General features: G+C 37.2%; 1 protein-coding gene and 1 long non-coding RNA gene across 2 annotated transcripts; both read right to left on the bottom strand.

The window, feature by feature from the left end:
* Positions 1-4,693: 4,693 nt before the first annotated feature.
* On the bottom strand, positions 4,694-5,544 carry LOC130992795 (uncharacterized). The gene is made up of 2 exons (XR_009091402.1): positions 5,118-5,544; positions 4,694-4,891 (listed from the first exon to the last, which is right to left on the bottom strand). It is a non-coding gene; the product is annotated as an uncharacterized LOC130992795 (long non-coding RNA).
* An 8,733-nt stretch (positions 5,545-14,277) lies between these two features.
* Positions 14,278-69,756, bottom strand: LOC130992794 (uncharacterized). Its single transcript, XM_057917542.1, is given in 68 exon segments — positions 14,278-14,585; positions 14,670-15,022; positions 15,808-15,916; positions 16,142-16,192; positions 16,284-16,360; positions 16,362-16,502; positions 16,581-16,652; positions 16,654-16,854; positions 16,960-17,118; positions 17,353-17,712; positions 17,782-18,003; positions 18,512-18,638; positions 20,212-20,348; positions 20,451-20,628; positions 21,026-21,214; positions 21,216-21,539; positions 22,345-22,526; positions 22,896-23,051; positions 23,118-23,216; positions 23,287-23,632; positions 23,715-23,788; positions 23,893-24,666; positions 25,266-25,724; positions 25,878-25,996; positions 26,527-26,569; positions 28,016-28,213; positions 29,257-29,526; positions 29,701-29,857; positions 30,796-30,959; positions 31,455-31,944; positions 32,029-32,385; positions 32,610-32,942; positions 33,025-33,109; positions 33,209-33,498; positions 36,022-36,122; positions 37,804-38,046; positions 38,048-38,746; positions 39,619-39,909; positions 40,048-40,191; positions 42,383-42,491; positions 42,583-42,767; positions 42,873-42,986; positions 43,562-43,693; positions 43,778-44,125; positions 46,403-46,885; positions 46,971-47,045; positions 47,125-47,280; positions 48,716-48,814; positions 48,926-49,022; positions 54,853-54,962; positions 55,108-55,311; positions 55,412-55,618; positions 55,698-55,818; positions 56,884-56,951; positions 58,650-58,745; positions 58,821-58,925; positions 59,018-59,333; positions 59,427-59,516; positions 60,070-60,240; positions 60,976-61,136; positions 61,216-61,404; positions 61,481-61,582; positions 63,499-63,616; positions 63,717-63,811; positions 64,439-64,489; positions 64,578-64,712; positions 65,905-66,008; positions 69,475-69,756. Coding segments are annotated over 67 exon segments (13,107 nt in total). The 5' UTR covers positions 69,572-69,756; the 3' UTR covers positions 14,278-14,585; positions 14,670-14,674.
* Positions 69,757-72,089: the final 2,333 nt, after the last annotated feature.

Below are 72,089 nucleotides of genomic sequence, written 5' to 3'. Positions count from 1 at the left end.
AGAGATGTCAATCTAACCCGAAACCTGTGGGCTGGCCTGATTAACCCGCGATCCGAGAGGGTTAGGGTTGAATATTTTTAACCCGATAAAAGTTACAATCCGATTAGCTCGACACCCGATAGGGTCGGCCCGACTAACCCGATGGGCTAGCCCGAAACCCGAATACTTAATATTAAATATTTAGATATAAAAATAAAAAAAGGACAAAATATTATAAAGTCTCATCATTTCACTTTTCTGTATTTTTTAGATGTTTTGATTCTATGAATTCAAACTATTGTTGGATATTTTATTATTTTTTCGTTAACAAAGTTGAACATTTTATTGTTACCAACTTATTTTACATGTTATGTAATCTTGATGTTTTTTTTTCAATATCTTATATTTTTGCATTTCATGCTTGCTATATAATTTACATCTTTGATTACTATGTATATTTTATACATTATACATTAGATCATTAAAAATAACAAAATACAAATAATTATTTTATTTTTACGCATTTAAGTCGACTAGCCCGATGGGCTAGCTCGAAACCCGAACGTTTAGGATTAGGGTTGAAAATTTATAACCCGACAAAATCTCCAGCCCGATTAGCCCACACCCGATTAACCCGAAACCTGATAAGGCTGGCTCGAAACCCGGTGGGCTGACCCGATTGACATCCCTAGTGGTGAGTGCGTAAATAATTTAACTATTTTGAACGATATATGATCTCATTAAATCACCTGTGTTTCCATATTCAAAGGGGAGAATAGTCGGGTTTTTCAGTGTATCAAATGTGTTGGTTAATACAGAATACAATGGGGCTATTTATAGAGTTACATGGAGGGGCATTTCGGTCCTTTTCAATGTTACACGAGCTCCACATGTACCGGCATAACGGACGTAGGTGTGTAGCCCGCAAAAGGTGTCAGTTCTTTGTCGGGTCTTTGTCCTTTTTCCAAGAGCTGCTCCCATCATTATCGGGACCTTCGTAGCGTTGTCTATCACTAGAGCTGTTATTATATGGGTGTGGTTGCCTTCTAGATAATCCAGAGATGCTTTCTCACCTCTCTGGATTAATTCGACTATGGCTAATTCGCTTTCACGGATTGACACGTGGCATGATCTCGACACGAGGTGTACTTTACTCATCATCGCGTTACTTCCTCTTAGGACTATTTTTACAGGATGGAGAGAGTATGACTATTTATTAATGTTTGTGTAAGAAAATATACATTTATTTATTATGACACATAATACTCTTTATTAATTATGTGTGATGCTAATTTTCTTTGTCAAATAATTTTTAATTGTTTAATAACTATAGCCATTATTGCACTTTATACGAAGTTGAAAATTTACATTTTTATTACGTATTTGATATGGATTATTTTATTTTATTTTTAAAATATATTTTGCATTTGATTATATTTTAATTATATATAATATTTTTATTTATTTATTTAAACATTTAATTTAATTTCGATACTCGTTGTGCATCGCACAAGAATGCGCATTAGTATTAATGAAGCAAGAAAACTTTCATTTCTCAAGTCCATTAGATTCTTATAATCCATATGAAAATATAAAAATCAAAACATCTATTCGTCCTTATAAAAAGGATATCATCAAGATCTTCTCAAATTGTAAACATGAATATGAAAATAAACAATCCAATCTAGATACATTTCGTAAATATTAAGTTAATCTATAAAAGAAATTTTAAATTTAATAGCAATTGAACCTTAATTTTTGACAACGTCATAGACTACCACTTCCATCAAAGGATGTATGGATCGTGTAAATCCATTATGTCCGAAATATAACACTAAGTTTTTGAGAAGGAAACTCATATGAACTCGTATCATTTATTTATGGACATAAACGATTTACACAATACATACGCGCGTATATAACATATAAAAACCTTTTATTACATAATGGATTTACAACATACATACGCGCGTATATATCGTATAAAAACTTTTTGAACATAATGGATTTACAAAATACACACACGCGTATATATTGTATTAAAATATTTTGAACATAGTGAATTTACACGATACATACGCGTATATATGGTATAAAAACATTTTTTCCAGAAAGACATAAAGTTTTATATATAGATTAGTTATAGTCTTTAGGTTAGAGTTAGATAAAAATTAATAAGAAAATAGACGAATAAAAGTAAAAAAGTGTTTGTTCCATATATACGCGCGTATATATAATGTAAATCCATTCTGTCCATAAAGAATTAAAGTTTTATCTTTCTTTTTCAATTAATATTAAAAGGACTTAAAGTTTTTCATATTTTTTGTTTTCCTGTCTGCACATAAAATTGATTCACATATTATTTATGAAATAGAGATATATAGATTAGTTATAGTCTTTAGGTTAGAGTTAGATAAAAATTAATAAGAAAATGGACAAAAATGAAGTAAAAACGTGTTTGTACTATATATACGTGCGTATGTATCGTGTAAATTCATTATGTCCAAAAGGACTTAATGTTTTTCAATTATATTCTTTCTCTAAATTTATCTAAAATTATAATAAAATTAATTTTGACATAGGAGAAGATCAAAATTCATTAAACAGTATTAATCATATGTGAATAACATGGCACCCTGTTGTTCGTACCGTCTTAACTTAGGCTTTTAACCTGAAGCTAAGCGTTTGAAAAACGTGCTAAAAATTGAGAGATTTATAATTTTTTTTTCTTATCTGTGACTGATTCAACATCCTTTAATAAGAATGTCTAATCAGATAGAAAAAATCATTAAATGAATAAAATTGATTGGACATCCTAATAAGAATGTCCAATCAGATAGAAAAACCGTTAAATGAATAAAATTGGAATCCTTCAAAATTATAAATCTCTTAGTATTTATACAATATATACGCGTGTATGGATCGTGTAAATCCATTATGTCCGAAATATAACACTAAGTTTTTGAGAAGGGAACTCATATTACTAGAATACATTATATACACTATACATTATATTATCTTTAATTGCACTACATATCATTTATTTCTGAACATAATGGATTTACACTGTACATACGCGCGTATATATGGTATAAAAACGTCTTTAAATACACTATACATTATATTATCTTTAATTTCACTACATATCATTTATTTCTGGACATAATGGATTTACACAATAAATACGTGCGAATGTCCAATCAGATAGAAAAAAAAACCGTTAAATGAATAAAATTGGAATCCTTCAAAATTATAAATCTCTTAGTATTTATACAATATATACGCGCGTATGGATCATGTAAATCCATTATGTCCGAAATATAACACTAAGTTTTTGAGAAGGAAACTCATATTACTAGAATACATTATATAACCTATACATTATATTATCTTTAATTGCACTACATATCATTTATTTCTGGACATAAACGATTTACACAATACATACGCTCGTATGTAACGTATAAAAACCTTTTATTACATAATGGATTTACAACATACATACGCGCGTATATATCGTATAAAAACTTTTTGAACATAATGGATTTACAAAATACATACGCGCGTATATATTGTATTAAAATATTTTGAACATAGTGTATTTACACGATACATACGCGTGTATATATGGTATAAAAACGTTTTTTCCAGAAAGACATAAAGTTTTATATATAGATTAGTTATAGTCTTTAGGTTAGAGTTAGATAAAAATTAATAAGAAAATGGACGAATAAAAGTAAAAAACGTGTTTGTTCCGTATATACGCGCGTATGTATAATGTAAATCCATTCTGTCCAGAAAGAATTAAAGTTTTATCTTTATTTTTCAATTAATATTAAAAGTACTTAAAGTCTTTCATATTTTTTGTTTTCCTGTATGCACATAAAATTGATTCACATATTATTTATGAAATAGAGATATATAGATTAGTTATAGTCTTTAGGTTAGAGTTAGATAAAAATTAATAAGAAAATGGACAAAAATGAAGTAAAAACGTGTTTGTACTATATATATGCGCGTATGGCTGGCAGGGGCCTTAGGATCAATACCCAGCTTTGTGCATAGGGTATTGTTGTCCAGGGACCTCATCAGGGCCCTCTAATCCAGCTTTATCACTTGCTCGGAGGTGGCCCGGTCATCTTCGCCCCTTTGCGGCCAATCTCCATGATCATGTAGGCCAGGGCATGAACGAACTGCCGAAGGAAGTCGGGAGTTTTGCAAAAAGCCTCTACCGTCCCCTCGAAAAGGATCTTGAGGAATTGATGATCCTGAGGAGACAGGAAGAACTCTAGTCGTTGGTCGCGGGCCCCGAAGATATACCCTTCTCGGTGGGCTATGATGCGGGCCTCCCTCCACCACTCTTGGACTCATCGTATTCCTTGGAGTAGCGTTCTTTGAATCTATAGCCCAGCTTGTGACTCTCTAGCTTGGCTTCTTGAAGGGCAGACTCCAAGGAGTTTTTCTATACTTCCAGCTCTGCCAACCTGGCCTGAGCACGGGCCAGCTCTGCTGTCACGCCCCAATTCTTTAAACAATAACTATAACTAGGGTATGACTAATAATTTAAATGAACAAGGGAAAAATCCTTGTGAAATCCGAATAAAAGGGATAACAATCGGGCATCGGCCCTTTGGATGGAGAAAGACAGATATCCAAGTGATACGAATCGATCAACAACATAACAAACTTCAGGATCGCAAGTTTAGTTTCATACTTTAGATAACCAACATTATTTAATCGAAATACTTGAGAGTCAATAGTCTAGGCTCAACAAAAGATATCGTTTAGAGTCGTGGCATAAAAGTCTTAAGTCATGAAAACGAAAGACAAATAAAGGCTAGTACTACAGCGGAAGTCAAAATACGAGGTTGAACCCTAGCCTCAGCTCGCCCCGTCAACACCAGCCATTAACCTGAAAAACATTTGAAAATATTTGGGCTAAGTACTAATGTACTTAGTGGGCTGCAACTTTTGACATATTTCACAATCTATAAGAGCAGTTTATCCAATCATACTAACATGACATAGAAGGTTTTAAAGATAAATAACTTCTAAGCATGTTAAAACATTTCATATAAGTATATATTTAATCGCGCGCAGTTGTCACACTCCATTCTGTTATTCGCTGTGATCCAGACCTTTTAGCCGCCGACGAATCTCTGCCTCCCGCTTACTTGAACTGAGGGCGTAACCCAGACAAGTTTACTTTGACCTCGGGACGCTCCCCAAGCAGGTCTCATATTTCTCATGCTCCGGAACACATCCAGCCGAGCACCCTTATAACGCCTCTGGTTAGTGCCCGATGGAGATCAACCCACCGAGTCAGCTAACAAGTGTACACAATTCTCAAACAACGTGTTAGGTCATATGAGAACCTCAATTGATTAACTGTGCGAGCCTTAAACATGGTAGAGTGCACAAAAATATTTTTTGGATAAATAGTTTGTATTTCATGAAACATTTAAGCTCATTAGCTCAATCACACATTTGGAAAATAAGCCCACCTGATTAGGCAATGCCTGTCGTTTATATCTTATCTCTGAATCGGAATAGCAGTGCTAGTCCTCACGAAATCAAGATCTCAGTGACTTAATAGAATCTTAATACTAATAAGATTTCAGATATATATGTTGATTCGTGTATCACTTTGATTTACTATGGGTGAGAGTTATATATTAACTTGAGTACTCTGTATCTTGGGTGATAGCGGTCAATATATGATATTTGGTTATCTTTATTAGTACTCGTATCCAGTATAGGATAATGACATCCCCTTAAGGAGCTTAATAAGGTTTATTGCGTTAAACCCTGCGGGTTGATTAAGTTTAGGCGCAATAATAAAGTTTGAGTGGTACTGCTTAAGGATTACAAATAGATTAATTAATTTAAGATGTCTGAGCTTTAATTAATTAATGGATGTCGAATATTTTAAATACGAAGATTTAATAAGTCTAAATACAAGCCCCGACTGATCATCAGTATTAAAGGGGTAAGTCGGTATTGATTCTCTAGTGGAATGAATTAATACTTATGAATTAATCATGATCTGGGCTGATAATAAGAATTACTTCATTAGAGGCCCATCTTTATTCCTTGTATCTGATCCCTGGACTGGCCCAAAGTCTTCTGAGCCCAGGGAGTAAAATTCGCCCACTACAGTTGTTGGAGCCCTAGGACTGTGTTTTGTCTTTAAATACAGATATCTGCTCTCAGAATAAGATACACAAAAATTAGGGTTTTAGATAGCAGAGTAATAAGGAGGCGCCAACTGTAGGGGTCGAATTCTCTAGGAGTTCTCATAGTTCGTTGTCCATCCAACGTTGGGAACTGAGCGGGATACAGTTCAAAAGATCTGAGCTGGAGTAAGATTTTCGCAGGAAACCAAGTTCTGGCATTCTCCAAAAACTAACCATAACTTTCTCTACAGAACTCCGATTGAGGTGAAACGGGAAACCACGGAAAACTCTTTCAAAGACGAAGAAGTCGTATTTCTACTAAAAATACGATTGGAGGTCGTTTGAGGGGTCAAACGGAGCGTTGAAGTTGGCTGACCTGTTTAGTGACGAATTGGGTCAGAACTGGAGTCTTTTGAATCAATCGTCAACAGCCTCTGCGTTCAATTCACAAGTGATTCTAACTCCAAGGTGCATCACTTAAATTAATAGGAGCATGCTAGGTTTAATCGATGTATGGTGAATTAAGATAATCCAAGAAACGATCTTCGAGCAAATCGAGTAGTAATTAAGTTTAATATTCCTACACAAAATACCTGAAATCCGAATATCCAATCTGAACTAACCTAAAATTTGATACTCCCTCCGTCCCGCTATTAAAGTCTCATTACTTTTCGGCACGAAGATTAAGAAGAAGCAAATTAGATGAATAATGAGTGTGGTCCACATGATTTAATTTGTGATTAAGGAAGAACTAATTATTTCTATTTTATTAATATCAAAAAGTCTTAATTTTTTTTAATAATCTGTAATTAAATTAAATGATCACTAAAATTCGAAATCTGTAATAAATTAATAATCCGAAATAATTTGTAATACACCTAAAACTGCCTAATACACTTCTGAAATTGAAATCTGAAATTGAAGACACATAGCAAAAAAAAAAATGAAAATGAAAATGAAATCTCTTCCATTATTATGAAATCTGAGGGAATCGTCTAACAACAGAGGAGCGATCTCTTCCAATGAAAATGAAAAATGAAAATGAAATCTCTTCCCTCAGTAGCATTTCACCCAAATCAAGAAATAGGCGATGAACAACAACAGAAAAGCAACAAAATTTCAAGCAATTAAAACATTAACTGGGCGAACAACAACAAGAAATGAGAGAAGAAATTTGCAAGAAATTAATGAAATTTGCAGTCGGCAAGGAGCAAGATCGACGAATTGATCTCGAATCTCGCCGCCGACGTCCCCCACCTACATGGCCGCCCTCACCTCACCAGATCTGTCCCAATTGCCCTCACCTGCAACATCCTCGCCTTGAAGGGGTTTAGAGACCTGAGGTTTGGGGGAAAGAGGCGGTGGCGGCGACTTAATACTGCTGTTGGCAGGAGAATTAGAGGAAGAAGCGGCGGCGACGAGGGCTGCCGTGACGATGCGAGGGAAGGCCAGATGGAGGAGAAGGCATCCTCCGACGACCAGCAGGGGAAAGGCAAGTGGAAGAGAAGACGGCTAGGGCGGAGACGGTGGAGGAGAAGGCTTCGTCCGGCGACGAGCAGACCTCCTTTTCAAATCCCCAATTTTCCCGAGGTTTCAATTAGGGTTTAGCTCCAGTCGAGAATGATGCAGCAGCCAGGAGGGATGGCGCCACCACCTATGGGGATGGATCAGCAGCAGTGGATGACGATGCCACCGCAGCCGCCTCACTTCTGGCCTCAGCAGCAGCAGCAACAGCACTACGGTGCGCCGCCAACCAATGCCACCGCTGCTGGCGTAGCCGATGAGGTTCGATCTCTATGGATTGGGGACCTTCAGTGGAGACTCAGAGAGAGAGACGAGAGAAAGAGAGATAGAGAGAGAGATAGAGAATAGAGGGGAAATGAATTATTAAGGGTTTATTAGTTGAACAATTAGTGATCTCATTTAATGTTAAGCATCCCCTTATTATTTTCTTTTTAGGAAACGGGACATTATCGGTGGGACAACCCAAAAAGGAAAATGAGACTTGAATAGCGGGACGGAGGGAGTATTTGGTTTGGATTTTTTGAATTTTCTGATCTGATTGGATTGGATTTTAAGCAAATTTCAGATTTTCGGATTGGATCAAATTGATAGTTTAAAAATCTGAAATTCGAATTATATTTATAATCTACATAATATTATAATATTATATAAATATGTCTAAATTCTAACCCTACACTCTCATCTTTGTTAATTATAATTAATGGTTTGTTAATTATGACCTTAATTCCATCATAATTATCTAATTGGTTAGATTGATATGTATTTCAGATTTTTCGAAAAATTTTTTGTTTTCAGATTTTTTTTTTCACATTTCGGATTTTTCAGTTCAGATTGAATTTTATCCAAAGTTTCTCGAATTTTTGGATAATATGGTTTTGATCAGCTTAATTTTAGGGAAAATTTAGATTTTAGGATCGGATCGGAGTTTTACCTAATCCGATCCGAAATTCGAATGCTCACCCCTAATTATGTGGGTGTGTCAGTTTTTTATTGAAGTGGGCTTGAATGTCTCAACACGAGCTAAGTTGTGGTTTGATAATCAAGTTGCATGTCATATTGCATCTAATATGGTCTTCCATGAACGGACGAAGCATATTGAAATTGACAGTCACTTTATCCGTGAGAAGATTCAACAATGGTTGATTACTACTAGATACATGAAAAGTGAAGATTAGTTGTGAGATATATTTACAAAGGCTTTTAATGGTGTTAATATTTAGGGTTAATTACGCGAAAAATCATGAACTTTGGTCGGATTTTCAAATTTTCCATGAACTTTTTTTTATAAAAAATTCCATGAATTTAAGGGGTTGAACAATTTTTCCATGGTTTTCAAAAATCCCCAAATTGAGTGCTGACATGGCATTTTTAAGTGACCTGAAAAGTGACATGGCGTCACCGGTGGTGAATCAAAACGACGTCGTTTAGGTGGGGGTAAAACGACGTCGTTTTGAGCCCAAAACATTCTCTCTCTTTTTTTTCGGTGTGTCTCTCTCTCTGTGTGTTAGTGGTCGAGCTCACCGGAAAGAAGGTTTTCCGTCTCCATGGGCAGAGCTCTTCCAACCTGATCAAAATCCATAGGTAGAGCTTTTCCGTCTCTAATGTAGAGTTTTGCGATTTCAGATGGTGATGAAGAGTTAAAAAACCCTAAACATTTTAAGCAAATCTGGTGATGGTTGGGGGATAGAGAGGTGTGTGGTGGTGGGGGAAAGAAGCGGAGGGGGGCGGCAGATCTACGAGATGGCGGCAGAGGGCAGTGGAGAGAGAGGGGTGGTGTGAGGGAAGGCAGCGGAGGGGGCGGCGGATCTGCGAGGTGGTGGAGGAGGCTGGTGAAATGAGAGGTGTGGTGTGGGGGAAGGCAATGGAGGGGGCGGCAGATCTGCGAGATGGTTGGGGGAAGAGGAAGGCGGAGGATCTAGTGTGGTGGTGGGGGAAGGCGCGGCAGATCTGGTGATGGTAGTGAGGGCGGGCGGTGGAGAGAGAGGTGTGGTGGTGGGGGAAGGCAGTGGAGGGGGCGGCGGATCTGCGAGGTAGTTGGGGGAAGAGGAAGGCGGCGGATCTGGTGTGGTGGTGGGGGAAGGCGCGGCGGATCTGGTGATGGTGGTGAGGGAGGGCAGTGGAGAGAGAGGTGTGGTGGTGGGGGAAGGCAGTGGAGGGGGCAGCGGATCTGCGAGATGGTTAGGGAAAGAGGAAGGCAGCGGATCTGGTGTGGTGGTGGGGAAAGGCGCGGCGGATCTGGTGATGGTGGTGAGGGAGGGCGGTGGAGAGAGAGGTGTGGTGGAGGGGGAAGGCAGTGGAGGGGGTGGCGGATCTGCGAGGTGGTTGGGGGAAGAGGAAGGCGGCGGATCTAGCGATGGTGGTGAGGGAGGGCGGTGGAGAGAGAGGTGTGGTGGTGGGGGAAGGTAGTGGATGGGGCGGCGGATCTGCGAGGTGGTTGGGGGAAGAGGAAGGCGGAGGATCTGGTGTGGTAGTGGGAGAAGGCGCGGCGGATCTGGTGATGGTGGTGATAGAGGGCGGTGGAGAGAGAGGTGTGGTGGTGGGGGAAGGCAGTGGAGGCTGCGGCGGCGGATCTGCGAGATGGTTGTGGAAAGAGGAAGGTGGAGGATCTGGTGTGGTGGTGAGGGAAGGCGCGGCGGATCTGGTGATGGTGGTGAGGGAGGGCGGTGGAGAGAGATGTGTGGTGGTGGGGGAAGGCAGTGGAGGGGGCGGCGGATCTGCGAGGTGGTTGGGGGAAGAGGAAGGCGTCGGATCTGGTGTGGTGGTGGGGGAAAGCGCAGCGGATTTGGTGATGGTGGTAAGGGAGGGCGGTGGAGAGATAGGTGTGGTGGTGGGGGAAGGCAGTGGAGGGGGCGGCGGATCTACGAGGTGGTTGGGGGAAGAGGAAGGCGGCGGATCTGGTGTGGTGGTGGGGAAAGGCGCGGCGGATCTGGTGATGGTGGTGGAGAATGGCGACAGGGCGGTGGGGAAAGGCAGGGGAGGAGGCGATAGAGGGTGGCGGAGAAAAAGGTGTGGTGGTGGAGAAGACGACCGGGCAGTGGTGCAGATCCATAATTTTTTTAATTTTTATTTTTATTTTCCATGTGTCAATTTTCAGTCATAATAAGCGCCATGTTGGCGCCATGTCAGCTCGTAGATTCACCGGAGCAAAAAAGCATGGAAAAATTGTTCAACCCCTTAAATTCATGGAATTTTTGATAAAAAAAAAGTTCATGAAAAGTTTGGAAATCAGACCAAAGTTCATGATTTTTCGCGTAATTAACCCTAATATTTATTATCTTTGTAATAAGCTGGGCATGAAGCTTCGTTTGAAGGGAAGTTTTAGAAATATAGTGTTATTTATGGTATGATAGAATAAGGTTTATTACCTTTCTTATTTACATTAGAATCTCTTGTATATATGTGCATTATTTAGAGGCTGTTTGGCTAAGCTTAGTTTAAAGAGCTTATAAGCTCTTGGAGCTTATAAGATGTTTCAAGAGCTTATAAGATGTAATTTTTAAGAGCTTATAAGTTGCTAAAGTGTTTGGATAATTGAGCTTGTAAGCTAGAGAGAGAATTTTTTGCTAGAGAGAGAAAATCGAAGAGAAATGAACTTAAATGATTAATGATGAAAATAATAAATTATAGTTGAAAAATATTTGTAAAATGATTGTTGCATATGAGATTATAAAAAATAAGTTAGGGTAGAGGAACTTATTTTTTGAGGAGCTTATAAGCTGTTTAGGAGTTTATTTTGTCAAACACTTTGAAGGAGCTTATAAGCTCAGCCAAACACCCTCTTAGTGAAATAACACAGAAAATTCATCCCAAACCATGTTTTACCTATGTTTGAACACCTACGAAAAACCCACTCCGATTTCGCCCAACAAGTTCTCTCGTTGTAAAATTGTCCACCGCGACATCAAACCCTCAAATCTCCTAATTAATTTGTGCACCCTCTTAGTGAAATAACACAGAAAATTCATCCTGAACCATGTTTTACCTATGTTTGAACACCTACGAAAAACCCACTCCGATTTTGCCCAACAAGTTCTCTCGTTGTAAAATTATCCATCGCGACATCAAACCCTCAAATCTCCTAATTAATTTGTATTGCCTTGTCACGGACCCCTACATTTCATCTATCGCGCCGCCCTATGCCAGTCGTTAATTTAGATATTTCATCTTCTGCTGCATATAGAGGGACCTGACGAAGCTACTGTTGCCATGAACAACAACAACGAGAAGAGCCACCGATGCCATCATCTGCACGAAGTCTGCGGTGGAGGGCGGGGTAAAATTAGGGTTTCGGGACATAAATAACCAAACTTTTTGATATGATGGGTTAAGGGTAGGATAAACAATTCCACGTAACGTGCCCATTTGGATTCCCGATGTTCCACATCAATACTCAGGATTCGATTTTTTTTCGGGACACAAATAACTGAAATATGATACGATGAGTCCTATGAACTTATCCTAAATGTGAGATATTGTTGTTAAAACACTAATACGATGGGTCAAAATCGAATATTTGCCCATGATTTTTTTTTTGTTTATCACATTATTTATTTTCTCTCTGTGTGTGTGTATGTGTCGCCGCCTTCACATCTCCTACGAAAATCTATGATGTGTTAAGGAAGCGTCGTGTTATCAAACTTCTCCCTAAATAGAATTAAATCAATATTGATAATTGTTTTCTCATGATTTTGCTCATCCGCACTTGCACCAATTATACTCACTTGACTTTGTTTAAAATAAGTGTCAGTTGCAACCTCAATCTCCAGATCATTGACCTCATTCTCAGGAAAGATAACATAGGCAGATAATCCTAGGAGAAGTCCAATTATCATTAAAATTACACAACCACATGGTGAATCAAATGGAGCCGAAGTAAGTATCTTGGGACAAGTTCGACAACAATTTGTTAGATTCATAAAACAAATGTCATTGTTGGTACAAATAGGGGAATATAAGTAATGACAAGGGGATCTGCTTCTTCAATTCGACCATCACACACCAGAAAATGCAAAACATATTAACCAAGAACATCAAAACCATAAAAAAAATCTATAGTGTGGATCTAAAAGAATAAAAATCAAACCAACCTTGTTAAATAATATAATCTTCTAAAACTTACGTGAAAAAAAAAATGTCCATCACATTAGGACAAACCTAAATTTGAAATAGAAATACATGAGGCATCTCAATTACACGGGAATTGAAGTTTGAGAGGTTCAATTTGAAGGATCCTCCATATGTTTGGCGACAATTGTAGATTGTGGAAATTATCATCTACAACACCACCATTGATCCCTACCTCTATCTCGCTCCCCCACAAAGATAAACGAGTCCTAACAAGAGAAAAAGAAAAATCCTAAAATTCCTCATCTCTTCCTCGTGTTTTACGATGAATGACTGCCCGTCATGGGCCGCTGCTTCGCATTAATGAGTGTAACTAGAAATTAATATACTTATTTTTTGCCAAAAAAAGAAAACTACTCAGGATAATAAAGATAGCCGAAAAAATAATACTACAACTCAAGATAATTAGGACAAAGAGAATATTAATTAACTTTATATATTACACCCTTCGTCCCGCCGAGCTTGAGGCGTTTCTTTTGGGCATGGGAATTAAGGAGCCATTGTTTAGTAGTTATGTATGTTTGTAAATTTGTGATTAGATAGTTTATATATTAATTATTTGAATTATTTTTAATATAAAATTGAAATTAATTAAATTTGATTTAATCAAAAACACCCCCCCAACCAGCCTACTCGTCTTCCCCCAATCCCTACCACCACCCTGTCGGATTTTCTCCCGCCACCGCCCCAAATCCAGCCGGATTTCCTCTCCCACCCTCCAAACCTCCCCCCCCCCCCCAAATCCCCAGCAATCCCATTGGATTTCCTCCCTCATCCTCCAAAACCCTAGCCACCGTTCCTGCCCTGCTCAGAGCCGAGTCCTAGATCTCTCTCGGTGCTGCTGCTCTCTACCTCCACATGATTTGCACCACCAGACGCGACATCTTCGATTCGTCTGCCCAAATCGTGCCCTAATTCTTCACCAACAATCGCTGTCGTTGTGGCTCCTTCTCCGACGAACACCACTAACGCCCCTGGCTGAGTTCGCGACCTGCAACCCTTCTAGGGTTTGTTGGAAAAAAGTCGCGCCGCGTAGGGTTTCATTCCCTTAGAGTGGCGCTGCCTTTGCTCACCTTCAGGGCAAACATCCCCAGCTACGACAACTTCTGGCGAGCCACCTTCCCAGGTAAAATTGTCGGTCAGAAAAGAGAAGTAGTACGAATAAAATCGCTGTGTGCCTAACCTGCGCGCAAATCCGAATCCGACCTAAATCTAATTCGCCATAATTAAGGGCAACACAATCCTAAAACGTAAAAAATGACCAGATTTTGTATTTTTTCCAATTAATGACCAAATATTGTGTTTCCTTCCTCAAAATGATCATGCGAGTATATTATTTCTTTTATATATGTAATAGATTTTCATGTGCTAATTAGTACATATAAAATTTTGTCCAATATATAATAACAAAGAATTAACTCAAAAAATTTTACCCAACAACTGATTTCAATTACTATAAGAAACAAAATATAACTGCCACTTTTTAAAAAATATTTATTAAATTCATTATCTTTACATATGAATACAAAGTATTTGCTAGCTGAAGCAAAAATGGTGAGCAACAATACAAGTTTCACTCTACAATCAAAACAAACCAACCCGAGTGTTGGGGGCGGGGAATGTAACTCACACAAAATCAATCAAATCGTGACATGATGGTTGCTCAATTTCTTGACTGGAAATAGCACACACAACTCATAGATTTTGGATCTCCTCAACTTGAATTTAGCATGAGGCATCGCAATCATCTTTTTCGTATTCAAAAGACAGCAAGAAGTAGCTCTACACATCCAAAATCTATGATTAGACAACCAATACAAACTTTGTGAAAATAAAAAACCACTTAGTTTTATTTAAAAAGAAAACCTTGTTCAGCTTGAAACATCAGCAGAAGAATGTGGTTGGGGGTTATCAAGAACCCTCTTGGGCTTCCACTCCGATTCTTCCCGAGGTTGCCTCAATGCAACGAAATGAAGAGCATCGCTGTTTGATTGGTAAATATGACATCCCCATGGATACGAGTCGGGAGCTGACCATATCTTCTGCTCTTCCAACGACGTCTCTTCACAGAGAGATTCAGCTACGCAGTAGACATAGTCGAGTTCAGGCTCTGCAAAATATGGCACAGCAACACATCCAAGAGAGACATAACCCTCGGGAGCACGTGGGTGCCAAATTGATACAGGATTTTTGTAGTCGTCAATACAATTTCTCCAGACCTGCAAGGGATAATAATGTGAAGATCACCATTTCATTTCATAATCAAATATATAAATAAACTTGGTTTAAACTTTTACAAACAGGAGCATAAGTTTTGAATTACTGATTCATCAATTATAATTGCTACTAGGACTAAATAGCCATCCTAAATAGCAACAAGAAATAGCCAGCCTTTGGAACTTTTAAAACAAGTGAAATGCAACTTGTCATTTGCCCCCAAATTGGAAATTATTGCAAACACTACTAGCATCAATGATTCATACAAGTATCAATTTACCTTAATGGAAGAGCAGATTCTACTCAACAAACTCATAAACTTGGATGTAATTTCACCCGATAGAAAAAGATTATGGCTGTTCGAACTTGGAAGAGCAGACTTAACTAAATCGCATAAAAAACAGAATTAACAAAACCACAAGTTGGCCAAAATTTCATTTCTAATGAAAAGATTACGGCTGTTCGAACTTTCACTAATACATATAAAGCAAACTCAGGATTTTTACTATTATTATCGTAATATGTTTCATTAAGGACAAATCCTTTGACAAAGAGGGTAAATATTGATTGTCAACAGGTAAGAGAATTAAATAAGATAGTACTTTGCTAGAATATCGTAAAACAAACATAAGATGAATGGACTTATGGAGGTTAAACTGAATAAAACATGTGTCAGTACAATCACATATGTTGGGACAGTTCAACATAAATGAAATTTCAGCTTGTTGAAATTCATAAAGGCTTGCCAAAACTCAAACATAACTTTGGTACCCGAAGGATGTCTTACCAGATCATAACCAACTGGAGAGGCAAACAGTTTATCACAATTGTGATATATTGCGGCAACATTAGGTGGATGGCACCCAGGACGAGCTATATCCCCAATCGATACATACCTGAAGAATAAACTGTATTAAGCAAGGAAGATTGTAACACTGATTCCACTAGCTTCACAAGAAAAGCCCTTTTTTTAACAGTCCTAAAAGTATATAACTACAATCACATCCCAAAAAGTTTTGGATCCAGTACTTTGCAACTCTAAGAAAGATATTTTCTTATAGCGATTATCTATTATATCCATAATGTCACAGAAATCTGAGCAATGAAATATCAGTACTTACCCATCGGAACAAATTGGCCGCCAGATACTACAAATTTCGTCGCTGGCCAAGCTCTAGAAATTGCATAAATTTGTTAGAGAATAGAACTTTATCTACAAGTTAATCTATAAATTAGACAAGGATGATCTGATATTTATATCACTGACCTTTTCGACAGAGCGTACACCGACCTTTCGGTTCTCGCTCGCTGCTCCAAATCCTTGAAAAGTTAACACTGTTGCTCCACAAATTTCCGATCCTTGGAAGTGGAACCTGAAGAAGAAAGTTGTATTGATTTGATGATGGCCAAGTGTTGTCTATGATGTTCTCTTGCATCAACTTCCGTCCTAGCTGAAAGCCCATGTCTTTGACTTGAGGGAACCTGTGGAAACAAGAAAAGGTTACACCACAATATACGGGCTGCACCATATATAAATTAGCTTGATAATCCAATACAAACCTGTTTTACATCGTTCCTGTGTGCCTTCCACATCTTACACGCTACTGAGCAGATTCTAACTGCTTGTGGCTCTACTTTCGTCTGAGAGTTGTTCAGTGTTACACTTTATTACTCGAACAAAGCTCTCACCTCTCCTGAAGGTTTTGAGATGGATAATCAAATGAGAAGGTATAGGGTAACCAGCTTTGGCCAATTCCAGTGCCATGACATCTTCCCAAGGTGCATCCCACATTATCTTGCAGGGCCTTTTGTCCATCCTATCAGGGGCCACACACTTCATATCCATGATATCATGGAATTTGTAAGGGTAAGTTGGAACTTCTATAATGAGGGGTAAAAACGAAGAAGAAATAACATAGGCATGGATCAAGCAATTTACCTGGAGAAGCATCACTCGCCTATTAGTCACTAAAACAATCCGTTGATAGGGAACCACAAAGTAATCTTCATAGCAATCTGACCATGCAAATTTAGATGGCTCTTTGAATATTTCAGTGCATCCCAAATTCCGACTTGCTTCAGCAAGGTAAAGTATCATCTGAAACAGAGTATAACAGGTTAGTGTGTCCAAACCATATTCAATGCTGTTGGCACTAGATTCACAATCCGTCATTCAATAACTCAACTTCTCTAGTTAAATCATATTTTTATCTGCTATGAGCTTTTCTATATACGTATTCAAGATACTCTAGAATCTTGAAAACTAGAGGGAGCTACAATTATTGTTCGAAGAAAGTCAAGTCATTGCGAATCTAAGAGAGGTGTATGATACCTGACCAAGTGCCTCTCTCTCAGAAAACTCTCTTAGTATATTGTCAGAGTGAAATGCCCGTGGGTTTCGTATTCTCTGGAAGTTTGTCTTGTTGCTTATAATCTCCAAACACCTGGAGCAACTTGCACCAATTCCATCAACAGTTAAAGAAAAAAAATCGAGTGCTCCACTCATTGGCTGTACAAAAATTCCCAGGAAAGCTTGTCCAAGTCCATGGGCAAGGCCAAGAAGACCATTTTGTCTGGCACTCTCTACAGGTTTCCTCACAACCCCTGACACTCCAAAAACTACACCTTGTGCAAGTGCTTCGGTTCCTTGAACAAATCCATCACCAACACCAGTAATCCTTCTTGACCACACCTGTGTCAATACGCAACGTCAATGAGACCTCTATATCCTATAGATGAAAAAATAAGGAATATTTAATACCTGCTTTGAGCGAAGTTGGAGAAATTGTCCATCAGTTGACAGCTCTGCGAAACCTTTGCTTAGAGAAGCCAAAGTTGAACTTGTCATGCCAAGTACATCTACTGAGAAAATTAAATGCAATGGATTGTGGATCAGATCTCTCCATAAGCGATTCCCAATGGCAGAAACCACAGAACTCTTCCTAAGAAATCTGTCCTTGTGTGTTACTTTCCGTAGATGAACCTGACATGGATTTCTGAATCAATCTGATGTTGTATCCACAATTACCTTAAAAGGAAACAAATTTAAAAAACCAGTGGTGCGGACACGTTTTAATAAAATAGGTGGTGATTTTTATGTAGTGGAGCAAGGGTTCCACCATTGTATGAAATGAGTGGTTGAGATTGAATTAAGAGTCGTTCTTTTTGTAAATAAGGGATATTTGTAAGGATAAAAGATAAGGAAAATATGTGGGGCCATGTTCTGAAAAGGAAAGTACCATACTTTTAGTGGACACTAAAAATGGCAAAAATGCCATACTTTTCGACTTTTCGTGGATGGAGGGAGTAATAAATAAATAAATAAGATTCAAGGAACAGAGCTGCATGAGTTTTGTTCATTCATTGTGTCAGGATCTATAAGTTAATGCAATTGGAACTTTTCAGAACAAAAGAAACTCAAAGAGCTAACGGTTTCATCAGAGGACAGTTTTAAATCGGAAAGAATCACAACACATCCAACAACCTCAGACCTGAATTTTAAATGCATTTCCAACAGCTGAAAGAACAGGACCCCACACACCGAGAAGTCCATGGGGTCTTTGGCCTGGTGCAGTCTCCAAAGAAATCTTCAATCTTACCTCAGAAATGTCAATCAAGCTGAAACAAGGACAAGTATTCAATCACACATATAGTAAACGAATTAGCAATTGTCCTATAGTACTCAGAAGTAAATGACATTTATACTTAAGCTTGCATTATTCATATTCACCAGCAATGAATATGGGCAGAGGAGTGTGGTATTACCAGAACAACATATTTTTCCACATAGTCCGCCGAGGACAATGAGCAAAAAGCTAATGAAAGGCAATAGATGGGATTAGAAGTACGACAACTGCACAAGTTTTCTGTATAGAATCACAAGAGAACAGTATGAACTCAAACAGCCGCTAAGACTTAGATCAGAAGCTCATATATTTTGAGGTAAGTAGGTAACTCTATAGGTAACTTATTGTTAGTTCATTGACGTTTATAATCAACTATATTTATGCTTGTAGCATAAGTCAAACAATGTAATAGGCGCAAGCTCGAGAAGAATTCTTAGTAGGGGCTGGGAGATGTGGAGAACGACAATGTTTACAGATTAGTCAAGAATAACAATTGTCCAATGATCTTCTAATGTTTTCTTATTCCATTTCCCAATTTACTGAAGTATAGTTACGCCCTGCAGTTTTGTATGTATGTTCAAAGTTAGTATTGGAGATCTCTTGGATATACAAATGGTAAGACAAAAAAACAGCTAGACTTAGAAGATAGTTGAACAACCTGAGCTAAACAAATGTTAAATGGGATTCTCAGCACAAACTGGACTTAAAATCAACAGGCGTAAGTCTACACTAGTTACAAAGGGCCCGTACTAGATTATTTGGATTAATAATCAAAATATACATATTTTTGTTGCCAGGATAATACTACATAAAATATCATTTTGTAGTTATGCTTGACGGGTCGCCAGGGAATTAAATGTTAGCTTCCTATTGGCAGACAGGGTGCTCATGGATCCTCCAAGGTTTAGGGCATTAAGAAATCGATTGAGCAAACAAATTCAGCAAATGGGTAAAGAAGTTCAACAAACTCCAAATAAATTTAGCGCATCAAAGAAATTCGCCTTGAAACTCCTCACACAGGTGGAGCGGACGGAGGAGTTGGCGTCGCGGAGGCAGCGGACGACGGCGGAGAGGATTTTTGAGAGGTAGGGCGAGAGAGAGTTCCGGTTGTGCTCCGATACTGGCGGCGGACGGAGGACTTGTTAGTGGAGACTGAGGAGATGAAGGAGGGGGAGCATGTCGAAGGGGAGCGTCCTGGCGATGGATTCGAGCACCGACGCGGCGGCCGAGTGCGTGTCGGAGAGGCCCACCGTGTCCGGCACCAACGCCCACGAAAAGAGAGGCGGCGATGAAGAGAGAAAAGGGGGACGATGAAAAGAGATTGAATGAGCTAGGAAGTGAGCTAGGGTTTGACAGGGTATACATATTTAGTGGGAGACTGACGGAACCTTCAGTTCAAGTATTTTCTTATGTCTATCTTTTGTTTATAAATATGAGCACCCTTGACTCTATCAAGCATACTTGAAGCAACTGAAGGTGCCAACAAGTAGGAGAAAGTGGATGCGAAGGGCTAAAATAACAACCGATAGAAATTTAATTTAATTAAATGATTAAATGATACTTACTCCACGCGTATTTCAGGATCAACTTGAGTGACACTAGAAGTTTGAGGAATGCGATCTAATTGGATATTGTTGAAGAGATCTACAAAAGCCCAAATGATTGGCTCGTGGATATTTAGCCTCCAGATTTTATCAATTACCTGTCAACAAAATAAAAATAAAAATGAGCAATACCCTGCAGGCAGTTGTCCTCCTTATAGGTAACTTCATCTCAACATTGAAATTATCTTCAAAGGCAATACCCGTATGTAAACATAAGGGTAGATCTGGAGACCATCAAGGCTTTCATTGCGTACAGTAACTGTCATTTTGAAAACTGGATGCTGCACATCAGGAGTTTGGTCAGGCGCCAGAAGTACTGGCATCACTGTCAGAGGAAGCTGGTTGTCTAACTGCATGTAACCGAGTATAAGCTTGAACCTGACAAGAGAGCAAGTAGAGTAGTTTATAACCAGTGAAGATCACATCGCTATTCAGACATACACTTGGATCAATAAGTATGTTGGCAGTTCATAAAAAATGTGGGAAGTTTGTCAAAAGAATGAGGAATATCTTCATAAGCAGATTATCCAAAATTGAATATAAGTTATCAAGCTCAAACATGAAATGGAGATATAAGAAGAATGCTCATATAAGTTGATATCCACAAGAACAGACATCCAAGACATAATAACAACCAATAAGTGAAAAGGTAGCAGTCAAGATCTCTATCAAAGTCATTATTTTATAGCATGCCAGGTCAAGTTCTTCAGACAATAATCCATTCAGGAGACTATTGTTGAAGTTAACAAAATCAAATAACAAGGTAATATTAAACCTGCTTGTTGTTCCACCATCATAGCCAGTCGAATAGGATATGAAAAATTTCTCCATGTACAAGTAGGCAAGCTCTCTTGGTCTATGGTCCATGACGGAGACACCCACAACACCCAACTCTAGTATAAGCTCTAGTGGAGATCCCTGTTCCGTTGTCTTGGCATGGAATATTAGCATTTCCCCAATTTCCCCCCAGTATTGGAGCTCCACTTCCGTCATTTAAATTTGTAGAATGTCTGTTCATAAATCTAGCAACCTTAATGTCTCCAATATTTGCAACATGAATCAAGAAACCACACTTGTCATCAATAGAGGACAGTCCAGCTTTATCCAGATCAACTTTGTAAACCCCAGTATTAATGCCAGTATAGAACTCAGCATCAATAATTTTTTGGCCATATGGATCCTCCCAAGAAAAGTTTGCCGTTGACAGTGGCTGTAACTTAATCCAAGCATTATCACCAAATCCAGTTTGTCGGAATCTTATTATACTGTCTTTTGTCCTGTTCTCAATCCTGTTCAGAATGACCAATGAGAACAGTGGAAAAAATAAAGAATTTAATTATCCCATAAACTAATGAGATTACTTTAATGGCCACATTGGTCAAAGCCTTGGTTTTGAAAATCAAATTAGGAGCTACTGGAGAGAGACTTGTCTAATCACTTCCAAGTTGAAATGGAGTTCTGGCAATTTAAATCCATTGTAAGCAACTATAATCAACCTCTAATCACCTTCCACTCTGCCATTGTAGAAAATAAAAAATTATACTTGAAGGTAGACCAGGTCCCTACCAGTGTTCATAGCATGTGAGGAATCAGTAAAGCTGAACAGGATGCTTCAAACTTATTAATAAGGCAGGGAGACCAACAGAAAGTAGTCAGGACAACAGAACCTGCAATCTTTATTGAAATATCTGGTGCGTCTAAAATCATGGATACATTCAATACATTTCATTAACCTGATCTCCAAAGATAACTTATTTTACCAGGGAATAGTGATAATTAGCAACAAGGAATATATGCATGCTCATATTCTCTTAGTCCACCGCATGGAAGAGGTTAGGGATTGGGACAGGTCAGGGGCTTGTGGAGGATCAACCAGCCAACGGTGCCGGGAAGGAGGACTTGGAAATGTCCTTTTCTTCCTAGTGTTCTCTTTCATTTCCTTAGAATATTCCGTGTTAATTTTTGTCCAAATAATTAGAAAGCATAACTTGCTAACTTTTATCTCTTCTAGCACTGAGAAATGCATGTTAAACTTGTAGAAGTTTATACGAAGTTGTTGAGCCATTAAAAAAATAGAAGTAGAGGACAGGATACCTAATAGGACCATTAGCTGATCCAAGGCGGAATACGATTATAAATCGAGAGCCCTCCTCATAACCTCGAATTTCTGCTCGTAGGAACCTCCGTGTACCATCATGTTTCATTAAGACCAGTGTGACAGTATCCTCCTTCACTATTTGAATAGGAAATGTCCAATCTGTATCATCTAATCGTACCTATACAGTAAGACAAAGATAATTTAAGCAAATGAGGTAAACATGCATTAAACAGTTTGTTTCTGATTATCCCAACTGTTTTTATATATCGACTTATTAAGAACCCCATATCTTATTCTAGCTCGCCCTATTCAACATCTGCCAACTGGAAATAAAAAATCCATATGGAAGCAGCAGTCATAAGGTTTTGAATTTCTTCTAAAGCACCATTTTTTTTTATTGCGGACTCATAAGCTCCTGCTTGCGGAATGTGATCAACAGCTTAAATGCAGCCATAAATATTTAATCTTAGGACAACATGATTACATATCATTCAGTATCATCATCAGAAGAGCTTTCATACTTAAAAGCCGGAACTGATGCACTGACCTGAATTGGATGAGGTCCTTGTGTTTCATTATGTACAAAGGAGACTCTGGTATCTGACACCCGCAAAGTCTTAGGCTCATCTTCACTGCTGAACTTCAAGAACATATTTTGACCAACTCTGTTTGTAAACGTCATAAATGGTCGAACGGAGATTACCTAAGAAAAGGCAGGCATAAGTTACATATAAAAGCAGGAATGATTTCACCTAAGGGATTAAACTACCTTCGTTGGGACGGACTGATAGGGGCAAGGCTTTGTAGATACAAAGAGTTGCATACACTTCCCGTCGGCATTATAAGCAAAAATGTCCACGGAGCCATCCTAAGAATAAAGAAATCATGATTAAATGAAACATAATATACGTCAAGGTGCAAACTTTCACGCTCTTTACCATGTCCCCAAGTGGAGAAAGATCCTTAACAGGTCCAAAATGCTCTTCTCCAGAATGACCTATAGATGCAGACAGACCAAGAGATTTGAAATTCAATGCGGATGCAATTGTATAACCTTCATGTATATCCTCCTCAGTAATCTCCTCGAGGATGACCTCTTCGACCCTTTTGGTGTGAAAAGACAGTGGATTCTTCTTCACTTTTCTAGCATTGACATCAACAAACCTGAAACTAAGCTCTGGGCATCTTGCAATTCCGAGCCAATATGGAGAATAAACTTTAATAATCTTTGGCTGCAAAGGCACTTCATTGGTATTATTCTGCTCAATAATGATTTGAACAATCCTGCACATGAAATGTAATTTGCATTAGTTGGTATCTGGTTCACAGTAAAAGAAAAGCATAATATATAATAGTACTTTCAAACCTTCCAGAAACAGAACTTCTTAAGCTTATTGTCTTTGACGGAGAATTGCTAGGATGTGATAGGACAACGGCCTCCTAATACAAAATATTGTAAATTGATTACCTTTAAAATAGTCATATTTAGGAAAACAAGCTATTGCTGGAAAGAGAAAAAAGAAAAGGAAAATTGATAGACTGACATGTAGAGGGAGCCATCCTTTCTGCGGAAGCAAAGAGAAGTATAATGGATTTCTTATGTCAGCGTCGTACACCCTGACACTTTCCCCTGGACCAGATAATCCTCTGTAGCAGGAAAGGAAATGACCATTTGCTTGCATCTCAAGAAGAGAAATCTCAGCCATAAGAGGGAGATAATTAGAAATTGATACAGGAGGTCTGACAACAATGGTCCAATCCTGTATTGAATTAGACTGACTGTCCTTTGCAATTTCGGCCGCCTGGATGCTCAAGCAAAACCACAAACCACGTGAACTAGTTGGTGAACTTTCACTTATTTCAGTGCAACACAAGAGTTTCTCGGACTCCATGAGAGTAGAAACACAAACTTCTGGGATTTCACCTGACCTCTCCGAATCCTGTGACTGAGCAGATATATCCATGACAGAACTCCACGAATATTGGTTAGTATCATCTATTGTTAAAGGTTTAATATGCAACAGATACGAGGCTGACTGATCAAGGCAAGGCAAAGGAATAGGAACAGTTTCACCAGGTTTTAAAGACCCAACCATTATTTTTGACTTAAGATCCTTAGCTACATGTCTCCTGTTCCTTGTCCACCTCCTTTGCCTAGCGTGGTTCACATGCTCTGATGAATTGTACGATACTGGCCACTTCAAACTTTCAAAATCTGGAGCATAGACCCATCCATCAACCGTGTTGATAGATGAATTATCGACATTCCATTCATCAATCCATTCCCATCCTGAAGGCAAGTCGACTCTTGATAATTCCTGCAGCATGTACATAGTGAGTAGTCAATCATTCACCATAACCGGTCAATATAACAAATTCTTAGACAATAAACCCACTAACATAACAGGACAGTTTCCAGTCTGCTTCCTATGTATGCTCGCAAGCAAGTAAGAGATTCTTTCCTTCTCTTCCTACTAGCTCGTTCTCTCTCTCTAAACACACACCAATATCTACATTCGTACATGCACAAACCCATACTTATGAAAAAGTATAACCAACTAATATATCATTTTACATATCGTGGGTACAAAATACACAGTGAATCTGGAATCTGCAGTTATAATTCCAGATAACTTTGTGAAGAGATTGTGGCATGGACTAACTTTCTGAAATCATAACCAAAAAAAGAAACTATTTATTCATCAGAGAAAGAAACAGATCTATGCAGACCCATCATAAAACACAATAACTAGGTTCCAAGAAAGTTCACTGTATATGGAGAATGATATCTACAGTATTACAATGTTCTTTAATGTTCTCTGTTTAGTGAAACAAATTGACTTGAAGATGAGATATTATTCTACAGTGTCATCCTATATATAACAGTACAGAAAACATTTTCTGCTTATTGATTTACCTCCTCAAAGTTGGTACATGCAAACCAACCATTAGTAGTGCTGTACTTTTGAGATTCAAACAGTTCATTGGTTGCCAATATACTTCCGTCATACTGAGCCTCCTTTCTCTCACCAATTTCTGACTTTGCATCTGTACTTGTAACCCTGAGTTTGAGGCATAAATCCAGAGTAAATTCGGTATTGTTACGAACTGATACCAGAGATCTAATGTTGACATATCTGTTTCCATCATATACGCGCACTTCACTTGCAACCAGATTATTGCCTAGTTTCCAACATGCAACAGGTGAACCATAGTTTAACCTCATTGTCGTCCATGGCCCTTCTCGGGATGAGCTAATCTGAATTGAACCAGATTTTCTGAATCCATTGATTGATTTAAGACTTTCAGTTTCCAATCTAGGCCGCAAGAATACGGCACATTTGATTCTACCAACTTTTCTGCATCTGGCTTCGAGCTGCATGACCAAAACAGATCAAGTTTAAGATGTTGCTGAAAGAGGAGCTCGCACTCAACTTAATTTCTTGAACTGTACAGACTCTCCAACAAAGAAAAAATGAGATGTTTCATCCATTTATGTCTACAAAAGAAAAGGAGGGGGAAGGGTCACCGAAGATTCTCCAGAGGAGAGCTCTAGCCAGAACTCATTCAGATCATCAATGGAGTTCGAGTTGGCCTGAGTCCTAGTCAGCTCTTTCAAGGAACAAGAACATGAACCAACTGCTTCATCTGCAAAGGCAAACCAAAGTCAATAATTGGTTTAGAACAAGGTCATGTGAGAAACACTGTTTAGGAAATTGCATTATTAACTTCTGACAAAATGTGAGCAAGGTTTCTCAGCAAAAGAAAATAGTAAATCTGGAGAAAAATGTAGTTTAATTGGTTTTTCTTAGGTTTAGGTCCATAAATTCCAGGACAAGCAAACAAAAGTCAGGGAAGAGTCATAAATTCTTGATTTGAGAAAAGCCATCAAATCTATCCAGGAAACGGTTGGATATAGAGAAAGCATCTATTGTTGTGGGTAACTGTGCCTTTTAGTTATCCAGTCTAATTCGACTGCTCTAACTTTCCATCTATTTAATATTTGCATTAAGAAAGATACTTATAGATCAGCTTCATGAAAATGAATTAACATCTCATATCATGGTATGGATGAAGTACCACTAAATCTATGTTCTCAACTTTACAAATATACATCTTTTATTTCATTGGCCATTGCTTATGTCAGGTACATAGAGTCCATAAGAAACAAAAATTACCTTTTCCAGTCTCAATTACAGTAAACTCCAGCATGCAGCAATCCTGTAAAACATATAAAGTAAGATGCAGCCATGGAGCTGATAATCATACCATGACAAGGATTGATATCTCAACATAACTGTCCATGGATACCAAGATGCAATGCCAGAAAGGAGTTGATATGTGAGATATAAACATAATGGAGGACGCAGGAAAGATATACTAGTAATAGTACAACTTCCCAGAGAATCACAAAGGGCACAACACTTTCAGTAATCATGCAATCAGACCAGCAAGCTTGGTACAAATGATTGTCCAGCCCATGTTCACAATTAGATGATAGTACTAGTTGTCTCATGATATGGGGCTCGACTCTATGATTAAAGCAGCAATTTAAGTCAATTGATTGATTCGTCAATTCAGATATAAATAAATGACTTCTTTCAAGTATATTTGGTCTCCTCACATTGGATACAAGATTTGTGATAACTTTACTTCAAAATTATTAGGGGCAAGTTTATCTGAAATTGGGAGTTTTTTTTTTTTTTTTTTCACTTAATAATATGAACTCTGTTTTCTTGGAACTAAACCCCTGAACTAGTGGATTTAGCAGTTTACAACATATTCACATTGGCGGCTGAGTAATCCAGCAAGATTTACATTTTTAAGCATATTTATTTTGCACAAAACATTCCAAACATTATATTTTGCACCTTTAAGCATATTTCTTTTGAACTTAACGCTCCTAACTTGACATTTTGATGCACATTACCCTCCGAAGCTTGGATGGGTTTTCTTAGTACCTAAAAATGTTATTTCAAAGAACTTGAGGAAACAAAGCGATACAGACTGGACTGTTTTTTTTTTTTATAACAAGAAAGATGAACAATTTTGGGCTAGCAAGTTTCCTTTAATCAAATCTGGATGCGGAAATAGGGGTTTCAGTGGTTTTTGACTCAAACTCAGTATACATTGTAATTTGAGTGAAAAACTGATAATAATCAAGGGAGGGAAGATCCGACTTATGGATATCTCCTAGCGAGGGGAAACACTACCTTTTCTATCAAATCCATTTGCATTGCCCTCCTTTCCACCACCTCCCTCAGCACTCACCAAAGTTACCCAGTCAAGTGGGGATGGATGGGTAGGAAGAAAAATCTGGAAGGGGTAGGGTATTTAGGCAACGCTATATATCTCTCAGTCTCTTAGACTATTTGCTCCAATGGTACAGATGAGGTGATTATTCAAGATGTGTTCAATCAGTCTAATGCAGAAGAACATATTATGCAATTAAATTGATAGAGAAACACCTATATGAGCCACTAAAAGGAGAAAAGGAATCCACTTCATGCACTTATATGTAGATGTGCACATACTCAGAGATCCAAGTACATATCAGAAATATATTTATAAATTCAAAAATCAACTAAATGAAGTCTTGATAGCATGTTTATGGGAGATGCGTCTGCTTATGCACTAATTTACCATTCAAGAAGTTTAGAAACGAACCACTGAATCAGTTTTGAAGAAGAATACTTCATTCCACTTCACAAATACAATATCTGAAGATTCAGAGCCTCTTGACTCAATTCCACAAGTTCGTGCACTCTGTTGGTTTAGGTTTGATTGACTAGGTTCACTATGATCTTTATAAACACGGATAGCAACACTGAATTGATGAGAAGACAGACCCTCAAGCTTCAAAAGCTGCTCAGTCAAGTAAATAAAACAGAAGAATCATGAGAAATATCTAACAAATATGATTACCTGATGTTGCAATCTACAAGAATTAAGAATGAAGGTTTTAAAAGGCGTTTTAAGCCTCGAGGTGGTCTGAGGCGTAAATCATAAAAACACATAAAAATTATAACTAATATAATAAAACACAGAACATAGAAAATATATGAAAACACATAAGTTCCTAAGTAGAGGGAGAGAGAAGGTGAGAGGGGCAGGAGGGCTGTACCAGAATGTAGGGTTTGGGTTTCAATTTTTGTCATTTTTTCTTTAATCCTCCTAATTATAGCTGTTTTTACATGGCCACTTGAAATTGAGGCTTAAACATGAAAGGCCATTCATTTTGAGATTTGAGAAGCCCAAAAAACTGGATGAAAAAAAAGAATTTTGAACCTCAAATGTGAGACTATCGCCTCAGCTGGGCCGAGGCGTGCGCTTCACATCAGGTCAGGTGCCGCCTTATATGTGGTTTTCGGGCACTTTGCACAGAGGTGTACCCCAGAAACGAATTTTTAAACTATGTTAAGAACTACAGTAATGGCAACCTTGACTATGCGTGCATGGATATCTAATCCTCACATTTCATCTCTGCCTTGAGAACTTTTAACCAGGATGACTACCTATTAGTACCTAGAAACTTATATACAGTATCATTGCATGCTCAAGTCAAAACTGAATCTCACTGAGACAGAGTGGATCTTGAACTCAAAACAAACAGCTTTTCCTTGAACATGCATCATCAAAATGCTGGCAGAACCTTAGTCATATATTAAGTGATCGAGTGAACTGGATTCTAAACAAAAACTCAAAATGCTGGCTGATGAAGCAGTAAACTGGATTCTAAACAAAAACTTAATTCAGTTTTTCTCTACCCCCCCCCCCCCCCCCAAGTCGACACCCAATCATGAATTTTCAATACATATACGCTCAGAATATATTCATCTTCATATGTCTAATCTAGTCCTGAGTAACACATCATATACGTCAGAAGAAAATCCAGACAGGAACCGCACCTCAGCTTCAGCTACAATTATGGTTACCATGAGTCGCAGTTTCTTATGAAGATCTCCTTTCAGATGAGAGTCCAGCATGTTCTTTGGAACAGGCAGTTTTAGGGCCTTCCTATCTCCGGCTGGCATTTCAATTATGTCAGGGAGTCCCCGGACTCCAGAGGCCCTGATAAAAATGTCCTTCCCAAGCTTATTCTGTGGAACGATGTAGTGATGTTTTCTTTGATGGACAGCAGTCATCGAACTGCTTTCACTAGAGGGAGAACTGGCTTCCTGTTGGCAAATTTAAGAATTTCAGCAGTAGTGGTAATATTATATGATAAATCTCCCTTTCTGCTGCCAGAAGGGTCGCTACTCTAACAAGTTATAGACATCGTATTTAGATAACTAACGAACATGGAAACATAGGAAAGTTAAATATCCAAAACAGGAGAGGACGAAAAAAACCTCCCATGATTCTTGGCCATGACCAAGATTGTTCCAGCTTGCATAAGCTTGTAAAATCATATTTGCATTTGAAACAGACACATTCAGGTTGAGATCTTTTGTAGAAGTAATTCGTAGCTCTGAAGCCACACCAGGAGCATTAGGATTATATTGGTACCTATGGAAAACAACTGTTAATGATAAGCCTGCCGCTCCCAAAAGAAACAAACAAATAGATAAAGATTAAAAACAGAAGAAAATAGAACATTTTCAGATAGACGATGGATGTAAAAGAGAAAATAAAGAGAGGCCATCAATATCAGTTCCCGCTATCATATCACCAATAGCTTTATACAGAAACACAAAATTTGAAACACCGGCAAACAAATAGATAAGAAAGTGAGGGCAAATCATTATCCACATCACCATGAAAATCAAATGCATATAAAATGAACATATTGACAAATTCTTGCATGCAAGAAAATCTGAGAGAGTATGATATTAGGATTCCTCTTTTAACTTTTCCTTACACGATTTTCCGGTAACTCGAATATAACAAGGGACCTAGATGGATATGTTGTAACTGTTTAGCCTGAGCTAAATCGGACCTACTTGTCATATATTTACCTCATTGAAGACCAATTGCCAAGAACTGCTTAGAAGTCAACAACCAATAGTAATATCTCAGAGATACTAGAGATCAGCAGACAAGTGGGTAACTCTCATGACTTCCTTTCCTACTATGTCTAGCGCAATTGAATATAAAAGTGAGTGCAACCAATATAAAGGTTTTCAATAAAGTTCATTGTGGCAAAATTCAGATCATACTGAAGGGTGTCCTATCGGCACAAGAAGCCTACCCGGATGTGTACAAGAGGTTGTCCTAGAATGCAGAAGGAGCTCAACAAAGTACAAGATGGAAGTTGAAAAGAATCAACACCAGAAACATCCACCATTTGGGGCAATAGTTTTATCCAAAGGAGAAAGAAAAGGAAAACATGCACGATGGACATTTTAATACTGAAGACAGCTATATGTATTAATTACTCTAGTGCTACTTGATTCTACCACCAATTTGGGAAGGATTATGAAAGATTTAAACAAACAAAAGCTTACCTCAACGATCCATCAACTGGTTCGATAAGAGGCTCCCATGAATCATATTTGTCATTGTATGACCTTGCAGCTAAAGAGAATGTAACACTAGAATTCTGGCTATCAGATCTCCCATGCAAAGTGAATCCTATGCCACTCATAGAAATATTACATAGTGGGACTATCTGCAGAGTGAAAACAATAGTTAGGAAGGCTGGAAAAAAATAAAATAAATAAATAATTCACCCCCATAGAAGGCAACTATCACACACACAGACACAGAGCTCTGTCTCTGACATATACATTTTTAGGAGCGCAAATGAACAAGCTCAGTTAAGTATAAATAGACAAGAATGCATATGCATAGTCGTTAGCAAGAATCACATAAACAAGTTCAAATGAACATGTAAAGACACAAGTCAAAGTGCATGTGTGAATGTGAGCAGATAAAAGAGTAGATGAGGACTAAACCTGAATTAGGGTTTCAACTCTTATTCACAAACCCAGATTTCATTGAAGTATGCAATTTGAGATATACATATTACAAATATGTGAAAGCAGATTAACTTTAGCACTGAATGGAGCTTTCATTACCCACAGCAAGAGTACGTTTCACTGTTAGAGGGAATGAAAGCTGCAAACATTTTCAGAACTGTATATAAAATAAATCAAGAAATTACCACACCACCATAGTCATCAAATAGTGCTGCAGAGAAAGTTCTTATTTCTGCATCAATCACAGTATCATCTGAACCACTTCGTATGTCCGGACCACTGAGCTTTAAAGCAAACCTCTTAGGAGGTTTTTTCAATCCATTCCTGACAATGAAGGTTCCCAATTCATTTCCAACAGTCCATAAACTAAATTGCTCTTCCATATACCTGGAGTCAGATGTGTCCCATATACTTTGATCTAAAAATTGATCTGTTGAAACCATATCAGCCCGAATGCATCTTAATGATGTGAAATCAGATTGCTTTGGTGTGCCTTTGCTAGCAACACATCCTAATGTAACAAAACCAGGTGGAGCCTGAGGCATCCAGAAAGATATATTATCCATTTTCTTTTGCTTTTTTATGTGTCCAACAAGCTGAAAATCAGAAGGTGATTTATACAGGTCATAATCTTCTGAATTTTGGAGAACAATGCAAGTATTAGGTGGTTCGTACCTGAAAATGAATTGAAAGAATAAGTATCACTTTGCACTATAATGTAATGTAGATAGTGAGGTTTAAGAAACGGTGAGTTAGTACCCTTGAACTGCAATATCACCAAAATATACCATTCCTTCTGAGACTACAGGACGCCAGATAGATAACTTCTTTCTTGATCCAGAACCTTGGTTCCACCATATTAACTGGAAGGAAGCAACTGCTTCAAACCTCCTCCTAGAATTTATAGTTGATGACCTTTCTGATTCGATAGTACTGTTACCAAAAGAAACAGAAGCTTGATCAGAGCCCTTCAGCTCTTGAGGAGAATTCTCCCGAAAGCCAAAGTACAAATGCCGTAATTCATATGCTCGATGAGTTGAAATCAGAGTGGCAGGATCAGCAGACAGAAATGTTCCAATAGAATTATCAACCCGCCAGAATGCCAAGTTTGGGCACCTATAGTCAAACCTCAAAAATCAATAATTGATTAAACTGACTGAGAAACAAGCATAATTAAGCTATATTTGAACAAGTGCAAAAGGTAGCAGCTATTTGTTACTTTTGAGAATATTTAAGGAGAACAAACTATGACTCAAGCGAGAAAAAGTAAAAGGTGTAAATTAGGCAGCAAATTCGAAAAAGAAAAAAGCAAACAAAGAACACAAAAAGATATACCATACCCAGAGAATGACCCAACAATGATGCAATCTCTCATGCCACAAGGAGAAACTAAAGATTCCGAAATACAGAAGACTGAGGAAACTGAAGGCCGTGCTCTTCCTGGAGAAGCCACACAACCCAGTGCAACATAACCTTTTGGCGCTTCAGGAAACCAAATTGAGCACACTGTTTCTCCCTTAGAGCAACCTTCATCAGCAGTCAATTCAGTAATACCTAAGCCTTCGGCTGGAAGGACGTCTGAAGGAGGCCAAATCAACTTAAAAGATTTTGGCCTCTTCACATGCATTAAGCTAGTATTAACAGCAACTACACCTTTGGTTGGTGGCTTGTCACTGTCAAAGGAGGAATAAAGACTTATTGGTTTTGCATGCAATATAAAGGGTGAAAACGAGGCGAATATAGAAGTTTACTAACAACGGAGTCAGATAGTCGCCAAGCACAGCAAAACCAGATGGAGCCTGAGGTCTCCACAATGTATAAACTTGATCACTGGTAGGAGCTGCATGGTACAAATTGGTAATGTGAAAGCTAAAAGAGAAACAAATGAAATATATACACATAGTACAGAGAACAGATACTATTTATACAATAAACTCACATTTTATGGTTCCAATTTTGTCAAACTCTGAACATAAAACAGTTGATTTCTTTGACGTCGTTCTTAAAAATGACAAAATATCCTCTTCAACAGCCAAAAATAATCTCAAGATGCTGAATGAAAAATTCATGAATATGTCTGAAACCACCAACTTTAAGCTTGTTTTTCCAGAAGCTATAGAAAATTCTACAGATGCATCAAAAGGCTCCAAAATCTTCACTCCATTGCTCTCCATGGTTAAACCAAGAACTTCTGCATTCACTTCTATATTATTTCCATTCAAAACAAGCCTGCACAAGAATTAAGAAAAATATTTTCCATTATTAAGGATACAGATATACAGAGTCATACTACTATTGCATTCACATTATCAAAATAAACAACTTCAATGGTGCATATATTATCCACTAATCTTGGTGAATATTCTAATATCAATTTTATGGATAGTTAATGTCCGATTCAAGTTGTGTATGTAAAAAGGGTTGAGCCACACTGGACTTACATGTAGAATGGGTCAATCGAAGATGCACTGGGCAGAGGACCTTGTAACCAATAGTAAAAATTTCATAGATATAGTCTCTACAGTCTACACAATTGCAGACCATAAGTGAAAAAATTGACTGTCTGACCTGGAGAATTTTGCTGATTACAACACTTTATATGGCTAAATCAACTACTAGAACTTAGGATCTGCTGATCTATTCAATCTCATATGAACCCATTGTATCCCAGCAAAACAACATAGTCGATAAATAATTAAATTATCATTATCACAAAGTTGATCATTTTGAATTTCCCCTCATTATCTATATAGAGTCGAGGGAATTCAATCAATCATATCTATGTCAGTATCTCAATCATTAAATATTGGAGCAGGTTTTGTTTCATAGAAAAGATGCCTGATAGAGTCAAGGGAATTCAACCAATCAAATAAGTAAAACAGACAGGACTAAAACAAAAGAACTCGGAAAGAACCCCATCCGGCATTAAGATGCAGTTATTCCTTAGTAATTTCACGATGCCCTACTCCTGATACAATAAATACTACTAACACAATTGGCCCACAGGCCCAACTCTCACATTATTTTTATGAATAATGAATAATGCAAATAACTAGATATATAAGAAATTAAACAATCACCACTCAAGCAGCCACGGTCGTTACCTCCTGATCTGCCTTATCACGCTGCTGGTACACTCGAAACAATGGTTTTGCAAAAATAAGGCTTAACAATATTCAGGCTCAAAGGGAATGTTATAAAGGGGAGTTCACTGGACCAATAAGTTCAAGCACCACCTAAGGAATCGTAAAAAAAGTTGATTCAAGGGCAGATACATGGTCAATTCTACACCATTGTTGGATGTCATATGCTATATTGGCCCAATTTGAGAGATTTTACATTCCCGAGCAATGTAAACATTCGGTGTAGAATAAGACGTCAACAAAATTAAGGGCAGGAAGATAGAACTTCTAATGTCCAGAATGGTAATTAACTCGCAGGTCAAGCTTGTTGAAGTAGACTTCTATATCCAACTTATCTAACATCTCTTGAAATTACTACAATGGATATTTATACAGAACAGAACTCTCGTTGAGTTCCCTACAATCACGTGAAACCTCCAACTTCCTTCGAGTAAATAGCGAGTTAGAATAGAGGTTGCTGATTCGCTACATGATGTCCACTAATAAGAGTTCACTGATCAACTGTTCCATTTCGACTTTCTGTTCACATTATATCAGTATGGTCTTACTGACACCAGCAATGGTTGCTGCGGTCATGAGTAAGACAAGGTCATGGGTTGTTCGTCAACCTCCCAGGAACTTACCAGATCTGAATGTAGAGAAAATCCCACATAAATAATTAGATAAGCCATGTACTTCGTTGATCGTGGCGCTAATGGAATTATAAGAGCCATTTCGAATAGAGTTGTACGGTCAAAAATATTGCTTCGCGTACTATCTATCAAACTGGATGTATCGCAGTGGAACATATGATGTTTCTAGGTCGGTTCGGCACCACAACCTCTAAGGGTTCGAGGGGCAGCTGAAGATGCCAGATCCTCATTGGTTGATGTCGCCGACACCTTCTTGCATATGATGCACATAAACAACTCCCCCAATAAACCTATCTTGTCAAACTTAGCCAATTAATGTTACATATCCTCCAATTCTGCTCAACACGCCAATTCCCATCTCTAATTTTATCAGTTGAGTTTCATTCCCACTATAGGTATAAGTTTGCAACTAGAAATCAAGGGGTGGAACCAATTGATGAAGTCAAGTATTGATTAAATGACTAACCAACCAAGTTCAATTAATAAAAGTGATAATATTGAAAGAACAAGAACTCGGGAAGAATCCTGCCTAGCATTATGCCTCAGTTATTTCTCAGTAATCCCACCCCTACCCATGATTGTTCTAGACTATAAATAGTTTACTGTCTCCCTCAAAAAAACAAAAAAGTCTACTGTCACAACTGGCACATGGGCTTAACTGTCACATGACATCAAATAGTCGCAGTTGTTCGCCCCCGAGATGCCTTAGCACACCACTGATACACTCAAAAAGGATGGTTTTGCAAAAATATTCAAACCCAAAGGAATATGTTAAAGAGTGGAATACATTCGAGCAAAAATGAATACTTATAACTCAAGAGCCTTATAAGAAATGGATTCAAGGGAGTTCCTTTGTCAATTCTACACTATATATTGTTGGATATCAGATGCTATAGTGGATCAATTTGAATTCAAGTGCAATGGAGGCATCACATAAGAATAAGAACTTAAGAAGTCAACAAACTATGGAACATCACCTGCAGGATGCGTCCATTTGTGCATGCAAAAGCTTGTTAGAGAGGATCTGTTCCTCTGCGTTTCTTGATTTACTGTAGAAGGTAAGCTCAGGACCAATAGCCTGAAAGAAACATTTATCAACAAATCTAAAGAAAGCATTATAGACGCAGGCATGCATTCTTAATGACCTCTCAAAAATGTAAATTCAAGATATAGATACATAGATGCAGAGAAAATATCATTATATGCACTACCATTAATATTTAAATTCATATACCACCATAGAACCTTGAAACTGAAAGAAACATTCACAATATCCTCTTGCTTCTCTTTGGTAACATCTGAGAGTGTTTTATTAAATAGCTTATTTTAAAATAAAAAACTACCACTTCTTTGTTACTCTGTTGCAGATAGAGTTTATCATACAAGATAGGAAACAAGTCCGCAGCTGCTTTGTTTGTTATTTCTTGAGTTGTTAGCATATTATGTTTTAGTCCAGTGTAAGTTTGGGCTGCTAGTTCCTTTGATAGTTGAAAACTACGCTTACTTGGAAGCACATTATTGTGAGATGATAGTTGAAAACTATGCTTACACGACTCTCATCTAAAACAAAGTTTTATACGAAACTTTAGCAACAATGCTTCTATAGGAGTACAAGAAGTTGTGAAACATGTAATACGTGTATTAGCATATGATTTATAGATAATAAATGTCAAGTATAAATACACATAATATGTAGATGCACATATGAGTGCTTGCACCATAATATCTCATATTACTTAATTGAAATCCTAATCTCATAAAAATGTGTCCACTAGAACTAACCAAGTGTCTACTAAATTTTACATAGTTCTCGATGATTCATTCCACTATAGCAATGGCCCAACATCGGTGTTTTCACAAAATTGTTTTAGGCTATTACATTTTGAGATAAGAATTCACAATAAATAAACGGATTTTATTTTTGGACTTCCAGAAAGATAATCATAATGACAAATTTAGCACACCAGACTGCTGCAAATGCCAGTTGCAAATTGATATGAGCAAATACAAATCGGTATGTATTCCAGTAGATATCATAATCAAATATCTCAAGCAGCTAGACAAAAAAAATTCCCTACAGAATGGCATACAAGACCATATTCCTATCACATATTTGCAGGGATATTCAGTGCCTTACCAAATTCAGGTAGAAATGTAGATTCTTTTGGATTCCAGACATAGTATTAGAAGAAAGGGGGCAGATTATTTGGAGAATTAATGTCCATGATATCTGTTGGTAAGTTTGGATGTAAAGGAATTAGGAGGATTTTTGAGATGTTGAAAGTCATATGGTGATGTATTAGAGTTTGGAGCTAATGTTTTAGACTAGTATTCTTCTTTTGTGACTTTAAAGAGGATATAAAAGTTAAAAGTCTAAGGCAAGTACAGTATGATATCAGTACTTACTAGTGCAATCTCAAAAAAAAAATTGCTAGATGCAATCTCAAAATTAAATGCTAACTTTTGAAACACAATTGCAGAAAGATATATTAATAATTTAATAGTTATTAATATATTGACAATTATGTGTCTGGTTCTATGATCTTTTATTCTCTCTATTGTTTTACTAATATTATTCTTTCTTGGAATAAAGGCCTAACGGAAGTAACGTAATGTTTTGCTTAATATCCACTCAAAATACCCCGTGGAGATTTTTCTAATGCATCCTATTGAAGATATGCCACTACATCTTCGTCCTTTAGTACAAAATCATGCTCAATTCAATGTGAAAGCAAATTTGTCCTTATCTAGTATGGTACCTGCAATTCAAAAACCATTTCTGCGGGTTTGACTGAAACAGCATTTTGTAACGTTGGAGTAGCATGGCTTCCTCCTGAAGAATGAAGAGTAAGGCTTGCATTTTCCCCCTCCAAAAATACATTATCCTCCTCACTAGCTGAATAGCTACTGTTTGCTCCAAGAAAAACACATGAATCTAAGTATGATCCAATCTGGAACAGTAAGAAGCGAGAAATATCAGATGCAATTGAACCATGGAATTTGGATAGCGCACCAAAAGAAGGATCTCATGAAGATGTAGGGATAAATTACCTTGATTGTAACATTTCGAAATTGCAGTTTCTTTCCATTCCCCACATAAACTAAAGCTTCCATACTCGGACACGAGATATCTAATCCGTGTCTATCTTTCAAATACAAAATCCCACCTCCTCCATCATATATGAAAAGGTCCAACCTTTCATCATCAGCAACTAAAGGCTTCTTCGGAGAAATAGAAAATTCAGCGGAGGGTTGATGAAAAACTGGCTGGTCAAGTATGAATGCATTCACAGAAGGTGAAGGGTTTGCATTATCATCATATAACAATTCGCCACGAACAGTTGGGACAAAAAACTCTACAATATCAAGCAAAAAGTCAAGTGCAACAAGCAATTGAGGCCTCTGGATGCATAAAGAAACAAATGTGGACTTTTCATAAAATCTGGCATCGAGAATTAGAATTGCTGGAGTGTACTTTCTTGCACCTTCCACCAAGGAATTGCTCTCCACAACATTATGATCTGTGTTATTGAGCACGGTTGCTCTAGGATTGTATTCACCTACATTAGGCTTCCCAATAGCCAACCTGAGCTCCTTTTCTGTACCTTCACGATCGTCAACAACAATCAAATCCTTCAGTGTGGTTGACAGAAAGCCTTCCCCAAACGTGTTAGATTTATACAGAAGCCATACTCCGCATACCTATAACACAAAATCTTGTTACAATGTAGAAACCCATAAATAAGCAATGTAATAATACAAGGCAAGTAACCAGACCAACAAGAAAAATATATTCAATGAAGAATTACTTTAATAATCATTAGCCTACATAAGTAAAAGTAATAATAATTAAATAGCCCTCAAAACAATATAACTAAATATAAAATCAACTTATGCAACTATATTGTTGCTATACACACGAGTAAGAAGAGAAAATAAGGCTATCATCCAGCTTAGAAATATATAACATTCCAGATCCACTAGGAAAAACTGTGATCATAAACTCTAGTTTTGTACTGTCTGTACTGAACACAATCTAACCAAATCACACAACACAAGTTACACCTGAGAAGCCAGTGAAAAGCTCCCAATGGTACAAAGAATGTAAAAAACTAAGGCTTGCTGAGGATCGCGATTGCCACATTAACTTTAGCAAATGACAATTGTTTACAGCAATAACTGGAGAAAAGTCAGGATGGTCAGAATATCAACTAGGGCAATATGCATATTCTAACAAACGCCAATAAATAGGCATTATCCAGCAAAGAATGAAAAATGAAAATTTCAGATCTATCGCACTCAAACAACAAAGAATCTTGGCATACTGCCGAGCTTGTGCTTTTACTCGTCCTTTTGGCATTCACACCATGAGGCATCAATAAATTTATAGAGACAAAACTGCCGAGTTTGCCACTAATAACTGTAATTATTATTGAAGAAGTGATCCATGAGACATTCTAAAAGTTGGTAGCACATGTTTTCACACATATATGAGGTGTAATGGTCATAGCTATGATATCCCTGATCAACTGCCGTAACAAATTAATATGGGAAGTTTGAAGGTATCAATTTACCTGGAGGGTAGCAAGTGATGTATCCCTTGTAATGCCATAATGAAGACTAAGTTCAACCATGTCTATCTGCAAAGAAATCTTAGTAGCAATCCATGATTCCATGGGCTCAGATTCAGATTTTGCAGGATCTAAACCTTGAGTACCACTGGGTTCCACCACTTCAATCAAAGGGGATGCAGTTTCCTCTTTAAGTGAAGGCACAAGATTTGGTGTCTCTGAAATATTAGTTTGTGCGCATTCGATGATAATTTCATATTCTTTGCTGGACAAAGCTGCTTTTAGTTCTTCAATCTGAAAATTTTAGTAGGAAGAAGAACAATGTCATTATATCTAATACAATGCAGTATCTCTGAAATTGAGAGGTTTTATTCTAAAAAAAACAGTACAGACAACAATCAAGTAGTTAGGATTCATAATTATGAATGATACCGTAACAGTGACTTCTATACTTGGAACTTTATGCATTAAGTCACGGAGAGTTCTCTGAATGACAAGAGAAACACCCTTGACATCTTGAATTATGCTTTCACCTAATATAGATCCTGAACCAACATTTAAGTTGATATCTTCAACCTGAAATGGAGCACAGATTCAGTAAGAAAGTTTATCAAACAACAAAAACAATGCAGAGAACATTAGGGTTGTTGACATGGAGTTCCTCCAAACTAGGTCCATCTACGTATCATTTTGTAGTTAGACCAACTGAAATAGTTCTGATACAAATATTCCTTTTTACTAGACCAGCGTAAGAAAGTGATAAAGGTATCGAGCAGCGTTTGCAGCAAAAGCATACAAATTATTGCACCTTCATAGGTGGAAACTTGGTCCCTTGGAGAAGCAAAACAAGAGTGTGCTATAGCAAGAACCAGTGCTAAAACATAATTTCACTTCATTGCATATGGGTCTTGTGAAATCTAATGCATCCTAAAAGAGGACTAAACCAACATCTAATAAAAATATGTTCCTAAGGCAGACTGATCAATAAGGAAAGCAAGTTCAATTACGCAAAAGGTATGCTCGTTGCCACAGACAAAGAGGAAACCTCGCATTTCCAATTTTTGGATGATACCTCACTTTTTATGGAAAATAGTGAACCCAATAATGTGCGGTTGGTGAAGATTTTGGAATCTTTTTGAAGCATGAGATTACAGATCAACATTGATAAGAGTATGTTAGTGGGTAATATTCAAAATTTGGCGAACACTGGTTGTGCAGTGGGAGTATGGCCTATATTATACTTAGAGATCCCATTGGTAGATAATCCACAAGACTTTCTTTAGGGAAGCAGCTCTGAGCAAGTTTTCCAAAATTTAGCTGAAGAAAAAAAAGCTTACATGTTAAAAGGGGAACATGAGACACTTAAGAAATCAGTATTATGATCTTCACAAATAGTTAATCTTTCACATTTTCGAGTGCTCAAAGGAATTGAATTGATGAAAAAAATGATTTAGAGATTCTATATGGGATGGACCTGATGGAGAAATTCATTCTCACTTTATCATTTACGAAATGTTCTAACAAGCTAAAGATCTTGGGGGCTAGGGTTTCAGCAATGCTGTTTAAAAAATAAGGCTCCAGTGTGGAAGTGGTGTAGGTAATTAGAAGTGAGTATGGTTCCCAAGATAATTAATTGGATGTGGGTATCCCTACTAGAGCCATAGAACGAATATCTAGAGTCAATAATGAGTCTCATGAGTCAGCAAGATCCTTTTCGAAAGTGATAATAAAGTGAGATTTTGGGCAGATGTTCAGGTAGGTAATGAGTCGTTCTCCTCAATAAATATGTCGTGTTTCTTCTTTCCACATAAACCTATTGTTTCCTTTGCCTCCATGATTCATAACTCCTTCCCTCACTATTTTGTTTTTGGATATTTACTTTAAACTTTTATTTTGATTATTTTGAAGACTTATAAACCCAAGAATTTAAATTTTATGTTTGCTATAATGTTGTTTTACATTGTTCATGATTTTTTTGCCTTTGTTAAACTAAATGGCATAACATAACATTGGTGAAATTTTTGTGTATTTTCTTATTGATCAAAGCACCTATATATACACAAGAATCCTAACTAAACTAGGAAAGCTCTATCTTGCTCTACAAGATATACCAAATATATAAACCTGTTCCTAACAGCTTTCATTCTGAGGCTTACCCCTAGCCTCGCCTCGCCGAGGCAAAATGCCTCAGGTCCGCCTTAAGCTTTTTACATTGCCCAAACCTTATAGAGAGAGAATTTTAAAATCTTTATCCATAGTGACCCATGATGCAACATTAAATTTGAATATCCCGTATATCCTCTAGAAACTCTTCACAATCCTCAAATTTCTAACCAAATTGACCAACATAATATTGGAACAATGACTCTCCATAACCTGTGTCCTCAATTACAATTCAAAACCCAAGGTTAGAGAAACAAATCAACAATTGACAGAAGAAACATCCCCCATATGCCTGCCTAATTCCTTTAGCTCTCTTACCAAAAACAATGAATGAAAGGGTAGCACAAAACATATGATCCATAACTTCGGAACCGAACATACACAACACCAATTTCGGGACAGAATGCAATTCACCAAGATTTCTGTAACATATTTACATATATTAGCATTAGGTAACGTGCCCAAAGTTACAGCTAAACAAAGCTCATTCTTGTATTCCGTTAGACAAAAAATAACAAAGAGAATAGTTTTGGCAATCAAAAGATTTCAACAAATATTACTTTCCATAGTAAATAACAAGTATGAATAATAAAAATTATCTTACAAGAATTTGAAGAATGTCCACATGCACTGCCTTCATATCGCTTCTAATACCGCCAAACCATCTAAACTTGTTCTGAACAGTGATTTGAACAACATCAAGTTTCAAATAACTGCAACCAAGGACAGGAGATCATGCATGAAAATCATATCAAAAAACTGTTATTGCAGGTAATCAGTATTCATGGCAAGAATCACACTCACTCAGTACTGTTTGTTCTCTTAGGCATTAAAATAATTGGCTTGTTAAGAGAAAGGTCCAATTTAACTGCAGGTGATCCTTCAATTTCACTTCCCGTAAGCCAATTCTCTGAATTAGTCACTTGATCTTTTATCCAGACAACATCCTTTGAATCAGTAGGTACAAGACCCATAAAGTAACTGACAACCTGTAAATCATTTAGCCCACTGACCTTGAATACATCTTTACAATAGAATGGATTGTTAACCCGGGTAAAACCGTAAACGAAACAATAACTGAAAGATTAACAGACCTCTTGGATAAACCTATTCAAATAGACAACCCGGACTTCAGAGAGCTGCCCATGGAGGCTATAGTCATAGCCCTCGTAATCTTCATCATCGGCATTAAATGAAGAAAATTCCAACTGCAGATTGACAAAAAAAGCTTTACAGGTTGATGTATTACATGATATACCGTTGTGATAGATATGAAATTATATTATACACCAAATGTAGTAGAGAAGCAAAATTGTAAATGAGAAATGACAAAACAGAGCAACTGGCTGTATCTATATATAATGTGTAAGGTTGAGAACCACAACCAATAACATTGTAAAAACTTCGAATGGTTTTGTTTTTCATGTACCAGTACATTTTGAATCATAATTTTTATTTCTTTTTTTTTGTTGTTGAAAGTGGTGAGTTGTTCAGGATAGATTTTCAGATGTGGTTTAGGTGGAATAGCTCAAAGTCAAAATAAAATAAAACAAAGTCAAAATAAAATAAACCCGATGAATCAATCAATGGCTAATATACTGACAGAGACTGCTGAAAAGCCCAACTAACACAAAAATATAATAGCTGAGTCCCAATTATAATCACATGGACTTCAACCGTTGAATTTACACAGTAGATATGCCTCTAACCTTCCAAGAGTCAAACTGAAAAAGGCATGCACAGGTATTATAATGACAGAATATAGTTAAGAAATCAGGGCTACCTCCACAAAAGAACTACCACCAGGATTCCTCATGTCACAGGCCCAGAAATACATATGATTGCTCTGAAGACTATCATCGCTTATCCTCAGATTCCCAAGGGATGCTTTTATACTAAAAGACGAAGGAAACACCTATCACACGGAAGAAAGTAACTTCATATCCATCCAAACATAAGATGTTAAATTAGCACCCAGATAAGCAGATGGCATGCAGACCTTGATATCAGTAAGAAAACTATCTTGAGCCAAAGTAGCAAGTTTAGAGTCATTTTCCTTCATTAGAAAAATCTCAGCACGCGCCATATTCAGTAGTAAATAGAAAATCACTCTGGATTTCCCCTTCCCCAGCAAAGATTCTAGAGGCTCTTCCACTGGAGCAGATGGTGGCAGCCCATCATTCACCACTTCGTTCTGAGCAGAATGTGGTACAGCAGATGTTGATGGCATATCATTTAGGTCATCGGAGCTATCCACCGAACTGTTTATAGCCTCTACAAAATCCATAATGGCTAATATAGTGGGTCTACGACAGTAAAACGACAAAGTGGAGAGTGTGACTGCAACCTAACCACGGAAAAAAGAAACAATAAACACAAGCGTCGAATGAAAATAAATGACGCATCCCAACTTTCCATGGTATAATCTTAACACCATAAAGCATAGCTTCATGCCACATAGATCCAATGAGAATTCAATATAAAGGGATATACGAACTCGACTATATCAGTGTTTCAAACTATAGATGTGGGTGCATTGCAGAAAATTCAAAGAATTAAAATTGCAGCATCTCATCATGGAGTGTGTTACCCAACACGAAATAGTCAAATATTTTGTCATTTCGCGTGTTTCCTGTCGATCAAGTCTCTCTACCCCCATCTTGACCTAAACTGGAGTATAGTCATTAAAGCTGGACAAACCTGGACTATGTCAAGATGATAAGGAAGATGATTTTTAAGGTACAACCCAATTTTTTAGAAACTGCAAATTGACCACAATACTACAAAGATCAAAAATAGTACTCCCTCCGTGCCTGAAACATCTTCCTTTATTTCCTTTTTCGTTCATCCCGAAAACATCTTCCTATTCCATTTTCGGAAACAATTCCACTAACTATTACCCTTATAATTCTCACATATTTACACCAATTGCCACAAATGGACCCACCACTTTTCAATTTAATTTGTCCATTACTTACTATCATCATTTTTTATATCATCACTTTTTCTAATTTGTGGGACTCATTCTCCACTCATCAAATACACAACTATCTTTTATTAAAACTCGTGTTGCCTCCCCTAACGAAGATGTTCCAAGGACAGAGGGAGTAGTTTACAATCTCAGAGAGGCCTGCTAGTCCGCATTGATTTTGTGGCTTTCCAACTAGTTGGAAACTCAACATTCACTTCACATACCCTTTGTAACTCTGAACCAGGAGAGCATAAATATTTTTGCTGATGAAGGTAAGAAAGACCTTCAACTTTCTTGAACAGCTTCCTCACCTTTCCTACTCTTACACGTTAATTCACCTTGCCTATAATTCTAAATTGTCTAGTGTGTATTATCTGGCCTCCTAGACAAAGCCTTTTATTAAAGATGTCATAACATTTCTCGGCACACCAATGCATTTTGCTTTTAATACATTGGGGGTGCTTGGCTGAGCTTATACTCCCTCCGTCCCATAAGAGTGTGCACTTCTTTCCATTTTGGGACGTCCCATAAGAGAGTGTGCATTTGCTATTTTTGGACATTACCCCACCACCAACGCCTTATTTCTTTCCCCTACTTTACAATAAAGTCGACCCCTTTCTCCACTACCAATACACTCACCTAACATTTATTAAAACTCGTGCACCAACAATCATGCACACTCTTAAGGGACAGATGAAGTATTAAAAATGTCATAACATTTCTCGGCACAACAATGCATTTTGCTTTCAATACATTGGGGGTGTTTGGGGGGTGTTCGGCTGAGCTTATAAGCTCCTTTAAAACAGCTTATAAGATGTTTAGAAACTTATAAGCTATTGGAAAATGTTTGGCATGATAAGATCCTAAATAGCTTATAAGATCTAAAATAAGCTCCAACAGCCCATAAGCTCTAGAAATTATAAGTTAATCAACCCCCATCTTATTTTTCATGATCTTACAAGTAACAAATACTCCCTCCGTTCCAACTTTTAGTATCCATATGAGAGTGGCACGAGTTTTAATAAAGTGATTGGGTGTGTTGTGAGTGGAATGAGGGTCCCACCTTTTATGTGAGTATTAAAATAATTAAAGTGGAGCAAGAGTCCCACCTACTTTTACTAAAAATAGAAATGGATACCAAAATGTGAGATGGCCAAAAAAGGAAAGATGGATACTAAAGGTTGGGACGGAGGGAGTAGTAATTTACAAAAGTAACCCTGCTCTATTTTGTTATTTCTGACATATACCCTTCCCACTCCATCTCACGCTCATTCATGATTCTCGCTTTCTCTAACTTATAAGCTCAATTATCCAAACACTTGCACTTCAGGCATTGCATCTTATAAGCTCTTGAAACATCATATAAGATGTTGGAGCTTATAAAATGTCTAAAATAAGCTTAGCCAAACACCCCCATTAAGGAGCTTTCACTAATTATGTGCTTTGGTTAGGCATTTGTTTAGTTTATCAAAAACATGTGAATGAATAATTGTGAGATGTTTCACACATTATATACTAGTTTATAACCGTTCAGAGAGACTAGAAACAAAGAATTGCACCGAAACCCAATCATAACAGGAACTCAAAATTTAATATGAATAAGAAGACATATAATGTGCAAGAAATGGAACCGTGCTAGAATTACCAACTTACTTGTTTATCAACATTGGAATAAAGGGGTGAGTTCTGGTCAAAGATAACAATCTGAGCTTTGACAAAACTGTCTAATGAATCAATATCTCCCACCTCACCAGCTTCCATATGTGTTACACCAACAGGCAGTAACCCAGCAACACGTGTGAAACATGGGGCCTCCAAGTCTGAGTTATCTGTGATTATTCCTGAACTAGCATATTCCATTTTGATTCCTGATGATTGGGGACTACCAACTGAACTATTAAGATCCTCAGATGCCTCATAAAACTCATCATCTCCTTCAAATTGGTTAACATCATTACTTAACTGAGTTTGAATATTAATATTATCTAATAGGGAAGGTGCATCTGAACTCCTGATGAATGATCTTGCTATGTAGCAAATCTGAGACGTCCCCTTGCAGCAAAATAAATCCTCTATTTCCAAAGCTTTAAGGACTGTGCCAATGAAAATATCGCTAGCTCTCACAGACAGTTCAACCTTCATCACATTGAATCAAGCAGATCAATGACAACCCAGTAATGCAAGAAAGGAAAAACAGTATATATTTAAGTACTAGTCTTACTTGTCCACCAATTGCTCGAATCTCAAACAAACGCTTCTCTTCAGCAAGAAGCATCTTCAATAGACTTTGGTCGTGCTAAAAAGGTTTAAGCAGGAGCTCATATTCAGAGACGTAGAAGATATGGAATACGAGTAGTTCCGAGAAAACCACATACCTGGTCACTGTAACTAAAACTTATCTTCAACTCGTCAAGTAAGCCAGTTAAAAAGAAATTCTCTGTTGTTGGGGAATCTGGCAAATCTTGATTGCTGATTTCAGAGCCTTCTGAGTCAGACGATGTTTCAATCAGACCACTTATAGGTGCAGCAACCTGCACATACAATTGAACCATGTAAGAGAAAACTTTAGCACAAAACTGTGCAATGGACATTTCCAAATTTTGGTTCAGCCCATAGAAATGTAAGATTATCAGAAACATGAGATATTCTTCTTGCTCTTCAGAAGAGCACTAAATGGTTTGGAAACACAGAAACTAAACAAAAAGAATATTCAACTATATAATAACAAGATCGTGGTGAAGTCTAAAGTTATCTGGTCACTCATTAGACCAAATCTATCTCTCGCCCCTTAGTCAGCAAGTAAGGAATGCCTAGCCAAAATTCCAATAAAGAAGATTGATACCTAAAGCACCACTGAAGATAAGGATTTATACTACACAAAACAAAAGCTAAGAGATGAAACACAACAAAGCAGGAAGCACAAAATAAAACAGAGAGCAAGAGAGCAAACGAGCAAGCGAGAGAGAGAGAGAGTCTTCACCATCAGATTGCTAATGATCCTAAGGATATTTAGTAAGTTTCAGCACTTAAGAAGTATTTGAATGAAATTCAGCAGACCCTTTTCAATGGCCTTGTCTATACCATGTAGTCAATTATATTATCTCTAAGGTAGTTAACAGATAGAGTATGGGCATAACAACAAAGAACTTGAAGAAAAAATTATTAAAGATAGGAATAAACTGGATGTGAATTAGAAATGAACCACGAAGACTATTCCATCATCTTTGTAGCAAGTTAGGCATGATTATATCTATGCTCCAGCTTGCGGGTTAGTATTAGTTGAAAATGTATATATGGTAGAAACTGTATAAGCTTTGCGATCATGATTTTCTTTCGTAGAATATATTAAGTCTTTCTTGATACACATTAAAAAATGAATAGATAAATACACAAGCATATTTACTCAATCATGTCATTACACATGGTTTAACAGAATGAAACATACATCTATTTATTTCCAAAACATGAAGATTCTTTCTAGTAGAAGGATTCCCTACCTATAAGCCTGGTAACAAACTTGATAAAGATTGTTGCCAAGGTTTTGTCATTGTGACTTTAGAATGTCTAGTAAAAAATAATTGCAGAATGACAAAGTGCTTTCGTTTAAGACTATATTCATATCAGATTTTGTTAGAATTGCAGTTTTACCCTTAATTAGGGCTGTCAATAATTTTAAGTGACGCCTCATTCCTTTGTAATAATTCATCCATTAATAATAAATTAAAAAAAATTATATCCAAAGGAAGAGAATCAGTGCCCACTTCAGAAAATACAATATATTTGAATACATAAAAGTTTAGTTCATCCAAAATGGAACCATTACATTTTCCAGTAATTCCACCATCAACTAAATATCTACATTTGGAAGTTTTAAGAAACACAAATTTACATTGCAATTCCTTGCGAGAGACGGATGAATAAGGCACCCTTAACATTTAACAAAATAGAAGTGAGATAGAAGAGTACCGAGGCCCGATAAATAGCTCCTTGAAGATAGCTTTGCCAACTTTTCCTTGAGTTTTCAGAGTCGCAACGCAAAATCAGAGCACTTGCATCTTCTAAAACCTAGAGAAGTAAGATACTCATGAAAAACCAAAAGAGAACCACAAATCACAAAGTTCCATCAAAACATTACTAACTTCAATATGAAGCTGGCATATTATCCCATGGGACTACCTTCGAATAGGGGCGCTCGGCATCACAGACAGCCAACACGTGTTCCACATTACCAAGAAGATCAGCAGGAACTTGATATAAATGTTTACCTCGTAAGCTAGAATGACAAAATCACAGAACCAATCAACAATATAAATGTCAGATTTCTTGTATATTGTATGCAGACACTTCGTCAGCAGGCATTACAAAGTAACTGACATACTAAAGATAATGAATTGGCATCACAGCATTAAATTTAGTGTCATCCAGAAATTTAGATTCAGCTTGGGGCAGATATATAACATAAAGTGTCATCCTGAAATTTAGTCTGTACGTACTTTACCATGTTCATCCATATAACTACACTAAATTACATACTTTGGCATAGTCCTTTTCTCATCCCCACAACATTCCTTCAATATGTTTCAAAAAAATTAGATAAAGCTGTATCATTCTCACATTTAAACCTCTTCTCCACACACCATAAAAATAAATTTCAGTGTAAAATTACTTCAGCAAATAAACAAGAAAGCCACTGGTGGAGATATGAAATTTAAAAATAAATTCCCTTTGAGGTTAACCAAAAACCACAATCTACAGAAAGCTATTTTCATTTTTTGCTTCCCGGTATTTCCATTCATATATAATAGGGTATTTCCTTTACTGTCAATTTGCTTCAAATTAAGTACTAAAGTTGGTCAGACTAATAGAGGAGGGTCGCGGATGCACACGCCATGAATAGATTATTCAAGAAGGAACAATCAAGGGAACTAATTCAAGGGGAAAATATCAAGGGAGAATTGGGAGAACAATTCATCAGGCAAACATCAAGAAATATTGACACAAATTTTTATGTAAGCTAGCTCATCTCCTTACTAATTTCATACATCTATAACTAAGCCACCTTTATGCATAACAGGACAATAAATTGAATCATCTTGGCAGAGGAACATGACTATCAATCTTGACAGCTTGGGTGAGGAGCAAGAGTATCAATCTTGTTGGGGGGGAATGACCTTGTTATGAATAGTAATTAGTATCCCACATTGGTTTAGTGTTCCTAGTTGTGATAGTTCTCTTACATATAAATATGTACTCTTATCTCCAATATAAATACACCTTCCTACTTCTTCTTCTTCAATATGTTTTATATCTTTATTCTCTACATGGTATCAGAGCATGTTAGATACCTGATAATTTTTTCTACTGTACGTATTTATGAATAGTACTGTACGTATTTATGAATAGTTTTTTTTTTTTTCTCTATTCCTATAAGTATGCTCTGTGGTTGCAGCATTGTCTGATCTTCCACATCAGAAAATTTTTTTTCTTTGTTTTCCTTCATCTCTCCGGCCGTCCTTCTCTCCGGCTGGCACTACTATTGCTGCTCGGGTCTCCCCGTCGCACAGCCTCCCTCTCTAGCTTTTGTTTTCAGCCACCATTGCTGTCTATTCTCTATATAGGGTTTCAGTTTTCTAATCCTTTTACATCATGTCTGATTCAAAATCCGCTGCCCTAGGAACCACCATAAAATTGAATGGTTCCAATTATCTTCTCTGGTCTCGTGCCTTTCTATTGTTCTTAGGCTCTCAGAAAAAGAAAACACATGTTCTAAGTGATCCAGTTGCTTCTACGGATCTCAAATATGATGCCTGGAGTGCCGACGATTGTGCTGTCATGACTTGGCTTTTGAATAGTCTTGAAGACTCTGTTAGTAAGAATATCATGTTCTTAGAAACTGCTAAGGACATGTGGGATACATTACGGCAGATGTATTCCAATGACAAGAACGTATCTCGTGTCTTCGAGTTATATGAGAAACTTTTCTCTCATACTCAGTCTGGCCAATCAGTTAATGACTATTTCTCTACACTCAAAGGACTTGCTGATGAAATTCTTGTTTATCATCCACTATCCTGTTCTGTCACTCAGCGGGCCACACAGTGGGAAGAGTTCATGGTTGCCAAATTCTTATCAGGTTTGGATGCTGATCTCCGACCAGTTCGTGACAGCCTGTTATCAAGTGATAATGTTCCATCATTATCCAATGCCTTATCTCGTGTGTTGCGGGTTTCCACTGGTCGTACCGATGATGCTACTTCACCTAATTCTTCTGCCATGGCTGCTCGCGGTCAGAATTCTCATGTTAGTGCCTCTTTTTCGCCCTCCAGCCAGGCTATTCAGAATCAAAATTATGCTCACGGTCAAAGTTCTTACGGTGGTCGTGGTCGTGGCCGTAGTGGTGAACGAGGTCGTGGCCGAGGTCGCAGTTCTGATCGTTATTGTGAGTATTGCCACCGAACCAATCACACTTCTGAAAATTGTTGGAAAACCTTTGGCAAACCAGGTCGGGCTCATACAGTTGTTCCTGATCCTCAGTCTTCCTCCAGTGATGATACGGTCTCGCTCTCACGGGCTCAATACGACAAACTGATCCAATCCATCAATTTGTCATCTGGTACTGCTCCATCTACTAGTGCAGCATCTCCTATAGTTGCTTCCGCAGGTGCGTTTGCAGTGTCTCATGGTAAGTCTTGGTTGGTAGATTCTGGTGCCTCTGTCCATATTACTGGTACTAAATCTCTTTTGACATCTTTTACTCATTCATCCTTACCTTCTGTCCGTGTCGCTGATGGCACCTATTCTTCGGTGACGGGGAGTGGTGTTGTCCGTCCTACTCCTCAATTAACTCTTAACAATGTCATGTTTGCTTCTAAATTTCCCGTTAGCTTATTATCGGTTAGTCAACTTACCAAAACTCACAATTGCTCTGTCACTTTTTTTCCTACCTTTGTTACCTTTCAGGACCTGCAGACGAAGAAGACGATTGGTGGAGGACATGAGCGTGACGGGGTTTACTACTTGGATTCTGGTATTCCTGCACCTTCGCGTGCTCTCTCTGCCACCGTGACTCCATATCAGTGGCATTGTCGCCTTGGTCATCCGTCGCCGTCTAGTCTTCGCAGTTTAATTCCTACTTCGTCTGTTGAATTTCAATGTGAGTCTTGTGAGTTGGGCAAGCACCATCGCACATCTTTTCCTTCTAGAATTGATAAACGTAGTTCTTTTGCTTTTGAGCTTGTTCATTGTGATGTTTGGGGTCAGAGTCGAGTTGAGTCTAGAGGGGGTTTCAGATATTTTATGGTCTTGGTTGATGATTATTCGCGTATGACATGGGTGTATTTGCTCAAACAGAGAACTGGAGTCCCTGCTATACTAAACTCTTTTTATCATGAAATAAAAACTCAATATTCTGTCGATTTGCGTATTCTTCGCACTGATAATGCTCTTGAATTCACTCAAAAATCTATTTCATCTTTTTGTGATTCTCGTGGCATAATTCATCAAACTTCCTGCTCACATACTTCCCAACAAAATGGAGTTGCAGAACGAAAACACCGTCATATTTTGGATGTTGCTCGTACTCTTATGTCTCATATGCGGGTTCCTAAGTGGTTATGGGGTGATGCTGTTCTTACGGCATGTTTTCTCATTAATAGAATGCCTTCTAGTGTGCTTCATGGAGATATTCCTTTTTCGTATCTTCATCCTGACAAACCTCTTTACCCTGTCCCTCCTCGCATTTTTGGGTGTGTTTGTTTTGTTCATGATCTAAGTCCTGGGTTAGATAAGTTATCTCCTCGTTCTATTAAGTGTGTTTTTCTCGGGTATTCTAGAACACAGAAAGGGTATAGATGTCTTGACCCTCTTACCAAACGTCACTATGTCTGTGCCGATGTCACCTTCTTTGAATCTCTTCCATTTTTTCCTCATACTAGCACTACTTCTCAAAATAAGTTACACTCTGCTCCTTTGCCTATACCGGCGATAGTTTCTCCTCCTACTCAACCCTTACAAGTGTATACCCGTCGTCCTCGTCCCGCACCAGTTCCAGAGACTGTTGCTGAACCGGCCTCATGTTCTCCACCCGAGTTATCTTCTTTTGCAGATTCTGAGGATGACCAACCTGCTAACACAGATGACTTACCTATCGCTATACGCAAAGGTAAACGTACTTGTACCACTCGCCATCCAATGTCTAACTATGTCTCTTTTGCCTGTTTGAGTCTTTCTTTTCGGTCTTTTGCTCTTTCCCTTTTCTCTACAGTTATTCCAACTTCTTACCTTGAGGCACTCAAACATCCGCATTGGAAGGCTGCTATGGATGAGGAGATGTGTGCCCTTTTATCTCGTGGCACTTGGGTTCTAGCAACTGCTCCTGTTTCTGCTGTTATTGTTTCTTGTCGTTGGGTGTTCACTATCAAGTTTCTTGCTGATGGTACCATTGATCGGTACAAAGCCCGCCTTGTAGCAAAAGGTTTTACACAGACTTATGGTGTGGATTACTTTGAGACATTCTCTCCCACCGCTCGCTTGAACTCCATTCGCATCTTGTTCTCCTTGGCTGTTAATCTTTCTTGGCCTATGTATCAGCTTGATGTGAAGAATGCTTTTCTCTATGGCGATATATCTCCAACTGTTTATATGGAGCAACCTCCCGGGTATGTTGCTCAGGGGGAGGATTCTACTAAGGTGTGTTGTCTTAAGAAGGCTATTTATGGTCTTAAGCAAAGTCCGAAGGCATGGTTTGACAAGTTTAGCAGTGTTCTCAGCAAAATTGGGTTTAAGCAATGCAAGTCTGACCACTCTGTTTTTGTGCGCCATCAAGCCTCTGGAATTGTCATTCTCGTTGTCTATGTCGATGACATCCTTATATCTGGGAGTGATGTACAAGGAATTGCTGATACAAAGACATACTTGCAAGAACAATTCGTTATTAAGGATTTGGGACGTCCCAAGTACTTCTTGGGAATTGAAATTGCTCACAGCAAGTATGGAATTTCTCTGTCTCAGCAGAAGTATGCTACTGATTTACTTAAAGAAACCGGGTTGTTGGGAACGAAGCCGGTTGATACTCCTATGGATATTGACCCGAATGTCTGGGATGAGAGTGAAGATTTCTTGGAGGACAAAGCTAAGTACAGACGTCTTGTTGGGAAACTTATCTACTTGACAGTGACACGGCCTGATATTTCTTTTGCGGTTGGTTTGGTTAGTCGTTTCTTGGATAAGCCTAAACAAGTTCATTGGGAAGCTGCTATTCGAATTCTTCGATATATCAAGAAATCTCCGGGAAAAGGATTATTCTTTAAAAAAAATGGTCATCTAAAAATTGAAGGGTACTCTGATGCTGATTATGCTGGCTCTAAAATTGATCGGAAATCGACATCTGGATACTGTACTTACTTGGGTGGAAATTTGATAACTTGGAGGAGCAAGAAACAACAAACAGTTGCTAGATCTTCAGCCGAGGCTGAGTATAGAGCTATGGCTCATACTGCAACTGAGATGATTGGTGTGAAGAATCTGCTTGGGGAATTAGGATTCACTTTCAATGAACCGTTACCCATGCACTGTGATAACCAAGCAGCTATTTACATTGCTAACAATCCAGTTTTTCATGAACGGACTAAACATATTGAGGTTGACTGCCATTTCATTCGTGAGTGTGTATTGAACCAAACTATTTCTACTCCGTTCACTTCTTCGTCAGATCAAATTGCTGATATCTTCACTAAACCGTTGGGAGGCAAGCGTTTCTCTGAGTTGTGTATCAAGTTGGATATGATTAACATATATGCTCCAGCTTGAGGGGGAGTGTTATGAATAGTAATTAGTATCCCACATTGGTTTAGTGTTCCTAGTTGTGATAGTTCTCTTACATATAAATATGTACTCTTATCTCCAATATAAATACACCTTCCTACTTCTTCTTCTTCAATATGTTTTATATCTTTATTCTCTACAGACCTTTTTGTTACAGATCCTTCATATGAGTAAGAATATGACTTCTTTCTTGAGCTATAAACTCCATGATCAACTCTAGGATTTTTTTTTATCAGCAAACAAAATCAGCTAAAAGTATTATCAACTTGTCGAGTCCAAACCTGAAGTATTGTTCATAGTTTCTTGATTCAGGACTTTCTAGCATATAAAGAAATGGCCCAACTATACAAAAATATCTGCGCTGCCAAACAGCTTCTCTACCTCCAACGCCCTGAAAACAAATTGCTGGAATGAGGAAAAAATGAATGAAAACAATAGTACAAATTATACAATGAAATATTCATGTCGAAGCTAAAATAAAAAGTCTTTTTTTTAAAGAAAAAAAGGTCATTTGGACGAAAAGAAAATAGAATAACCTTTCGCGCAAGATGATAATGCCAGCCCACATAATCAGCTTCATCCCAAGGACGAACTAGAGCTGAATGGTCTGCATCCTCCCCTTGAAAGATCTTAACTACTTGCATTAGACGATGATAGCGTGATGGAGAAAAGTGAAACCCAATGGAGGGCAGCCTCATAGCAAGTCGTGTTGATGGAAGGGATACAACTTGTGATCTAATCTGGAAAGTCAAAATGAAGATGCAACATAAACAGTTGCCAGTTCATCCAATTGTATGAATACTTAAATTTAATTTCAAAACATAGTTTAAATTCTTTCACCTGCTGAAGCTTTAAAAATACTCCACACTTGTCGATAACTGGCAGGAAACTGATAAAGCTACTGCTAGACAAAACATCGGTTCTATTTGGCATAGATAGGCTCCAGCTATAATCACCATCAACCAGGAAAGCTGATACATCTCTCAAGACCAGATTGAATTGGGTATACATGTTCATCTCTTCAGGTGAAGTATATTCAGCATCGTCCTGAACATACAGCTCTCAAGCTAAACAAATCATTACTTCAAGAGTTAGTCGAACCAAACCCAAGGCTTGGGAAACTAACCTGAGAACGAATCACTAACTTTCCCAGGTCAATCAGGAGCTTTGTAGGGTGGACACTATCAGGATAGAAGTCAGTAGGAATAGTAATCTTGGGTGCTGCAATATCTAAATCCAAGTGAAACCTGAACCAAACAAATATTATCAATTAGCCTAAACAAAAATAAAACTCAAGAAAATACCTGTACTATCATTCAATGTTTTATCAGCTTGGAATATTTCTTAGAATAGTTTAGCCTAAGAACCAGATGGAAAATAGGATTTCGGAAGGAGGATATCCACTAAATGTGCCAAGAAGTTTTAGCATCTAGATTTAACTGAAAACAATTAAGATGTACTCATGTTGGCCAATATTTTATAGTTTTTTTGGCATTCTATTTATAATTAGCTTACTAAACCAAAACCAAATTGTAAACTTGACACACTGCACAAGTCCTTACCTCGACAAATGGCCGAGGTCAAATAAACAAAAAAAAAACGGCACGTAAATATATATTTCTAGACTTTTAATATCATATCTTATAATTCACAAACGATAGCTCAAGTCCAATGACTCCAATCAAGATTCACAAAGCCTAATAAGAGAATTTTTTAAGGAATTTCAAGTAGCAGAAAATTCAAGCCATAGTGATCTATCACATTTTCATTATGTTTCGGAATATCACATGATTTCGAAAAATACTGTTGCTCCACTCCAGGTTCAACCTCTTTTTCAATGTTTAGAAAGCCTCCCTCTTATTTCTCACTGCGGACTGAACAAGAACAAGTATCGGTATTTCCAGAACGTGGATATCGGTAGACAAAAGCTATTATCTTATAACTTAAAAGCATGAAGAGGTAGGAACTTTATTAAAGCTTGAACCTCAGAACTCAAATGTCTAAAATTATATGAAATTATAGACTTATAGTTCTTCCACTTCACCAATGTAATAGTACTTAAAAAACTTTATCACATAATATTCTCCAATGAAATATTTGCACCAACTAGAGCCAACTGCTGATGTCAAGCAGATAAGTATTGTCTGCAACAACCAACTTAGAGTTGCATCCTTGGATTTTGAGCCCAGTGATGTCCTCAAACCTAAGGGCTAAACAAGGCCTACAGCTTGCTAATATTCAAAGCTTTACCATCATCAATTTCCAGTTATTTGGCAACAACTACTCTGTAATTTCAAATTAATGAAAAGAACCTGATGCGCTCCTTCAATGCCCTGTTCATTTGCTTGGTCGCTGTGCGCTTCACTTCATCAATTGTCATCTGCAAGGAGAATATAGTAACATAAGAGATCGGAAAAAAAAAAGTATACATATCCTTCAGATAAACTGCTCCAGATAGCAAGGTAAACATACAAATAAGAATAATGATAAAAGGTCATGTTAAGTACATTATTACTTCTTTTTAAGAGAAGTTAAGAGCATTATTACTGCAGGATACATAATAATAGGAAACTATCAAGGAATATTCCTACTAAAACATTGATGTCCATTTGAATTTGTTACATATAATTGGTCAGTTTTGCTGATAAAATATTGATTTGTTCAAAATAGCAAGGAACCTATTAGGTGTTGGGTCTGACATGAAAGCTAGATGACAGAAACCCAGTAATTAAACATGGACAACTTCTCAGTCACCAATACCCAGACAATAGTTAGATGTAGAAGATTTGATCTTACGAATCAAAGCTGCATCTACAACTTAAGAGAAAAGTGAAACTTGTCTACTGGAAATATCAGAAACAAATACTCCCTCCGTCCACCAATTCGTGTCCTAGGGAAAGGGGCACGGGTTATAAGAAAAAGTGTATTTTTATTTGTTGAGTGGAGAAGGGGGCACGACTTTTAAGAAAAAGTAATTTATTTGTTAAGGAAATAGTTATTAAAAATAAATAGGACACAGAATTGGTGGACGGAGGGAGTAATAATTTCTGTTGGATACGGAGAAGGGTTCTCCATAGAAGGGGTTAAAAATGTAAGCATTTCGGTAAGCAGTCAATACTTTGAAATATCTACTTCGGTAAGCATAAATATTGACCATTGACATAAATAAGATTTACGGAGGCTGTTTCTTCAATATCTAATCATAATTATCAAGAACAAATTGCCAGGATCTTATTCACGAGCTTAAATTCATCACCAAATTTAATACATCAAGAACAGCACTACTGGAAGATCTGACCTACAACAATGTCCTCAATAACTATTGACATTGCGAACTTGGAAGATAGGCCTACAAAAATGACCTCGACAACTATCTTATGTATGTGTCTGCGATACAGTATATGTATCCAAAGTTAAGATCATTAAATATCAGTCCACAATCGTAGATACACTTCTATTCACATTTGTACAATGAAATATATAGAACCATTTTTTGGTTGTTTTCTTTTTTTTTTTTTTTTGGGGGGGGGGGGGGGGAGAGGGGAAAACTTCATTACCTAGCACAGACACTGAAAGTAAAATTGGATGAGGAATCTGAAATTTAACAGAAACAATTAACATAGTATCTTATGATCAAAATATATAGCTAATCAGCTGAAGACAAGTAAGCATCGAAACTCCACAGTCTTTCAACTGTTCACAAGCCTTTAGGAGAGAAGCACATGGAGATTTTCCACAAGCAAAATAATAAAATAATAATACTAATACATAAATAAATAAATATAGTAACTACCAGAAACAGAGAAAGTCTCCATCATTCTACCTAACTCACTATGAGTTTACTAGTGAGAATATACTAGTATCAGTGTGTGCCGTGAAACTGTGAATTAACTCTTCCAGCCCTTTGCCCTGGTGCATTGTGAATTTGAGAATTACAAGTGCATTATATGCTCTTTGCCAAGCAATCTAGTACGTCCAAACTAGTACCAATCCCAAGTTACTCAAACCCAAATACCATGACTAAAGTGACCTCTAAAAGTGAAGAAAACCATGAGTTCACAGCTCGAAGGTTACAAACCTGCACTGCAGAAGCAGTTTCCTGGACCAGAGTCTGACTTACAGTAGCAGTACTTTGAAAAAAGTCAATGATTTGATTGATGGAGTCCTTCAAATACTGAACCAAGTAAAAAGTTCGCATCAAAGTCATATTGAGATGATGATAGATGATTAAAACAAACTGACATCTTACAGTCACATAACAAGGTGATGCTTTAGCAACCAGACTCCAGTCGATATCTCCATCAAGAGGTTTATAGCTAAAGAGAGCAACTAATGAATCGGACTCACTTTCACTCTGCAAAGTTGAATTAGATGGTATGGAGTTACAAAACCAAGACGATATATACAATATGTAGCACACAAATACATTAGAAAAATCCATCATGCCTGAGCAAGAAGACCATTCGGGGAGAGTAATCTGTATGATCCCAATTTTATATCAACAATTTTCGTCTCCGGATAAAGCTTTATGCAAGACTCAAGATTATCACATGATAAGTCAGCAAGGCACTCCTCAGAGTCCATCAACTTTGATGCATTGTGTTTCATAAAAAGCTTCAAGAACATATTTGGTCTTCCCTTGTCATGGGTTGATAACTGTTCCTCGTCAGCTTCCTTGTATCCAATAATATCATTCAATCTCTTCCAATCTTCTCCAGTGAGAACCCCTGGCTCATTTTCATCTTTGACAGGTTGATTGGTCCTGAGATAGTAGTAATTACATATGCATAAGGAAATATGCTGAGCTGATTAAATTCAGCGAACAGAAATAACAGCATATGAAAGACTTATTTACCATCCAAAAGACCACCATGATTTTTTTTCTCTTTGCTTTCTTATAAAGAGTTCTGATTCAGCTGATTGCACAAATTTATGGGCCAACATCCTGTTCAAAAATTAATGTAGTGATTACAAATAATGAAGGTTGGCGCCAGAGAGTGAATCAATCATAGAGTAAAATCCTTCTGGCAGAAACATCAATTCATTAAGCATCAATATATAAAAAGGTTAACCAATTAAATCATGTGTAATTTAACTGAAGACGCCAAACAAACTACATAATTTAACTTGTAGAAAACTAAGTACACTCTCTACTGAAAAAATGATGTTTTAGTACAGAAGCTATCTCAGATTTTCACGATCCTATTTCATAAAGAATTCTGCTTAGATTTTCAAATGCAGATGAAGATTAAGTAGTTCCATATTCTGCAGAGAAGTCTCCAGTCAATGAAGCCCAATCATTTATACATGTTGAAGCTCTACTACCAAGAATAATAAAATGAGATTTCTGATTCTGGACACTGGACAGAACTAAAGAAGAAGTCACAGTGAAGTAACCAAAGTGTAGTGAAAACACCCAGTGAAGTCACAGTGAAGTTCCATATTATGCATTAGCACAAGCTTCAGAGATCCATCCAGTGATCAAGTAATTTATATACCTCCATTGAAGAATGACTTCAATATCAAGTTCCCGATCAAGTTCCTCAATCTCTTCGTTGTCATCAATTACAGTACGTTCAAGATCCGACTTGAGTAGTGCAGCATAGAGCGAGATGTATTTCTTACGCAATTTAGCATATCGCAGGACTTGCTCCCATGGCAATTTCCCACTGCCAACAAATAGAGACAGATAACTTTTAACAAGTTCAAAACACAAGACGAGAGTGTAAAACTCACAACAACAACCATGGATGAGCTATCAAAGGATGTCTCGCAAAGTATATGACAAATTACAAGGTCTTTTTCAGCTTGAAAAACAGGACATCAGCTCTAAACCTCGTTACTCATGCTGGGGGGAGGACGAAGTTTAAGTCATTAAATTCCACTAATTCATTCGCTCTTTCACTAGGACAACAGGAAAAAAACTCAGGAATCTACCCCATAATGAACAATTAGCACCAGATAAAAAGTGTATTTTGAATACATATATCGCAACTTAATATATGTAACGCATTTAAGTTTTCTTCAACAAGTTATGAGCCTATGGTAATATGCTTAGAATAAATTCAGGGTGTACTGATATTTTATTCAGCATAAGTATGTGGATATCAAAATTATGATCTGTAATCAATTCTAGTAACACCAATATCCAAGTCCAACCCCACCACACTCAACAACTTCATAACTTCCTGTCCAACGTCTATCTTGCCGGGTAATACTTGAAATCTCATCGTTTTACTGTTCTACACGGTTCGCCTAGAATAACAGTTCTGGAGTTTCGCTTGATTGTTGGCCAGGTTTTATCCTTCAGCAACAGAAAATCACTACACAGTCACAACTAGACAGTTCTATTTGCACATTCAGACAAAATTACAACATCTGCATCATATTAAACGAGCCTAAACCTGGCTTTCTTCATTTGTTCTGAAGTTGCTTTGCAGGCAAACTTCCACCATGATCTTGGATCAGTTTTTACAGAAACACGTGGACGATAATGAGCATATTTTAGTCTCTGATTGAAGGCTGTGAAATTATCAGCTAATTTCAACAAATCACGGTAACCATTCTGCCATTGAATATAAAATAATTAGTAACAGGGTGAAAGTGAGGATAATTATGTTTATGTGAAAACTTTATGTACCAACCTTTGACAAGCAAAGGGTCACATCGTCAAGTTTCACATCAGCATTCTGCAGTGCTTGATCTTTCTTTGTGGAAGCATCCGAGCGGTCTTTTGAATACTTGGCACTTCCACTTACTGGTTGCAAAACATAGGAGTGCTTTTCCTGATTACTCGCTGCAGGTTTTCCATCCTTTGTCCCAAACTTGAAAATCTAGAAATCGACAGATTAGATAGGAGTCACAAATAAATAAAATACAGCAATAAGCATTCAGGAAATCATAAAATACCTGTTCCCACTCAGACGGTAGCAAATCCTCCCATGATTTTCCGATATACCATGGACTGATATCAGAATCCATATAAATAGCCATTCTTTCCAGTTTTACAGACTAAAGTTGCAAACAATGATGTATTAGTTGAAAAGGAGCGAAATAGGGGAAACAAGCATAGCAGTTTATAAATTAGCTTCAAAAAGGCCTTTGACACCTAGCCTGACTATTTCAACAAGCCGAAGCCTTGCATATAGAATACAAAATTTAACATCATAACCGCTTGACAATTGAAAGTTCTGTATACATAATTAATGGTTAAGTAGTTTAAGGCCCAAACTTTGGAGCCTTTTCCAAAAATGACATGAACTTCTGTTTATTTTTTTCAAACCCTCGAACTTTGTCAATTTTTGCCCGCAACCGAGAATCCGGCATCTGAAAGTTGAATCAGCTCACTGGATGCTTGCATGGAATATACAATAAACGAGGTGGAAACTAAATTGGCTTTATAATTGCACCCTTGCATTTCAAATGTTACTGCACTCATTGATTGTATATTTTACGCAAAAAAGGCTCCAACATTCATGCCGTAAACTATAATTAACCCTATAAACAACACCAACATGCATATCATGAATATGCATTCACATAAAAATAAAACAAATAATTGCATGACTATATATTTCAGATAGCAATTCAGCATTTTTTATCAAAAATCCTTAAAGCTAAACTTAAGTATCAAAATCATTTGAGAATCACTAAGTTGAAATAACTACGCTATCTACACAATGTAAGACATATATTAAACGAAAAAAGAATGCAACTAAATGATCACTAAGTCTGAGAAAACAAAGAGCGCAAGACAGCTATTATAGCTAATCCTGAAAAAGCTAAAATAACTACATCTTCTCGGCCACATCTCTCGTCAAAGAAATGGCTCCTAGGTCCTTCTAATTCTAAATTCAACTATCAGTCACGAAGTAAAATTGAAAATATCTAGCATTTATTTTTTAATAATTGCAATTATCACATTGGGTTATATGTATAAAATATGTACATCATCTTATAGAGTAATATTGACATAATATCACAGATAGCAATATGTTAGTATGTATTTGACATAATAATTCTTCTTAAATATACCAAATTTTACTAATGAAATAAAATCTATATTATAGAACAAATAAGGAATGAGATGTCAGATCAATTACAAAACAGAAAAACTCCAAGTAACGTCCATGAGGCTCTCCAAAGTTGTAAGTCCACATTGCTATTTTGATATTCACTCTCTCATATACATCCTCCAGAGATTCTTCAACATCGTTGAAATTTCTCCTGACCAACAGAATACATGGGAAGTGATCCTCCATATAATCTGCTTCTTTTGCTTATACCATAATTCAAACCCAACAAATATAGACTTCTACAAGAACTAAGCATCATGAGTTTGAACTTATTTAACAGGTCCAAAGAGTTGCTACTTTACCTAGGATTAGGCAATGATCAGACTATTACACTAATGTAATATTCTATCATGATATAACAAATGTTCAGAACTACGATAATGGCTTAAGTATCCTCACCATGACTATAATATATTGTAACTGTTACTGTTATTTTGCAGGAGGCATTCCATTGTTGGAATATCGAATTCATTAGAACCTTTAGCACTCATGCCCAACAAAACATGTATATCTGACCTATGAGATTTCTGCAATTATATTTAAATCTCTAATTATAATCATCAATCAACTCGACTACTTCTGCTATTAAAAGATAGCCTTGTTCTCTCAATTTTCAGCAATCCATACTGTTAACCTTTGTGAGAAACAAGAAAATAGGAGACAAAGCATATGCGAACTTATGTTTACAAAAGCAGTCAGAGGACAATGCACGTACTAAGATCACCATCAGCTAAAATTTCATGCAAGATGAGATAATATCCTTAAACAAAAAATATAAGATCAAAGCCAAAATAATTAAATGGAAAAAAGATAAGCGTGCTATGCTTCATTAGGACATTGGAGTAATTAAACCTTCTGGATTCTCTCCAATGCACCTCCGGTAACAAAAGTCTCCTCCCCTTTATCATTCACTGTGAACGCTGAGAGTTTATCTAAGGTCACACCAGCTGCAAATGGATGCCCTGGGTTACTGGAAAAAAATTTGCATGAGTGCCCAGTCAGAGATCATAGGAGAGGGGGAAGGGTGAGAGACACTAAGGGAGAGCTGAAGCCATCCAACACTTAAGTACCTCTCAAGATCTTCATATCTGATATGAATATTTGATATGGAAAGCTTTAGATTCCCGATAACTGTATTGATTAAAGATCCAAGCCAAGATTTATTCTTGGGATAAGAACAAACAAAGAAAGAAAAGGTGGTCAAGTTATGGTCTAAATACTTCAAGAAAAGGACTCTGATGATATTATACAGGTATTTTGAAACATGATAATCAGTGGTTGTCACAATGAAAACATATACAAGACCCAAAAATGAATATATATCATACAGCCTAAAAGGAAAAGATACAAGCAACACATCGATTACAAGGCCTAAAACAGATACCCCAAACATTTTTTCAAACAAGAATCCAGACATGATTCAGAAACGATACTCTTATCTTTTGAGGTGTGAGTGGCATTAGAATTATTATTAATAATAATAATAATTAATTTTACATAAACATACATATAAGTGTATCTATAATTCATAAAAAAAAAATCATAATTGATATGACTATTATTTTACAATTAATTAAATGGAGCGTCTTGCTAGACCTAGAAAGCTCAAATACGCAATATTATTATTTGTGCATGTGTATAGCATGAGTACTACTCTAGTAGTCACACATGTAATAATAGTCAGTATTGCAAGAGAGCCCCTAAGTTAAGTTGTGAAAAATGGCACATACTAAAGGTCCATGATATCTTTAGTTTATAGTTCATGTGCAACTAAATAAAATTCAAGTCATACCATTTCCATATTCAGCTGTTGTTGACTCTCCACCAGCTTCTTTTCCAATTCCTGTTCAAAGATATTTATAATTTATAAATTATAATACATGAATACTACAAGAAGAAATGCAAACAAAGAATCAGAATGCAATTCTTACTCGTATACGACTCTTCTTAACTTCTTGGACAGCATCCTCGCTAGATCCCTCAACCATGGTTGAAGGCTCAGCTAATAAAAAAATGCGATCTAGAGAAACTAAAACAGGGTCTTGCCCAAGCCTGCTCCATGGAACCTGTTCATAAAGGATCAGAAACATTAAAAATGAACATGAATGAAACTAGTCCACAAAAAAATCCGTACTGTAAGTGCCAATATTCTAGAATAGATTAGCTTTTCCTGTATATATACAAGTACAAACTAGTTGATGAATTCACAAATATTTTTACTCCAATACATGTTTCCTACATGGTTTAACAAGAGGCAATCCTAACATAACCCCAAGTCCACCTCCTTATACTATCAAATACCTTCCACCAACCTCAACTGCTATAACAAGCCCAAGACAGAGCAAAGATCAGACAGGATACAATTAATATACAAATTCCAATTCATTTAATGAGAATATGAGGAGAGAAAGCGATATGGTTGATCGTGAGCTATAGAAATATGATATAATTTTGGAAAAGCTCATAAAGGAAACATCCGCTCCTTCCTATCCTATTGCTAACCCCAAAAATTGAAGGAAAGCTGGATTGACTCTAGAAATATATTTTCATAGACTCCTACCATAGATGAAGTAATCAAAACCCACATCCCATCTATTTCATGCATACCATACTTGTTAACCATAACCCTTCTTCAGATGAACTTGCATTCGCTGCTCCACCTCCAGCACCACTTACCTAAAGTGCCCATTTTCTCAAACAAACATTACCAATGACCAATCCCCCACCTTTATATGTCTAGAAATAAACTCCCATAGACTAATGAATCCTTTTGAAGCAAATATCCACATTGGGTTATTTGAGAATGGAATTGGTTTCAGTTTCCATCCTTCCAATGATTTCACATCAGTTAGCAGAGACAGGAGCACCAAGGTCAGAATGAAAACAACTGTTGATACTATCTCATAAAAAGTACATCATTATTTTCTCGATAAAATCTGCAACTACTTTGGGGATCCTAAAGACTTAAAATGTGCAGGTATAGCATATATGACTAAAAAGTGAAGTCAACTTGCTCACTAAAGTAACATTTCGAAAAGAAAAAAAAAATCTACAATTGGTTCTCGAAAGGAGAACTTTAATGGCTTGTCCCAAAGTACAATTCAAAACATATAAATGGTTCCATAATTCCTAATGACAAATCAAATACAGTTTAAATAAAATAGACCAAATAATCAACAACGCAAATAACATATCAAACTAATTGAAGTAGAAGAATGACTTCTTCAAACAAGGAAAACCACCAACTATGACACATACCTTAAGCTTCACTGATCCAAGAAACCCAGCCTTAACCTTCACTGGTAATTTTAATGCATTGAGAGCCTCTGGCTTCAGTTCCATATTGGTAAGTTCTACATCACCTGTTGAATATTCAAACTATTAAGTACAGAGTACTAATATTCTTAATTCTAATAACTAAATGCAAAATTTTTTATTCTAATAGAATTAATAATCAATAACTTCAGAAATATGCATCATAAACAGGTTAGCATCAAAATTTTGTTCCAGATTCATGGTACACATTTAATGCTTCCAAATATACGTTAAACTCCACATTCACAAAGACATCCTTGTAACTCTTTTATACTTGAAATCCACATTGCTCACTTGATCTTCAACCTCTCCCATAAATCCTTCGAGGACTCCGCAACATCCTTAAAGATCCCCTTATTTGTTTCTAGCCAAATGAATCAACATAGTGTGTCAAACTATCCTTCATGTTTGCCCTCTCTTGCCAATAATAGCCCAGCCTATAAAAGAACAGACTCCTACACGAACTTAGGGTGATTCACAAAAGATCAAATTCATTTGAAACTCTTACTCTCAACTAGTAAGTAAACGAGCAACGTATGAAATCCTGATCCCCTCCCCCAACCCTGATCAACCTTGCCCTCACTAACTATCCAAGCAAATTACAAAGTTCATCAAGTTCGATGTCTCATAACAGACAATACTAAACTTTCAAGGTAATGGAATGTGAAAAATTAACAAGCAGCTAAGTGCATGATGAAACAATGAGATATGGCAAAGCGAAGAAAGACTCTACAAAAGTAAATTCCTCTTGCATTTATTTTCCCAAAACCTCATTGTATTCCCCTCCTTAAAAAGATTCAGACCTTCCCAGGTACAAAAACATTACAAACAGATTCGGAGAAAGGAAAAAATGGGTAAGAATGTTCAGTAGTAACGGATTTCAGGAAGGAATGACAAGAAATGCATTACATGTGTCCCAAACACACCTACTAACATCGTATTCATTCTCTACAATGTTTACTCCTTCCCAAATCCTTGAAAGATTGCAACAATATTGCATTTCAGACTCTTTTAGATTGAGGAGAAAATGGAGATCTTAAGAAATGGAGGAACGAGATGAGTAAGGAATCGAGGGAAGCAAGAAGTAATGGATTATTGATGCCTTAAAGTGACACTATAGCAAAGGGAACAAAGTTTCCAGAGCTTCATCACCTACCTAGACATTCTTCATAAATCTAATTTTAATACGACTTCTTGCTTGGACCATAAAGAAATGGCAAACATATAGATAAACTCTAGATATACGTTTCCATGGACTTCTCAAAGAGTACTATAACAGAGAGGTCCGCACCCCATTTACCTTTTTTGCTTTTAATTGTCCTATAAGAAAAGGAGTCCGTCCTTTGAAACACCATCGACACTTAGAGAGCTAAATTCCAATACCAGGACCTGATAGCAGTGCCAGAGGATTTATGGATAAAGACTTTCCAAAAGGATTTATTTTATTTTATAAGTTGCTACATTATTTATTAGTTGTGAGATATTATTTTGAAAAAAGGCTTTTGTTTGGGTTCCAAGTTATTTATTTGGGCCTCAAGGATTTAGGAGTTTAAATAGTCGTTATGAATTAGGTTAGGTATCTTTGGATCATTATTGAGTTAGAATGGCTTTGCTGTGATAGGATTATTCCTATGTTCCATGAGAGATGAGGTTTTTTCTTTTCGTGATTCAGTTATTTGATTTATGTTCATAATACTACCTTAACTCTATCAAGACCTCCAACTTCTTTTGGCCTGGAAACAACTTCCCAAGGGACAAGCTAATTGTGGCTTTCCCTATTTGTGCCATCCCCTCAAGAAATCCCTCATCTTCTCTCCACAGGCTTGCATAATTTCAGCTCCGAGTAAAGATGAGTAATGCATCAGAAAGGAGCTTAAAACACATTGAATCCATTGTCAGATGCCCCCAACAAGAAAGTTCTCTTCTAGCCAGACAACTTCCTAAAAAATTGCATAAAGCTCGTTCTGGAAAGGAAATGTTCATGGGGTTGCCACACAAAGAGACTACTATATCAAATGGGTCATTCTTCCACAACACACGCAACCAAACTAGCCAAGTTGTTGGTTGTGTTCTCCTTTAGATAATGACCAATATGACGATTTTACCAATGTTAACCCATAGGCTCAAAATGCAGCAAAAAAGATTCCACAATCTCAGATGGTCATACTAAATTTGTCTCATTATCATTTAGTAAAACATAGTATCATATGTAATATGTCAACCACAGACGGGAGTCTCCAACCTTGCCCTTACTCACTACAAGTCCATTTATAAGTGTAAGCTTACCTTGTCAATCATCTGCTCAAATATGTAAAATACTGAAGGACTTCCTACCAATCTATAAAAATGTATAGGATATACTAAGAAATAGTAGGTCCAGTTACCATTTATATTTTTAAAGACTATAGAAAAATATATTGAACCAGAGATGGAAGAAATGAAAGAAATAGAGAAAAGGGAGAGGGAAGGACTATGTTGATTACCTCATCTCAAAGCTGAAGGTAGAGAGAAGTATCATATTTTTTGTAAGAAAGAAAGTATTTATAATTATTGTAAAGTAGATAAGAAGCTTTAGTGCAAACGGGAACAAGACATCCACACAACTACATCATAAAGCGCCTAATCTTACAACATAAAATGCCAATCACAAACAATGACACCGACAAAAACATTGTATGCCTTCTTTGAAGATTTAGTGTAATAATCAAAGAGAAAGGTAACTAGAAAGACATGATATAGCATATAGGTCTTCAGACTGACTCCTACATGAGAAAACTAGTTTGTTGAACCAACATGTGAGAAGGGTCATTGTAAAAACTCGCACATGAGCAACTTACTCAACAACCAAATCCATTTAACTTAGCTTCATGGAATTACCAGACATAAGGCTTACTTCCTGTTGAAGCTTAAGTTTTCCCCAGTCTCAGATTTTCTGTTAACCTCAACTATATTGGTACTAGACCTAATTGTCCTGAATCAAAAAATGACTACATGTTTTAAACACAATGATGATTTGGCCCAAATATCTAAAAGAAAGAAAGAATGAAGCAAATATTGTACTCACAAAAGTAAATACTTAGCAAATAGAAACTTATCATCCGATCAATGCAATCAAACCGGAAAACCAATAAAGCCATTCAGTTTTAACAAGTCAACGAAAAAACATTTCAAGTTAACACAAAACAGACGTGAGAAAAATAACGCGAAGAAAAAAAAATAAGAGAATAGAAATAAGCAAATGCCATATCCGAGGATTAATTACAGTTACAGTAGTCAGAAAATATTAAGAAGAGAGAAGAAACTTTAATTTTGCCAATGGAAGCATCTCAAGCAAAACAATTCAACAAACAAAACACGTGATCACGGATTTGCACTGAAACCAAATTGAACATTCAAAGCGGAAAACAATAAAAGCAACTAGTTCACCTTTCCAAACGGTGTACAAAATGCAGAGTAGCAGCCAAAAAAAAAAAAATCAGGTGTAAGGGGAATCATAGAGAGAAAATTGATGACCTTGCCAGACACTGATCTTGAGAGCCTCTTTGTTGAGTCCTCGGACATAGTTGCCCAAATACCTCTGCAACAGATACGCTACCTGATCCTCCAACATCTTTCAAATTTCCCAAAATCTAAGCAGGCAAGTATGATCACATACTCTTAAATCCTATACCCTGATTCGAGTAGTTGAAGAGAACGAGGTGTGTGTGAAGAGAGAGAGAGAGCGAGAGAAAGCTTCTTTGCTTTTGAGCAGAGGAAGCCACGCACGTTACTTGCAATGCAATAAGAAAAGATCGAGACCCGTCTTTCGATACTTCGATTTGGATATTTTTGTTTGCATAACCGACGTGCTTTTACTTCCATGGATCACAAGTGTAAATCAAATATGCGCTTTTAACTCAAAATATTTTTATTCCTGCTTTGTATTTTCTGCGTCTCATTATAAATATCTCATTATTTTTAGACAAAAAAAATTAAAAAATATATAATTAATAGTTAAAATTAGTTGATAAATATTATTTAAATATTAAATAAAAAAATATATCGTCAAAAAGGAATACGATATTTGTAATTGGACATCTCATTATAGAAAGTGAGACATTTGTAATTAGATTGAAAGAGTATAAAAATAAAATAGTTTGTAATTATTAGAGCACCCAAGTGTAAATCAAAAGCTTTTAACTCAAAATATTCTTATCGAATCATAGTTTGTAAATATTAGAGTTGGTAAAATCGATTCGATTCAATAGTTTATAAATATTAGAACTGACAAAATCAGGTCGGCTTATAGTTTGTAAATATTAGAGTTGGCAAAATCGATCTGGCCCAATAAACCGATTCGACCCGTCCAAATTTAGGGTTGAATTGGCCTCGATAAAATAAAAGTTCGAAAAAAATCGAGTCTAAAAAGTCCAACCGAGCTTTGGGGCTAAAAGGCCAAAGTTTTTGGGTTTTTTGGTCAACCCAATTTTTTTAATTAGTTGTGTGCAACATGTTACACCATGTAATAAGATCGTCTACAGCTCTGACCCAGAACTTGCACATCCCGTGACATGGGACTGGGGCTTCCACCTCTCCAAGCGCACAATATGTTCTCTCCAATCATTGCTTCCCGATCAATCCTCATGGATCATCAAATTGGATCGGGACAATTCGGTGAAAATGCATCTTCTCAACCCCGTTAGATCGATCTTAATTCAAGTCCTTCCCGAGCGCCTTCCCAAAGCTCTTCAATTTTTTCAACATTAAGGTTAGATAACTGGGGGAGCAATACCCTCTGCAGTATATCAATTTCAGGCCAAACAGCAAGTTCAATTGGGGAGGTTGGTAATCTATACATCGGAAAAGTCGTTGTGTTGAACAATGGCAGCAGCGGCGGATTCGTACTCTTGACAATTCACATTTTTGGTAAATTGGTGGTGTACAAGTCATGTGACGAAAGATGGAGGCTCATTGATGATTTGCCCTCACCAAGCGTTGTAAGATACTTTAGGAGGGAAATTCTACGTAGTCGATAACATTGATCGAATTGTTGTTGTCAACACTGCGAATTTGAATGTGAGTGTTGCTGCGAATTCATTTTCAGTGGTGACAAAAGGTTTTAGTTACTTAGAGCAACTCCTGGGAAATAGCGGTTGACGCTATTTAAGCGGAGGAGACTCCTCTAACAATGCACGACACTTTACTGTAAATTGAAGGGATTAAACAATGCACAGCTTCATATAGCGCGTGTTGGGAACCTTGTGGAATATCCTAACCCTTGTTTTGATGATACCAAAATTCATAGGACTTATTTGTAATAGACTAGAATCGTTTTGAACTCAAGTGTTAGAGTTCGTTTCTAGTTTAGTTGCGGTGTCGAAAACTGAAGACTGAAGACTGAAGACTGAAGACTGAAGAACGAAGACTGAAGACTGAAGACTGCAGATACCAACTGAAGTATCAGTTGAATAATCAGTTGAAGACTGATTATTTAATGCGCGCAATGGACTGATACTAAAGTCAAGTATCAGTTGAACATTCCTCCTAGGACTGATCTTCCAACGTTCAGAGGAATCCACGTACGCACAAGTACAGCCGCATTAAATGCAGAGATCTCAATATCTTATCTCTGCAGAGGTCATTCCTATCTGGTGGTTACTTTTCAGAGATGTCACATCTCCTGTCCATCAAAGAGAGCCGTTTCCACACAGACAAGGAACCTCGAAGATTGAAGCCTCAGCCCAAATTCGAATTGCTCTCCAACGGAAGAAATCTTGAGGACGATTTACGCCAACGGATCTATTCAAGAGTTCTCCTACAAATAGCGCTCGAGGATCACTTCAATCTTCACCGATTCAACGACATAAGCTGAAGCTCTGCCGAAATTGCTACTCAGCCTAAAGCTTAACCGCCCAAAGCTTGAATCGAAGAAGAGAATTCCAAAGCCAAAATCAGTCACTGCTGATTACATACATTCTCTTAGACCCTAGGCATATATCTGTTTACCCAAAAGCCAAAGGTCAAACTTGCTTCAAAGAACTTGTTCTTTGTAAGTATAGTTGGCACTCGTTTAAACCTCTCCTCCATAAGAGTGTTTGAGTGGTTCGGAGTTCAGGAAGGTACTCTGAACTCTGAGTGAAAAGTCTGAG

Source organism: Salvia miltiorrhiza, chromosome 7 (assembly GCF_028751815.1).
Source record: "Salvia miltiorrhiza cultivar Shanhuang (shh) chromosome 7, IMPLAD_Smil_shh, whole genome shotgun sequence".
Classification (NCBI taxonomy): domain Eukaryota; kingdom Viridiplantae; phylum Streptophyta; class Magnoliopsida; order Lamiales; family Lamiaceae; genus Salvia; species Salvia miltiorrhiza.
The sequence above is the reverse complement of the archived record's forward strand: the minus strand, read 5'-3'. Positions and strand labels throughout refer to the sequence as shown.